The 72,089-nt window shown below is 45.2% G+C and overlaps 2 protein-coding genes across 2 annotated transcripts; both read left to right on the top strand.

Annotated features, from left to right (window-relative positions):
• The first annotated feature begins 23,792 nt into the window (after positions 1 to 23,792).
• Positions 23,793 to 34,900, top strand: P2RY10 (P2Y receptor family member 10). Its single transcript, XM_019487904.2, has 2 exons — positions 23,793 to 23,903; positions 32,069 to 34,900. Exon 2 carries the CDS (start codon positions 32,122 to 32,124, stop codon positions 33,091 to 33,093), a length of 972 nt encoding a protein of 323 aa, XP_019343449.1. The 5' UTR covers positions 23,793 to 23,903; positions 32,069 to 32,121; the 3' UTR covers positions 33,094 to 34,900.
• Positions 34,901 to 54,257: 19,357 nt separating this feature from the next.
• On the top strand, positions 54,258 to 66,211 carry LOC102569646 (putative P2Y purinoceptor 10). The gene is made up of 2 exons (XM_006271476.4): positions 54,258 to 54,459; positions 63,493 to 66,211. Exon 2 carries the CDS (start codon positions 63,523 to 63,525, stop codon positions 64,651 to 64,653), a length of 1,131 nt encoding a protein of 376 aa, XP_006271538.1. The 5' UTR covers positions 54,258 to 54,459; positions 63,493 to 63,522; the 3' UTR covers positions 64,654 to 66,211.
• The last annotated feature ends 5,878 nt before the right edge of the window (positions 66,212 to 72,089 follow it).

Raw genomic sequence — 72,089 nt, 5'->3', positions numbered from 1 at the left:
ATGGTCTACTTTTGTTGAAAATTTTCAAAGGTCTAAAGTTTTTGATGAGCTGTATTAAAGACAAAAGCCTTGGATGCAAACAATCAGTGTGCAGCATTTGGTCTCTCTCCTCACCTACAGCCCCCAGCTGTGATCACTCTTTGCTGCCCCTAGCACTTTCTTTGACATGCTGATCTTGGATTTCTCCAAGACTACATACATCTTCTTATACCAAATGGCCCAAACCAAACAGCCAAGGGGAGCAGGATCTATCTGACCAGTTTTCTGCTTGGCCTGGCCAAGATGATGACTCTGAAAAGTAGCAGAAACCAGCTCATAGGGGCCAACCCCCAGAACACCCTCCAACAATTCTGCTTCTTTTTCCAGGCACGTGGCATGTATGAATTTGGACATATCAACTTGCAACAAGATGTGGACCAGTTTGTATTGTACCAGGCCATTGAGGGGGCACTCTTGGGTCCTGGTAAAGGCTGGATTAACCCTTTTAATGGGCCTTAGGCAAATAAACTTGTGGACCCCTACTTTTTTCCCTCAATAATTATAATATGCAAAATAAGCACAACTAGGTCCCTTCTTTACTTAGGGCCCTAGGCATGTACCTCATTTGCCTATGCGTTAATCTGACCCTGGTCCTGTGGGCCAGGGAAGCTGCAGCCACAGTGCTCCTGCAGCTGGGAGCCTGGTCAGAAGCTAGAGTAGTGGTTGGACCATAAAAGCTAAAGAGGCAGTAGTCATGGGGGACTTAAACTACCCAGATATCTGCTGGGAGATGCAGACAGCAAAGTCCCACCGCTCACGCAGGTTTCTAACCTGTGTACAGGACCTACACCTGACACAGGAGGTACATGGTCCCACTAGGGGGAATGCCATACTGGATCTGGTATTGGCAATGGGAGATGACATGGTAGCGGACCTCCAGATTGGTAGCCATCTGGGGGACAGTGATCACCTAATAATAGAATACACCATAAGACGTCGAGTGGGTAAGGTAACTAGTAGGGTGAAAGTGCTAGACTTTAGGAAAGCTGATTTCAGTGAACTCAGGAGATTAGTCAAGGACGCACTGCAGAGTAGATTTGAAGAAATGGAAGCCCAAGAAGGGTGGCTGTGCCTTAAGGAAACGATCCTTCGGGCACAAAGCAAGACGATCCCCGAGAGAGGCAAAAGAGGGAAAGGGGCCAGGAGGCTTCCCTGGCTGACCAGAGAAATCCAGGGCAGCCTAAGGGCCAAAAGGGGAGCACATAAAAAGTGGAAACAGGGAGAGATCACCAAAGATGAATATACCTCCTCTGCTCGTGCTTGCAGGGAGGCAGTTAGACAGGCCAAAGCTACCATGGAGCTGAGGATGGCAACCCAAGTAAAAGACAACAAGAAATTGTTTTTTAGATATATAGGGAGTAAAAGGAAGGCCCACGGAGGAATAGGACCCCTGCTAAATGGGCAGAAACAATTGGTGACAGACAGGGGGGACAAGGCTGAACTCCTCACCGAGTTCTTTGCCTCATGTTCCTAAGCGAGGGACACGACAAGTCTCTCACTGGGGTTGTAGAGAGGCAGCAGCAAGGTGCCAGACTTCCATGCGTAGACCCTGAGATGGTGCAGAGTCACTTGGAAGAACTGGATGCCTTTAAGTCGGCAGGCCCGGATGAGCTCCATCCGAGGGTGCTGAAGGCACTGGCCGACATCATTGCAGAGCCACTGGCGGGAATGTTCAAACACTCGTGGTGCACGGGCCAAGTCCCAGAGGATTGGAAAAGGGCTAACGTGGTCCCCATTTTCAAGAAGGGGAGGAAGGAGGACCCGGGCAACTATAGGCCAGTCAGTCTCACCTCCATCCTTGGTAAAGTCTTTGAAAAAATTATCAAGGCTCACATTTGTGAGAGCCCGGCAGGACAAATTATGCTGAGGGGAAACCAGCACAGGTTTGTGGCGGGCAGATCGTGCCTGACCAATCTAGTCTCCTTCTATGACCAGGTTACGAAATGCCTGGACACAGGAGGAGGGGTGGATGTCGTATACTTAGACTTCAGGAAGGCCTTCGATACGGTATCCCACCCCATACTGGTGAACAAATTAAGAGGCTGTGATGTGGATGACTACACAGTCCGGTGGGTGGCGAATTGGCTAGAGGGTCGCACCCAAAGAGTCGTGGTGGACGGGTCGGTCTCGACCTGGAAGGGTGTGGGCAGTGGGGTCCCACAGGGCTCAGTCCTTGGACCAATACTCTTTAATGTGTATCCATCAGTGACTTGGACGAGGGAGTCAAATGTACTCTGTCCAAGTTTGCAGATGACACAAAGCTATGGGGAGAAGTGGACACGCCGGAGGGCAGGGAACAGCTGCAGGCAGACCTGGATAGGTTGGACAAATGGGCAGAAAACAACAGAATGCAGTTCAACAAGGAGAAATGCAAAGTGCTGCACCTAGGGAGGAAAAATGTCCAGCACACCTACAGCCTAGGGAATGACCTGCTGGGTGGCACAGAGGTGGAAAGAGATCTTGGAGTCCTAGTGGACTCCAAGATGAACATGAGCCGGCAGTGTGACGAAGCCATCAGAAAAGCCAATGGCACTTTATCGTGCATCAGCAGATGCATGACGAATAGGTCCAGGGAGGTGATACTTCCCCTCTATAGGGCGCTGGTCAGACCGCAGTTGGAGTACTGCGTGCAATTCTGGGCGCCACACTTCAAGAAGGATGCGGATAACCTGGAGAGGGTCCAGAGAAGGGCAACTCGTATGGTCAAGGGCCTGCAGACCAAGCCCTATGAGGAGAGACTAGAGAAACTGGACCTTTTCAGCCTCCGCAAGAGAAAGTTGAGAGGCGACCTTGTGGCTGCCTTTAAGTTCATCACAGGGGCACAGAAGGGAATTGGTGAGTATTTATTCACCAAGGCGCCCCCGGGGGTTACAAGAAACAATGGCCACAAGCTAGCAGAGAGCAGATTTAGATTGGACATTAGGAAGAACTTCTTCACAGTTAGAGTGGCCAAGGTCTGGAACGGGCTCCCAAGGGAGGTGGTGCTCTCCCCTACCCTGGGGGTCTTCAAGAGGAGGTTAGATGAGTATCTAGCTGGGATCATCTAGACCCAGCACTCTTTCCTGCTTATGCAGGGGGTCGGACTCGATGATCTATTGAGGTCCCTTCTGACCCTAACATCTATGAATCTATGAATCTATGAAACCCCTGGCATGCGTGCTGAGCATGTCACTTGAGGCCATTTTACTCAGCACACCATGGCCAGCCCCGGCTCTGGGTAGCTGCTGGAGCCTGGGCTGCTCCCAGCAGGGCTTGCAGCATTCCAGCTGCCTGCTGGGAGCAGCCTGGGCTCTTGGCTGGCAGCAACTACCCAGAGCCAGGGCTGGTTGCAGCTGGGAGGCTGCAAACAACTGTGCCGGGCTCTGGAGCCCTGGCATCAGCTCTGTACCAGCATGTGCACCTGAGCGTTGGAGCGTGCAGTGGGGGAGGGGCCTGAGGCAGCGCAACTCAGGTCTCTCCCCCGCTTCCAGCACAGAGCCGGTGACTGGGCTTCAGAGCCTGGTGCAGCTGTCTGTAGCCAGCCCGGGCTCTAGGCAGCTGCAGCAAGCAGTGGGCAGGCTGCAAAAAGCTGTGCCATGCTCCACAGCTCTGGCATCAGCTCAATGCTTGCAGAGGCTATGCGCACACCTCAGGGCAGACAGCAAGGCAGCGCAGCCTGCCCTGAGGTGCCCATGCAGTTGCTGCCAGCATGGAGCTGATGCCGGAGCTGTGGGGCCCAGTGCAGCTGTTTGAAGCCTGCCCACTGCTTTCTGCAGCTGCCCAGAGCCCAGGCTGGCTACAAGCAGGTGCACTGGGCTCTGGAGCTTACTTACCAGCTCTGTGCTGGGAGCTGGGGAGAGACTGGGATTGCACTACCTCAGGCCCCTCTCTCACTGCCCACTCTGGTGTGCAGGTGCATGTACCAGTATGGAGCTGATGCCGGGGCTCTGGAGCCCGGCACAGCTGTTTGGAGCCTCCTGGCTGTAGCTGGCCCTGGCTCTGGGTAGCTGCTGCCAGCCGGGAGCCCGATCTGGGGGGCAATGGACAGCAGGGCTGGGGGGCAGGGGCTTTGGGTGTGGGGTGCAGGGCTGGGCGGGCAGGGGTTTTGGGTGGGGGAGGACAAGGGGCACAAGCAGGGGATCCTGCCATGTACCCCCTGCCCTCATTTTGTTTTTCTGGCATGCTGGCACTCTGGCACCTTCCAAGGTAGGCATTGTGGGGTTTTTCGGCACTCCGACCAAAAAATGTTGCCTACCTCTGAGCTAGAGCATGGTTCTAGTGGGCCAGGCTCTGGTTTTAGCATGTGCACCACCCTGCTTTTTTTCCATGTGTTCTTTTTTGACTCTGGGATTTATTGGGGCCAAAAACCCCTCTCCATGCTGCAAGGTAGCAGTATGGGTAATGCCTGAATGTGCGGTGCATGGTACCGCAGATGGATCTGTGGCTCCACATATCACATAGCCATGTTCCTCTGGACACGCCCATGAAGGATGTTGTGAGGAGGGTCATTCAATTTCCCATGATATGGCATTTTTGTTGATGACACTTTTTAAATGCTCAGTCCCTAGGAGGCCTGCATATTTTTGCACTTGACCCTTGTTGTGAATGCCACTGAGTGATTCAACCACCAAGAGGAAGACTGGGCACTGAACTGGCAGTACAATCTTTACCTTTTGTTGGCATTCCTATTTTCCCTGTTTGTCAAAGAACAACAAAAAGATCCAGGAGACTCAGAAAGCAAAATGAGAGAATTCCTGGAGACTTTGCTAGTGATTTTGTTCAGGGAGGAGGAAAGGAAGGCTGGTCTAATGGCTAGAGTGCTAGCCTCTGCTGTGAGACCACTAAGCTCAGTTTCTGCTATGCCACTAACATCCTGCTCAGGCAAAGGCCTCATGATTAGATGTTGTCATGTCTAACTTTTAGTCACCTGTGTGCTTTTTTGGGTTGGCCTTTACTGTGTTTACCTCAATGGGGATAATGGAACTGTGTGGCATCTCCACCAGGATGGACTCAGTGATGATCAGGGATCCTGTTTTCTCTGATTAAAAAATATAAATCACCAATTTTTGGATTTAAAAAAGTAACCTAAAATCCACATTTTTCCATGATTAAAATGAAACACCACTAATTATATAGATATATGTATAGTGGTGTTTCATTTTAATCATGGAGAAATGTGGATTTTGAGTTACTGTTTTTTAAAGTGAAAATTGGTGATTTATATTTTTTAATCAGAGAAAAACCAGGATCCCTGGTGATGATGTGATGAGTGCTCAGGCACCACCCTCTACTCATCTGCCATGTCTTGGTCTTAAAAATAAAAAAAGGAGGGCCCTAGGGTATTATGGATACCTTTATGGGTGCACTCAGGTCGTGGTGGTTTTTCTTGAAGCTCCTCCTCCCCTACCCCCTGAGCACGTACCAACCGATGTTGTGATGGTGGGAGCAGGCCTGTTCTCCAGCTATGAGACTGTAAATGAACCACATCTATGTTTCATTGATGTTGCAATTCAGCTCAGCTTTAGCTGGTAGTTTGTCTCAATAGTACTGGCTCAAGCATTGAGCTGATAGCCCAGCTTAATGAAAGTGAGGTAGTAGTTTCCAGGTTGGGTTAAATCAACAAAGTCCTCCCCCTCAGCATACCAGGTTGAAAACAATTAATTGCACATTTGATCAATTCTGCACTTAATTAATAAGGACTATTTAAACATCAATTTTGTTCTCTTTGCTCAATTAATTCTTGAGTTGCCATTAATTCAGGGTCTCTCAGTCCAAGCCCCTTTGCTTAGAGGCTGCTACCCTTGGTTCAGGCTCAACTGTTCATTTTTAAATGACAAAAAAAAAAAAAAATCCCCCTGAAAAGCAGTGGCCTCCTCACCGTGCCCGGGTCTGCTCCTCCTCCTGGGGTCCGAGTGCCATGGTCTGCGGGTATTTTCTCCTGGTGTTGTCCTGGGTCACTGGTTGGCTGGAAACCTCTCCAGGTCTCCAGGTGGTGGAGATGACTCTGCTCCCTTTTGGCTTTGGCTCCATCTAGGGTCCTCCTTCCGCTTTTCTAGCTGCATCAGGTCTTGGAGGTGTGATGTCACTTTTGCTGTGCCGCCTGACCAGCAGAGAACAGGTGCTAATAAACCTCTGCGGCGGTGCAGCATGTTGCTCTGTCCTCCTTGGCTCAACACCTGTAGGTAAGTGCTGGTTATCTTCTGACCTTACTGGGCTATAAGTTACCTTCCACTGGCAACCCACCAGTGCTCCGGGGGCTTCCCCCAGTTCCCACTGCTACCTTCCCCATAGTCCCACTGCTTCTCCTCAGAGGGGTGTTGTGAGAATGTGCTCAGTGAGTATGGTGATAGCAACCTTACTTATAAGGTAATGCTTCGGGGTGCATCTGTACTCTGGCTTATATGGATTTAAAGCAAGCTGTAAATTGCTGTAAGTAGCAGCAATGTAGTCACAGCAGCACAGACCTCAGTGGCCCGTAAGCCCCACCAGAGAGGCTACCACAGTGAGAAGCTCCTTTCCCACAGCTCTTTGAGGTGATATAATGAGGGAAGCCTCTCTGGTGTCTTCCCCAATGACTGATTTTCCACTACACTCAATGGCAGTCTGTTATGGGTATAATACCTCCACTAAGCATTCAAGAGCCAGATGTCAAAAAAGGACTTAGGCAACTGAAGTGGGAACGTAATAATTTGTAGTTTACTTATGTCTAAAACTACAAACACTCAGCTCAGCTGCCACCTAATCCTGGAAACTTTCTAAACCCCAGAGGCACACAACTGTCTGACTTTGCAGAACAGAATTTGAGATTCACTGAGCCAGAGAGGCTCACTGTAGCTGTAAGCAACACCCTACTCTCCATAGTGGCCATTTGGATCCCATTCTGAAGTGCTTAACTCTCCCCATACTCTGTATATGGAACATGAAAACATGTCTATGCTGGCTCTGTGCCACTCTTGATGCTGTCATTGAAAATGAAGCCCTGCCCAGCACCTCAGCTTTGCATCTCATAAATGTGGAGAGGGAATTGGTATGTGAGGCTTATTTTTCAGTGGCATTCTTGAGAGCTATCTGAAGCCAATATAGAACTGCCCTAACGGGTCTGGATTCCACACCAGTGGCCTAAAAGCCCCTTTAAGCACCTAAATGTATCAGCTATAACTCTGATTTATTTCACTAGGAACATCTATCCATTGCCCCTCTCATCTCAGAAGAGAAGAAGAAGCTATCTACAGCTTTCTGGGCTTGACTGGGGACTCCTATGTAACTTAAACATTTAGTAATGGGACATACAAGTTGACCAACATTTTTACTCAAATGTGGATATCTACTACATTAAGAGAAGCAAGCTGAGTAGTCTCAGTTCAGCCCCTAACAGATTGGTGTCCACAGAAAAAAACACTAGTCATGTCGGAAATGAGATGTCCTTCTTGCTTGACAGTTTCACCATAAAGACTGATGACTGAAGCATGATAGAGGCAAGACACCTCCCTCAATTGCACGACTCAAAGGAAGCTCTCTTCATTGCTTCACTCTCCCGTGCCCTCTGTCTAGCAGCTTGTATCAGCATTAAATTGTCAGTGCCCTCGGCACTTGTTATCTCCTGCTTACGCTACCAGTTGTTATATAACTTCTTCGGAGCCACGACTGTCTTTTTTCTTTCCTGAAACTTGTTTACAGTGCATAGTTGCTTCTTACCTATCTGAAAAGAGGCATGGTCATCAGGGATCCTGGTTTTCTCTGATAAAGAAGAAATCCGCAGTTTTCAGATTAAAAAAAGCAATCTACATTTTCCCATTATATATATATTTTTCCATGATTTTTCCATGATTATATATATAAAATCATGGAAAAATCACTGTATCTATCTATGTAATCACTATACATAGATATAGTGGTGTCTCGTTTTAATCATGGAAAAATGTGGATTTTGGGTTACTTTTTTAAAACCGAAAATTGGGGATTTTTTTAATCAGAGAAAACCAGGATCCCTGATGCTCATTAACACCACTAGTCACTATGCAAGCTAGGATTTGTAACAGCAATTAAAACTTACATTTCAGGACATAAACTGATCCAAAATGTATATTAAAAAAATCTCCCCTCATGACTCCAGTGCAGAATGTTGGCACAATTACCCAGATATGTTCTACGTTGCTTGTTTTTTAATTTCCTCTGAAGCATCTGTTGTTGCCAAGTGCAAGAGCCAGGCTATCATGCTTGGTGAGGTCTGGTGTGCTCTGTTCTGTGTTTGACCTAATAAAAATTCTTTAATAAAATCAATCTGAGTTTACCATATTTGGACATATTTAGTGATTCTTCCAGTGGCTACAGTTCTTCCCAGTTAGGCAAGAGAATTAGTGTAGCAGCTTTTTAGTTAAGTTCTGTTACAATATAAAATTCTCAGTTCACATCATTACACATGCTTTGACCACAAACCGGTGGGTGGCTTCAACTGTAGGTAGTTCTCAGAAAAACGGCTGCATCACAAGTGTGCCAGATGTAACACTTTCTCAACCACACTCTCTGATAAATAGCTTGGAAAAGCTTTCTCAGTTGCCAGTAGCCATCAAGTTGCCTTTATTTGAGCTTTTTCAGGGATGTTGCAGGTTGGGGAAAGATAGAGATTAAGGAGGAATTATATAGAAGAATGAAAGAGTAACAATTCTAGGAGAGAAGTGACTGGGTTTTGCTTTATGAAAATTATACCAAACAAGTAGAAGAACCCAAACTGAAAAATGTTTCATTAAAGCAGAAAAAATATATGAGACTTAAGAACTGTACTCAGTTCATCAAAGCAAGATGTCATTAATGGTCTGAGCATATGATTATGCACTGGTGGTACTGCTCAAGGTTCTGGGGCCTAGTCTAACATTTATTCAGATCTACCAGACTCCATCCATTCTCCTCAGTGAACAGAGGATTGAGACCTTTGCTTACCTCCAGGATTTTTTGACAAAAAGTCAGGTATGTGCTCTGACTGCCCACCCTCATGACCAGCTCTTGCACCTCCATTTCCAAGATTTCTTTCATTTGCAAATAGTGCCCTACAAAAATGTTTAGTCTTGTACACTTTAAAATTTTGGAGGAAGGGGAAAAATAATGCAAAAACGTATGCAAGATATTACACACAGAAATTTCAACCATTTTACTATGATTCAAGTGTCACCAATTAGAAGAATGAATTGGGAATAGTAGTCTGGAGAGCATAAAACTTTCTAAACTCCATTTTATTAGGCTAAAGATGAATCGCAGCTGCAAAATTAAGAACTGAATCTGTACTTCTCTGGAAATCTGGGGATTATAGGGCTTAAACTCCTGGTTTGGCCCATGGTGGGGATAGAGGCAAGGTGAAACCTAAACCCATATCTAAGCTATGGTTATGAAATGTTTACCATCACCAAAATTTAACAGAGGATTCAGCTCAGGGTGAAAATGCCCACCCTCTAATGAGAGCCCCCAGTGAAATGAACATCAGTTACTGCAGTGTCTGGACATGATCAGTAGTAAACAGAAGAGATTTGCACCAGCCCTACACACAACCACACAATGACATGTACAGTATGTGCCTTGATAGCTATTTGGTGAAGATGCAATGCCTTGTGGCCTGCAGTCAAATGCTGTAGCAACATACTATATCTATTTTATTAGCTTTCTTCCTAAGGACCCTGTTCTCTCAGGAGCTTTCTCCTCATGTAATTTTAGAAACTCTAAGGATGTACATTGCAACAGTTCTGCCAAGGGGTAACTGTTATCAGCACTATTATTATAGCCCCCAAGTCAGGAAAGCACTTGAGCCTTTATTTGACTTTATTCATGTATCAAAGCCCCCGACTCCAAAAATGTTTTTCCAAACAGGTTAAACCAAGTGTAATAACTTGCAGAGTGGGAGTAAAGTTACTACAGTTTACCTCTAGTTGACTATATAAAATATGAAAAATGAGGCATCTAAAATCTCTCTCTTAAAATGGTCATAAGAATTAAGCACATCCAGACTTACCCCTATATTAGAAGGGATTGAAAGCTCACTGTTAAGCAGGTTAGACTCAACCACAGAATAGGTCTTATAGTTTCAGTGGGGTGGGGGTGGGGGGAGGCTGATACTTACAAGCCATTGACGTTTGAATATAGATAATACTTTGTGCTTAAAAACATGAGACAAATTCTGCCCTTGGACACCTGCAGACTCTGATATCTTTTGTGTGTCTTGCACGTGGCTGAGCAAGGCCACAACTTGTCCTGCTGTACCCAACGATGACTTGGTTTTCATTTGCGGTGGTCTCTGCAGGCTAGCAGTTACACTTTCCCAGTCTACAAGCTACGTGCAACTGAAGCTAGCACATATCTGAGAATAAAACCTCAGAATTAAACCAAAAGTTTGTACTTTTTTATGAGTCATATTGTTGTGTTTGTTGCTATGAAGGAAACCCCCTTGAAGCAGTGCAACTGTAACTGAGAGAAGGAAAAAACCCAGTTACCAAACATTTTTCTTTAGTAGCCTAGTCATACTCTTGCATATATAAAGGCAGTAGACAAAAGTATATAACAAGAATGTAACATCACAGTCTTCTTCCTTAAACAATCCCCGAGCTTCAGAAACATTGGGGAAATCAGTTACAGTGGGCACTTGCTTTCTCCTTCCTCTTTTCTTTGTTCCCTCTGGAGATGCATATTAAAGGGCATGCATGAAAAAATAAGTCACACAGTAAAAGCAGGGAGGAGAGGAGTTAAAACTAGAGAAAAGAAGAAGCATAAAGGAGGTGGCTGATTGAATTTTAAACCTTTTAAAAATGGTCATAAAAGTTAAGCACACCCAGACCTACCCATATATTAGAAGTGATTGAAAGCTCACTGTTAAGCAAGTTAGACTCAACCACAGGATAGGTCTTATCGAAACCCAGTGCCAGGTCAAATTTAATTATTTATAGAAGCAGATATGTATGTGCCTGGAGGGTGGATGTGCTTTTCAAGGGAAAGTGTCAGTCACATGATAACCTGCTGTTGACATTATCTTGGAAGTTCTGTAGGCCAAGCACACTGCATCTACCAGGGGCTTATTGCTTTACTGTTTCCCTGCTCTCCTCCCCCACAAGCTCCCTTCATGCCTTTTGCTCATTCTCTCCGTCTGCTTATATCAGGAACTCCCATTCCTCTCCTTTTATGCTAAGACCTCTCTGATACTCCTCTTTCTTCTTCCACACAGACAGTCTCCACTCTTTCACCCGTGACAGAGGGTGTTCTCTTCATCAGATGCCAATAAATGTTTCTCTCACTTTCTACCATGCTATGGTCCTCCTGTCTTCATTATGTCCATGCCAAAAAGTTTCAGGATGTGCTCCCTATTTTATAGAATCATAGAAAATTAGGGTTGGAAGGGACATCAGGAGATCATCTGGTTCAAAACCTTGCTCAAAGCCGGACCATCCCCAACTAGATCATCCCAGCCAAAGCTTTATTTAGCTGGATATTAAAAACCTCCAAGGATGGAGATTCCACCACTTCCCTGGGTCACCTGTTCCAGTCGTTTACTACCCTCCTAGTGAGAATTCTTTTTTCCTAATATAACCTAAACTTCCCACGCTCAACTTGAGACCATTGCTCTTTGTTTTGTCATCTGCCACCACTGAGAATAGTCCAGCTCCATCCTCTTTAGAATCTCACTTCAGGTAGCTGAAGGCTGCTATTAAATCCCCTCTCAGTTTTCTCTTCTCCAGACTAAGTACCCACAGTTGGCTTAGCCTCTCCTCAGAAGTCATGTACACGAGCCGCCTAAACATTTTCATTGCCCTCCACTGGACTCTCTCCAGTTTCTCCACTTCTTTTCTGTACTGGGGGACCCCAAACTGGACACACTACTCCAGATGTGGCCTCACCAGTGCCAAATAGAGGGGAATTATTCCTTTCCCTTATCCCTCCCAATCAACAGGAAAATAAGTTAATCACAGTTTCAACATCTTAAATTGTATCATAGCCAGAGGCAACGCAGTGATACAGAGTATAGTTATGCTGGAATGACTTTTTGTCTGTTCTTTAATCCATAGATTATTACAGATACGGTTGAAATACTGCAGAAAATAAATGCCAGAACTTTAGTGTGCCTCCCATTTACTTTGCTGGTTTTCCAGTTTCAACCAAAATCAACACCATTCTTAATACTGATTCTTAGAACATTCACTGACATTTTGAAATGGATTGGATGAAACACTCAAAAGTTAACATGTTACAGACAGATAGATGACACTAAGAAACCTCAACCAGATGTCATTTAATAGGGAGAAATGTAAAGTGCTCCATGTGAGGAGAAATAATCCATAACACACTTACAGGCTCAGCAGTGCTATGCTTGCTAGCACCACATCTGAATGAGACCTGGGTATCGTGATAGACAACAAAATGTACATGAGCCACCAGTGCGATGACGTAGCTGGCAGAGCTAATCAAGCATGGGCATGCATCTACTGAGGCATCTTGAGCAGGGCTAAGGATGTCATCCTCTCTCTCTACTTGGGCTTGGTGAGATCACAGCTAGAATTCTGTGTCTAGTTCTGGGCACTGTACATCAAGAAGGATGTGGAGAAGCTTGAAAGAGTTCAAAGGAGGGCCATGCACATAATCAGAAGCCTAGAGACCAGGTCATATGAGGGGAGGCTGAAAGACTTGGGACTGTTCAGCCTGGAGAAGGAAAGGTTCAGAAGGGATTTGGTGGCAGCCTGTAAGTATATCAAGAGTGTACATCAGGGCCTGGGGGAGCATCTGTTCATCAAGGCCTCCCAGGGGAGGACAAGAAATAAAGGGCGTAAGCTGATTGAGGATTGATTCAGGCTAGATATAGGAAAAACTTCTTTACAAGTTGAGCACTGAGGGTTTGGGACAGGCTCCCCCCAGAGGTGGTACAGTTACCCACCCTGGAGATCTTCAAAACGTGTCTTGATGCCCATCTTTCTGGGGTCATCTGGTCCCAGCAGTCTTTCCTTCCCAAGTGCTAGATAAGGTCCCTTCCAGTCCCTAACAACCAAGGACTGGAAGGGAAAAATGGGCAGAACAGAATAGGATGCAGTTCAATAAGGACAAATGCTAGGTGTTGCATCTAGGAAGAAGGAATCACCAGCACACTTACTGGCTGGGGGAGGACCTTCTCAGAAGCACAGCAGTGGAAAGGGATCTTGGAGTCACTGTTGACTCCAGTTCGTCAATGTGACAAACTGATCAGTAAAGCTAACCACACTTTATCATATATTAGCAGGTGCATAACAAACAGGTCCAAGGAGGTGATACTTCCTCTTTATGCAGCATTGGTCAGGCCACAGTTGGAGTACTGCGTCCAGTTTTGGGCACCACTTCAACAGAGATGTGGACAACCTCAAGAGGATGCAGAGGAGGGCCACTTGTATAGTTAGGGGCCTGCAGGCAAAACCCTATGAGGAGAGATTGAGGGCCCTGGATCTCTGCAGCCTCTGCAAGAGAAGGCTGAGAGGTGATCTTGTGGCCACCTAAAAATTTATCAGAGGGGGACAGCAAGGAATAGGAGACGCTTTGTTTACCAGGGCTCCCTTTGGAGTAACTAGGAACAATAGCCTCAAAGTTATGGAGAGCAGATTTAGGGTAGACATCAGGAAGAACTTCTTCATGATACGGGTTGCTAAAATCTGGAATGGGCTTCCAAGGAAGGTGGTGCTCTTCTCTACCTTGGGGGTCTTTAAGAGGAGGCCAGACATGTACCTGGCTGGGTTCGTCTGGCCCCAGTGCTCTTTCCTGCCAAGGGCAGGAGGTCGGACTCAATAAGCTGCTAAGGTCCCTTCCAACCCAAACATCTATGAATCTATGAAACTATGAAAAACAGGACACACCATCAAACTGAGAGTACAAGCTAAGCAATGCAGAGCAGAGTGGGGGTGGGGAGGGTGCATCTCTGGCATTTACTGATAGAATCAGTTAACACTGGTGACCAGTGCTGCATAAACTGCAGAATTCTCCAATGCTGGCTAAAAAGTTAGCTGTTAAAATCAGGAAGATTGCATCAGACAGTACTGGGATGGCCACACTTTCATACAAAGAACTGGACACAGGCTGAATAATTAAAATTCAGATGCAGCTTTGAACATCTGATGTGTGGGAGTATTTGGAGCCAGAGTTTTAAAATTTTAGATGAAAAAAATAATTAAACTACTAGTAGCTCTATTGATGATCAGCTGCATAAAGCTGTGTACATATATACAGATGCCAAAAACAGGAGCAAAACTGGGGCAGGGTATGGAGGGCACCAGCCATGGGTCCCAGTCTCCTAGGGCTGTGTGAAGCTTTAATCCCTGATTTGATTTGGCAGATTCGGCCTGATTCGATGACCAAATCTTCGAATCTGAATCAAATCAGCAGACCCTTTAATCTCTCCGAATCGAATCAGAACCCTCCGAATCAAGGGTCCACTTCTAGGTTCACTGCCCAGCACATGGGGCCCCCCACCATGCTCCTGTAGGATGCTCTGTCTGCTCCACCATCACAGTGTTCATGAGCTGTGCCTGGTACCTCAAGGTACGTAGAAAAAACATTTAAAGCTGTCTATGGCTGAATCGCTGATTCTCTGAATCAGCATTGAATCTTCAGAATCGGATTTGGCTGAATCGAATCGGGGACAGTGATCCAAATCAACTAATCAAATCACTGTCCCCGATTTGGGCCAAATTTGAATTGAATATGGCCCGTTTTGCACACCCCTACGGTCTGCACCCCAGCAGCCAGAGCCAGGCAGAGAGGAGAGAACCTGGAACTGGTTTTGGCCTCAGCTCCAGCCCTAGTGAATTAGCGGGCAGGGAGCCAGGCCCAAAAGCAGCAGCAGCTGCTGCAAATAAGATCCTCCCATCCTTGCACCCCTCCCTCCCAGCTACTCTCAGGTAGTTGACATAACGCATTTTCTCCTCCATCACTGCCTAGGGCACAGAAATCACAAATTATACTGCTGCCCAAAAGGTGTGTTACACAAATACACCTTCATGTTTCGCACCATTTGGTATTCATGAGGGTCTATGAAATGAAGCATGATAAAGTGGAGACTCCTCTCTCATCTGCAGTGCTATAGCAATGAAGTTTGGCTGCCCTGAGGCAAAGCCTGCAGCAGCAGCCCACCCTTGCTCCACACACAGAACTGGGGGGCACATGCCCCCCATGCTTGCCCAGGAGTATATGCAGTGGTGGGAGCTGCCCTTCCCCTGTCCCCACACCCTCCAAATGAGCCACTTATGGCTCTGTCCCATGTCTCACCCCAGCTGGGCAGTGCTTGTTGGCACCCCTTTGCTTCAGCGCTGAAGGCGGTCGCTCCACTTGCCCCCCGTCCCTTGCTACCACACTGCTCATCTGAAATGCAGTTCCTCCAGAAGGTAACAGCAGACACTGTTGGGAATAGCCACAGAGAATACAGACACATTAAAGAGTATATCATTCAGATTTCTTAGACAATTTGAGCTCTGTGGAGAAGAATACTGCTGTCTTGTCACTTAAATATTTTCTGGCTGTTATGGTTAGATGACTAAGGATGTGAAAATATGAAGAAAGCAGACAGCTGAACTATTGTGATTCCCCAGGATTTTAGGGACATATTTTGTCAAGTTTTCTCCATGTGGTACAAATGTATATGTATTGCCTTTATATGTTACATCTCTTCCCCAGATGTAGCCAGAAAAAAGGCAAAGCAGAAAAGGAAAACTAAGTAGTGGACCAGGGGATATTGGAAGTGCTGTTGAAGATAAACATCCTTAAAAGAAGAAAAGAAAACTGATGATCAAGTATAAGTGTAAAAAATGCCACTGAAATAATCTTGTTTAGGGTAGGTTGACTCACCCTCCGCATGCCACTGCTAGAAATAGTATAGATACATTGACTCACCCTTTACAGCCCAAATTTGGAGCCCTCAGGCATTGTGAGAAATATGAGATGGTGTTGGTGCTTGGAGTGTGTTCTCTGAAATACAAGGCAGACCTGTGGGCTGCAACGAAGTTCCTCTGCATGTCCACTCCTTGCCTCTCTGCACAAGATTCAGATGATCAGGTTTGTGTATGTGCACATCCTATAATTCTTTACCGTGTCTGATCCTACCCCCTCTCAACCACTCCAGGACCCATTTGCACAGCAGCTGTTTTCAAAGCCTCAGGTGCACCACAAGACTGGTGCAAGCCAGACATTGTTTGCATTCTTGTGTCCACAGCCTGGTAGACTGGCCACATCCAGAGAGAGAGAGAGAAAATGAGTGAATAGCTTTAACTTTCTCTCAAGAAGACAGCACTTAAGCACTTTCTGGAATTTTTTTGTGCAAACTAGAGAAAGTAACCCCCCTCCAAATCTTACACCCATATCAAAAGGCATGGGTTATTTGAAGCTAGATTTTAAGGGATGGATAAATATAGTTTTATAAAGATTCCTCATGGAACATTGTCTCAAAAGCGTGGTAGCTTAGGTAGTTTTAACAGAACACTGGATCATCTTCCAAACTTTTGGATGTTTGTCTGAAGTTGGCCTATACTCTGAATTATTTGAAGTCCTCCCCTTCTCCAGTTACCAAAAGTGCTAAAGATTATTATTATGATAGCAATATTTTCATATGAACAAACACTCTTTGGGGCTATTGCAGGACCTATTTCACAGATATGTTTCCAACATCTGATGGAAAACTGTGGGTGTTGTAGTGCACCGGTAACTGTTAAAACAAGAGGAAACTTGTGGGGTGCTCTCTTACAAAATAATGCTGTATGCAGTGTGAATACTTCACAGACTATAATCTGAAAAGTGCTATTTGTATCACAGTAAATCTGTGCCCCAGGAACATCTTGGTCCTGCAGAATCACTAATACGGGGATTTAACTATACATACAACTCCAGCTATGCAGTAGTAAGATCCAGTGGAAACCAAAAATATTTCAGTTGTCATAAAAAGGCAGCTAGGAAATTAGAAACTATATCACATGGTACCCCCTTTTTCCACATCCTTATCTATGTCTGCTCTTCTCTTTAGGAAGAAAAATATTCAAAAATTTAGGGACTACACATTTTCCCCCGTATTCTGATTTTGAACTACTCTACCTTGCACGTTCCCCTTTTGTTATTTAATTTCAGATATAGAAGAGGATTTTAGAACAAACTAAATATTTGTACTTGTTCATAGCAGTGCCCTATTTTCAGTTCCCGTTATTGATCTCTGTGTAGTTCTTAATAGCTAGTAAAGTAGGACAGTAAAAACTGCTGCTAAAGACTTATGATACAGCTAGTCAAATGACTTGCTCTTAATAATATTCATTGCAAATTTAGTCTTTTGCTGCATGTGAACTGCATGCGATCAGATCATTTTAAACAATCCATTTGCTTCTTCCATTCATTTGACATAATGTATATGTAAGAGCTTTGGACATTAGAAAATTAGTTTATCTGGGCTGGTAACAATCCACTGGTAACATAAATCAGGATTTGGGGCATTTGGTTTCTCATTTGATGATGAATAAATTACTATGAGAGAATAAATATTGTCATGTGCCAGTATCCTTGTTCAGATGAAGACGTGCAAATATGAATAAAGAATCCTAAATGCTTATTCCTGTTCTCTTTTGAATAAATAAAGTATGCATATTTTGTCTTATTTTAGATTATGAAAAGAAGCTTAAAAACCACAAATGTGAAGTCTCAGTGAAAGAAAAAAGAGCATTTCTCTCCCTGTCTGAACACTCAACTTGAATCTCTTTACAGCCCTGCCTCTTGACAGATGGTCAAGATCCAGATTTGAAATTGATTTTTTTTCATTAATGCAAAAAGACCTTGTGTACATAATTATTTTTCTTGAACTACTACATACCACACATACTATGTTAGGCCCTACTATAGGCTTCAGGCTCCTGGGACACTTGTATATGTGATGTCATTACCATGTACACGTGACAAAAATGTCATTTTGTGCGACTTAATGGCATTACACTGTACACGTGCAAAAGTTTTGGGGGTAATAAATGATTTTGCATCATTGCAAACTAAACCACATCCCAATGTAGTTTAGTTTGCAATGTTGCATATTGCAATGATGAAGCTGTCAGCTCGCCCCCTCCGGCTGTGACAGAGGTGGGAAGGCTCCACAGAAATAAAGGATTGGGCCCCTTGCTGCTTCTGCCTTCATCAGGCTCCTGTGGCTGGCAGGACACCTGGGGCTGCCCAGGAATGGCTTGGTTTACCCCTGGGGCAGCATGGGAACGCAGCAGGAGGGTGGCTGGGTTTGCTGGTGGCCAAAGAAGGTGGCAGGGATGGCACATGGGGTGCTGGAAGCCCAGCTGGGCTGTTAGCTGACTGGGTGCTGCCCCAGCTCAGAGGCACCTGATCCAACACTTCCCTGAGCCTGCCTGGGCTTCCCATGTCTTGTGCACCATTTCTGATGCATTTTCCAGCCATCAGCACACCCAGCTGCCTTCCTGCCACCTCCTGGCACTGCCCGAGGGGCAAGTTAGGTGTGCTGGCAGCTGGAGAAGATGAAGGGGATGGTGCATGGGAAGCTGGAAGCCCAGGTGGGCTCAGGGAAGTGTTGGATTGGGTGCCTCCAAGCTGGGGAAGCACCCAGCCAACTAGCAGCCTACCTGGATGGCCTCACATCCCATACGCTGTCTCCGTTGTCTTCTTGGGCCACCAGCGAACCCAGCTGCCCTCCTGCCACCTTCCCATGCTGCCCTAGGGGCAAGCCAGTGTGTTCCTGGGTGACCCCAGGCGTCCTGCTGGCTGCAGGTGCTTGATGAAGGCAGAAAGAGGCCCAATTTTTTTTTTTCTGGCCGTGCCTGCCCACCTCTCCTGTGGCTAGGTGGCAAGGTGCTGGTGGGTCACGTTGCCCCTGAGCTGCCAGGGTCCCCAGTCCTTCCCTTTTTGGTAGTGATGCCCTCCGGGGCCACCCAGGTGGGCTGCTAGTAGGCCAGGTGCTGCCCCAGCTCAGGGTTGGGGAAGATTTGGATCAGGCTTGGTGCTGCCTTTGAACTGGGGCAGCATTTGGCCCGCTAGCAGCCTGCCCGGGCAGTCCCAGGGGGCACTTCCACCACAAAGGGAAGGACCAGGGCCCCCTGTAGCTCAGGGACTGCTCAGCCTGCTGGCAGCTCACCCCACAACCACGGGCAAGCTCTGGCTTCAACAAAAAAAAAAGGGGGGGATCAGGCCCCTTGCCGTAACACGACAGAAAAATTGAAATGGTGGGTTTTAATTAAAAAACCCACCGTTTCAATTTAGGGGCCACAGAATAAAACCCTGAGGACTAAACCCCAGTGTCTGTTCCCTGTGGGAGTGCAGAGAATGAGTTTGGTCTCTATCCTTACACAGCAATAACAGATGTTCCACATAGATTTCTTACATTTAAAGAGTGTAGGATACAAAAGCTGAAACCCTACACCTGACAATGCAGGTGAGTGTCCCCAAATAGCAGACAGCAAGTGGAATTAATAGGTCTGAAATCAAATAACTGTTCAAAATTTAAAACAGGTATTTTTTTAACATTATTTCATATAGTTAAGTCTGACTTCCTCTATAGAGAACTGATGCTCCCAAATATGTCTGGCAAGGAGCAGTTAAATGCAGCAGCAATCTTAGGCCTGGTCTAAATGTTGCTAGTGTAGCTACATCAAGAATGTGAGACCCCCGCACCTGCTTTTACCAAGATCACTTTGTCAGCAAAAGCACTGGGGTACATGTGTTTATGCCAGCATGACACTTTTTTTGCTATATATCACTTCTTTTTTTTCCTCAGAAACTGATACACGATACTGACATAAAAGCTTCGTCTTCTCATGGGCAGTTTTCTAGCATAGATACATCAGTCAACCACTACTCCTCTTGGCAGCACTTTAACAGATGTATAATTATAATGGACTCTTCCTAGGGTACAGAAGTACTTTGAACAAACGTGTTCCATTTTAACTGAGGATTTCCAAGCTTCATATAAATCCTACTGTGTGTCAGGGTAGGCAAATATCATACTAGTTCCACAACTGGGTAAAATTCTAGCACTGAAGCATTCAGTGACTAGAAACCCAGAAAAATTAGTAGCAGACCTCAGGACTCAAGTCTCCAGATCATGTGACCTCGCTCCATCTGCAATGCCCGTTACTTGGTTTGGCTGGCAGAGCACAAGTTGCAGGGGGCGAGTGGAAGTAAGTCTGTGTGAATGTGTTTAGAACATCTGCTGATGTTGCAACGTCTTTGTGATTTGCTCTATCAAAATACAGCCACTATGATTTTATAAGCATAGAATACTTTTGTGCTATATTTACACAACCCTAAGGCCAACGGTTGCACTATAATCTTATTTCCCTTTTCTATATGGAAACTACTTTGGGGGAAGCAAATTAAGTTCTTTAGTGATAAAACTAGTAAGAGGTCAAGAAGAAATTGATATGCAAGTGTGCAGGCCTTGTGTTATCTGCAAAAAAGTCAATAACACCCACTTTTCACAAATATTTCCCAGGTTTTTATCAGTGAAATATATTTAGAACTGTTATTCCCACTACAGAAAGGATGTGGACACAGAGAGAGCCCAGCAGGGCGTAACAAAAATGGTTGGAGGGCTGGGGCACATGACTTCTGAGGAGAGGCTGAGGGAACTGGGCTTATTCAGTCTTGAGGAAGAGAAGACTGAGGGGGCATTTAATAGCAGCTTTTAAGTACCTCAAGGTGGTTCCAAAGAGGATGGTGCTAGACTGTTCTCAGTGGTGGCAGATGACAGAACAAGGAGCAGTGGCCTCAAGTTGCATCAAGGGAAGGTTAGGTTAGATATTAGGAAAAACTCTCTCACTAGGAAGGTAGTAAAACATTGGAAGAGGTTTCTCAGAAAGGTTGTGGATAATCAACCCCCAGCACATATGCCAGTGTGTGGCATGCAAAGACATTTTGCTTGGTGCACACTTTGGGGCAGACGGTGGGGAATTTTTTGGAGGTTTTTAAGACCCTGCTAGACAAAGCCTTGGCTGGAATGATCTAGTTGGGGATTGGTCCTGCTTTTAGCAGGGGTTTGGACTAGATGATCTCTTGGGCTAGGGGCAGACATTACGCATATACTGGCTTAAGTGATCAGAAACTGGTTTAAATCTGTAACAGAACAGATGTTGAATGCACGTAAACCAGTTTGAAAATGGCTGAAACTGGTTTGAGATAAACCTGGTTGACTGTAGTATCAGACTTAACTGATTTAAGTTAAATGAGTTTATGCAATGTCTGACCCAGACCCCTTGCTGATTTAAGTTAAACCAGACTCCCTCAGCATCCTGGCATGCTCTTTGGGGTAGGTGGGGCTCTCTGCTCCACACCAGGGCTGGCCCCTCCCCTCTACTCCCTGGCTGGAGCTCAGCAGAGACTGCAGGCATCTGCTTCACTTCTCCCTGCTCCTCAACTCCCCATCCCGTCCTGTCCCCTCTGCCTTATACAGACATCTCTCAGCATTAGTTAGCATACTGCATGCTGGCTATTGCCTGTGCTGTAGCAGATGGGACAATGGCAGAATCAACAGGTAACTGATAAAGTCCCTCTGTTGTGTTCTTAATGAGGTGATAAACACTGTGTTATCAATTCCCTGCTGGACTGGTCAGGATAATCAAAGCATCCTGCCAGGGCCTGGTCATGCCCTACCTCAGATCAGCACTATAGAAGGGAAGGGAGGGCTGCTCTGGCGCACCCCAGCTTCTAGCCTGAGCCACTGCAGGCACGTGCCTGAATTTCTGGAATGAAAAGGGAATATCTATCCACCTCCAAGTTGGTTCAAGCTTTGCAGGTTAGACTAACCTGTACAGATTGAATCAATTCAGGCTTAGGCTTTTTGAATGTCTGTCACTAGCCCTGAGGTCCTTTCCAACCCTACTTTTCGATGAAGGTATATTCTGCTTAGCGTGCTGTACTGTGGAGTATTGTGAGAGGGTTTAATTGAAAAAAAAGACTACTTAACTGGAATGTATCCAAAAGCAAATATGCTCCTGTTGCTCATGACAATGAGAGAGAGAGAGAAATATAATGAAACCAAAGCAAAAAAACCCCACAGGCTTGAAGTTTCTCTTCAAGCAAGTCTCATAAATAATTATAAATCAAAATTCTTACAAACACTTCTCAAGTCTTACTAAACTTTTCCAACTCTTCATGGAAACAGAGGATTTTATAAACCAGAAAGCTGCCTAATCTATTTCATCTAGTGCAGGAATAATCAACCCCCAGCCCACATGCCAGTGTGTGGCATGCAAAGCCATTTTGCTTGGCGTACACTTTGGGGCAGACAGTGGGGAAGTGGCAGGGGCTATGCTGCCACAACAAGGATCGGGCCCTTCACAACTTCCCGCCACTCACCTCTTGCATGCCAATGTCTTGCAAGTTGAGGTTATGGGTGTTTTTGGCCCTCTGCCCAGAAGCGTCGACTCCTGATCTAGAGTGAGTCTTAGGTAAATTAGAAAGCAAGGCGTAAATTTTTCATAACTTCTGAGACAGCCGTAAAAGTACACTGCTTTAAATGATGTGCTGATTTCCAGTCTGGTCTAGGTTGTAAAGCAAAGATGAAATGTGTATGTCATGATTCAAAAGGCATGGCCAGCATGGGCTGGAGCCTCTGACCTCAATTTCTCCTGCTCTTCCCTTTTCTGGGTGTTGCTGCCTCCCAGATTACTATGATAAAAAAAAAGCAGGCAAGATACAGGAAAAAGGAAGGGTTTTTGTTTCTGCCTCCTGCCCACTGAAACATGCAGGTGTAGGCATAGCCTGGCCTTTAGACTTCTGAGCACTCATAGCAACATCTAAATTGTGCTAAATGAGGAGGTAGGACATGGGATGTCCTAGCCCAGTCCACTACTGCTTGTGCCCTAACTGAGATGTGTAGTTACACACTGCAAACTACAGGACCAGTTTTGCAAAACTGAAACAAGGCAATAATCCCACTGATTTCTCAAAGAGACAGTAGGATTAGGCCCTCTGGAATTTTAAATATTAATGAACTTGGGTGATTTTCCCCTCCTTTCCCTTGCTCCTAAAGTGATAGGATTTTGCCATTTACTTCAGAGGGTCCAAGATTTCTCCCCTGAAGCTTGAAACATTTAGAATTGCTACAGATGCTTTGTTAGTGGATTGTCACAGTAAATTTAATTTGTTTTGGTCTATGTATTAAGTTCATTAAACAGTGATAAAGGTTCACGCCAGCTCAGAAAAGCCACTGGGAGCTTTACTGCTGATTTTAATGGTAGCAGGAGCAGGGCCTATACACAATGGAAGGAGCATTGTACAAAAAAGCAACATAAACGATACAAGACATCATGTGACTAGACCAGCATGCAAAAAAAATGGGAACTGTAAACTAACCCTTCTTGCCCCATTAACGTGTGAAAAAATACCCTTAGCGTTTTTACAAGTGCAACTCACAGCTGGGTCTGCAGGCAAGGGTGGCATGAAAATTCTGACCTCAGTGACCTATAAGACAAGGAACTTCAGTCAGAACGAAATATCTTCTTTGCCTGTCCCATCCCTGTGGTATGGTTCTTGTGGGCCAACTGATCATCATTGGGAAAATGTGCAGGAATGGTCCCAAATGGAGTCAGTGAGAGTGAAGAGAATGAGGAGGAGTTGATGGGGCTGAATTTTGATGGGAATCATGAATGTTTCATTGGAACTCAGGTCTTAGTATAAAGCACTCTGATTTCAAGCGCACATTTAGTGAGAAATATTGTATGCTGTCTCTAGCATGTACTTGATGACACCACTGCAAGGGAGGGAATTAACCAAAAAGTGTACCTTGGGCTGAACTGACGTAATCATTCTGTTCACTTTCTTAGATCTAAACAAAGGTTTCTGTGGCAGAGGCAGACACTGCATTGTACTTCCTCTTCTAAATACACCAGTTACAGCGAGCGAGATTCCTGTTATACAAGGTAAGATTATTTTAAGATCTCTCAATGCATTAAAGCGAGAATTAAGAAAGCTTTTTCCTCTGCAAATGTTGCTTTCCTTGCACTTTTTCACCCTGGATACACCCTTGTTAAAAGTGAAAGTTATGGAGATAGGGTTTTATAGAAAACTGTGCACACATGGTGAAAAAGTAGCAGTATGAGTAGATCTGCTTGCCCGCCAAAATGCTTGCAGGAGCTAAAGGAGCTAGTTGTAATAAGCTATTGGTTTAAAAATGGATGGCATTTATACTCTGGCAGTTAAAATTATGTTGTTTGCTATCAAGCATAGTTACAAGATGTTCTATTGTCCTTGTCCACTAATTTCTGAGATAAAAGAATTTGCATATTCTTTTAACTTCTCTATGAAGAGACACAGAAATTAAAGCAAATTCTATTTCCTCTAGGAAACATTTTTATTAAAATAGTACGAATCTTTGTTTCAGCTCTTGTTCTTACATAATCTGTGACACTTTATAAGTATTTTGTGAGATTAGAATAGTTTTATTCTAAAGATAAACTGGTTTGGGCTCAATGTTACTCTCAAGAACTGAGTCAGTTTGCACTGCTATTAGAACAGCAATGATTAATTTGGCTTAACTATATCTGGATTCTCTAATAGATGTACTTAAATCATAGGTTTATAAAGATTCCTTACTTAAGAGATCCTTAACATAACACACTTACTCCAATTGGTGGAGAGGCAATTAGAATGAATTGAACTGATTAGTCCGATCCTTTGTATAGCGGCTAAACAAATTACTTGTGCAAAGTAAATAGTACTCTAGTACCTATAGGTGCTATAATACAAACAAGTAGTACCATACTAAAATACTAATTGGTACTAAAGGTACTACAGACAAACTTACCAGTGCAATGGGGCTCCAAACTTTGTTAAACAAAGCAAAAAGGAATACCCCTACTGGTGAATCATTTGGTACGTTAAGTCAGTCTTGCCAGAAGTTTGCAGGGGAGAAATCATTGGCATGAGATGCAGTATGCTATAAGTACATGAGGTATTTTCTTTTTAAAAAGAGATACCCTCTATTGTCAAGATGTGCTGCAATGGAAAACACCCAAGACATGAATCCTATCTGAGCATTATGGGCCAAATTCATTCCTTATGCAACTCCACTTCAGTAGAATCCTGCCAACGATGAATATGGTCCCTTCAAAGCCAACATGGTACTGTGATTATTGGAAAGGGTATGTACATTTGTGCGTGTATTGAAGGGTGTGATACAAATGGTTTTCACCAGATGCTCATACTGATAGACAACAGAACACAGGAAGGGAAATATGAATCAGATTAGCATTGTCAGATGCATCCACATTACAGTTTGGACAAGTAGTGACCAACAACTACCCGAAAAGGTGGTTTTTCCACTTTTGACTGTGAAGGTTTTAATTTGAATTGTGATTGCAGCCGTCTGCAAGATGCATGAATCAAGATGGATGCTAGAGAAAAGAGTTTGTAACATAATATGGTTATTTATGTAAGGGCATCATTTGATGGACACAGTAGAAGGGTATGGAGCAAGAAATGACATTCCTACACTTCTTGGTTTCAGAAAGATGGATATTTGTTTCCTTATAATGACATAGTGATAATACTTGCCCAATATACCTATAAGTAATAGTGTGAACAATGAGAGGCTACTTTCTTCCTTACTATCCCAGCCTTGCAAATGCAAACTGCACTTACAATGTAAATTGATTAGTTTACATGAGACAAATATATATCAATATATAAATATATATTATTAATTTTATTGAAACTACATGTTCCAAAGAAAGACAAGGTTCTTTGGGTGAATTTGATATCTTTTATTAGACCAACTTAAATAGTTGGAAAACAATTATTGAGCCCTTAGACCAACACGGCTACAACCTACAACCCTGTTCCAAAGAAAGTGTTTCAGTGGGAATGTGTTTTAGAAGCAGCTTTCAGTGTCCATCTGTGGCACCCAAACTAGGGTAGTAAGTGTTCAATGTGGATTTAAAAAAAAGGAGGAAGATTGCAACCAGTCGCTTGTGTTCTACAGCATAACAAAGGACACCCCTGCATGCTAATACCTTTGCAATTAGAGGGCTCAATTCCTGCAAAGCATTGTACTGGATCTCTCTCTCTCTCTCTCTCTCTCTCTCTCTCTCTCTCTCTCGCTCTGTGTGTGTGTGTGTGTGTGTGTGTGTGTGTGTGTATGTGTCATGCATACACACATGTAGGAGTGAAAGTTTAGAAGGCGGTTTAATCATATTTGATATGCATTATGTTTTTAATAAACATATTGACAAGCATCCTGAATGGTGTGTAGGAGTGTTATAGATACAAATTATTATTTTATAATGATTTTGCATTCTTAGTTCATCCTACTAAGTCCTTCTTTCATCATATACTGTCTGATCCAGAATCCATTAATATCAGTGTAGAGCTTCCTATTGACCTCAGTTAGACTGTGGGCTAGGTCCAAGCTAACTGCCAGTCTAACACAGCCAATATGCCAATTCATGTTTTCAGCTTTTATTTTTGCTCAGCTACAAGTCTGTAGGATGTATTTGAAACCATGTGGTAGTAATTGCAAAGACTCTGAACAGCTACTTGCCCTTGTTTAATTTCAGTTAATCCTTAATATATTAATTTCCCATAGGAACTTGAAGGGCATTTCTCTGTGAAATAATTTTGCTATGAATTATGTGACAACAAAACAGGAAGTTTTAAAACTGAGATAATACCAGAAAATATTCAAACAAATAAAACCAATAAAACATAATATCAGAGGACTCAGAGCACATTTATGTATCTGGGTATTTGCCTAGTCCTCATCACTGTTTTCTCTAATGAGGTTAGAAACTTATGCCTGAGGGAGAAGGCAAAAGAAACAAAATCTTATCTGACACTGACACCTTGTGGCCAACAAAAAAGCCTAAAAAAACCAAACAGGTAAAACTGGGCAAAAACTCTTACTGTTGTGTAACTAACAATAGTGCCAGGCCTACCTTATTATGATGCCCCTGCTTTTTCTGCTGTGAAAATATGGATTTTATACAGCCAGCAAACTGCACAGAGAAACTCTACATGGCCTAGATTTTAATTCACATCCAGAATGCATAGTAAAAGGCATACGTGATTCTGTAGTGGCAGAAAATGCAGGTGAAACAGGACCAAGAATATTTTATCTTAGACACTTGTTCAATACAAAAACTTTCTCAATGACCTGCACTTAAAACTGCCAAAGGACACAAGAGAGGGTCCACTGAAAATAACTACACATGATACCGAGCTAGAAGGAGCTGCAAGAGACCAGAATTCAAAATAATCTTAATAAATTGGAGAAAGGGTCTGCATAAACAGGTTGCTTTATCCTGCTGCTTTATATATGGAAATTAGTTGTATTATTAGTTCCTCAGGGTAGTTTTATTCTCCACAAAATGAGCTTCAATCTCCAGCAAGACAAACAGAAACTAATATCCACTGTTTCCAGATGCTGGAAGAGCCTCTTTTGCTTTGGCTTCTTCCCAGCACAGCAGCCTGGCTTCTCACAGCTTGCTGGCTTGCTCCCCTTGATCTTCTGGAAGCTTTTAAAAGAGTCCCGGGTGGGACAGACCTTCATTAGCAGAATGCCCTATGGCTGAACGTCCTTAACTGGACTGGCTGCCCCCTTCGCAGGGGGAGAGACCACACTGTTACAGCCTGAAATCGTCAAAACACAGTTCAAAGGCAAATATTGAATCGAGGTAAAATAACACACACAAATACTATATTTGGGGAATAAATGATTAGACTGAGCCAGTGCAGCAGGAAAGGATGTGGAGGTTAGAATGAATCATAAAACACCAGCCACCACATGATGCTTATGTAAAAGGGGAATCTATTACAGCGTCTTGCCAGTGAGGAGATACTTCCACCCTATTCAGTTTTGGTGAGGCTTTAGCTGAATTTTATGTCCAGTTTTGGCCATGGCCCTTTAAGAAAAGCAAATAAATTAGGGAGTTCAGAAGTAGGAGCAAAAATGTTGAGGTTTAAAAAGCCACATGAGCAAAGAGAAAAAACTAAAGGAATTGAATTTTCTTAGTGTGGAAAAAAGTAAGACCCAGAGGGGACAACCAGAACAATTTTCCAACCCATAAAAGATTGCTACAAATCCTGGTGACCATTGGCAGAGAGGGGCACATAAATGTGGGTAGGACAAGAAGAAATTGACTTACATTTGCAACTAATATATAATTTGGGTATTACAAAATAGCACTATAAGGGTAATTAAGGAGTGACATAGCTTATTAAGAGAAGCTGTGGAATCTCTTTCACTGCAAATGTTAAAGAAGAAGTTAGACAAATGTTTGTTGAAGATTGTTTAAGACAAAGGTGTTAAACTGGAGCCAGGGCACACGGCTAGTCCAGTGCAGGCACCTCATGCAGTCCTTACCCTGCATGCAGCATACACTGGTTCCTATCTGGGGCTTGTGCACAGAGTTGGCATGGGGTGTGCAGTGCATGAGTTGCCCAGACTGGACTGGCTCTGTGTGCTGGCTCTGGTTCTTAAGGCCAGTTTGTGGGCTATATCTTTTGATGTTCCTGATTTAAATACACTAGATTCTGCCTCAATACGGGGGGATCTCTTGAGGTCTCTTCCTTCCATTGCTATGATTTTATGAGAAAACTGTACAAGATAGGCCAGCAGAGCAGCAGAAACACTACAAATGTTAAGTAGCAGAGTCTAGAGCTATGGACACATGCCACATGAAAAGGCACCTTACTGTGCTGAAAATAGAAAGCACTATGTGGGTGTGCACATGTGCACAGCTTGCTGCAAAGAATACAAGAAATTCATCTCAAAGGCATGCTCTGACTCTTCTGCCAGGGGGTTGCTCCTTTGTTCTCCCAACCCTGCTGACAGGCAACCTGTCTGCTGCCACCACTGTTGCTGGAGGCAGTAGCAGCAGCAGCCAGTGATGCAGCTTCTCTGGGCACCAACTTGAGGTGGGAAGCAGTCGGGACAAAAAAATGCTGCCACTGAAGCTGCACAATTGCACCAGTGGCTCAGTGGCAGCTGGAAGTTGCCACTACCCCCAAGTATCACAGCTACCCCAGGCACCTGACTGCATTGTGATGGCTCTTGTAGTGCTAGTCACATGGCATGTGTCCATATGGGTTGTCAGTGCTGCATGGCATTGATTTGCAGTTGCTACTGGTTAAGAAAAGGAGAAAAAGAAAAACAAAGTTAAAAAATATGCTTTTATTAAGCAACAGGAGGAATAGAGATGGATAACTAACATGCACTGCCATGACTGAATGCATCACCCCCTTCTCTGGTAGATGTCACTGCAAGGAACCATGACAGAGAGGGAAGAAAACAGTATTCTTCCAAACAACCTTCTTCTGATGTTCAGGACCATATGGATCTTCATGGGTTTCAGGGGAAAGGGCCTGTAGAGAGTCAGTGCTTTCTTTGTGGCAGTCTTGAACGTCTCCTATGCCTGGCTAGAATGGATCCATCAAAACCATCCATGTTACTGGGGATGCTCTGGAATGAAGCCAGGGAGAAAACATAGAAAAGCAGCTGGCCAGTAGACCTGTGTGAGTAGGCAGCTATTTGATCCGGCTTCAGATGCCAGGGATCTGATCCAGAGCTCTGGATCAGTTTCCTGCTTTGATCCGGCCAAAGTGGCTCCGAAGCTTCAGAGCCGCCTCAGAGACCCGGCCATAGGGTATAACAGGGAATCAATTAAATATCTACAACTTTGTTGTTTTTTGTCTGATTTTGGATGAAACTTGCAGAGATGATAGCCTCTGCTAAGAGCATGAAGCTTGCCAAGTTTCAAGAAGATTGGTGCAGGGGTTTGGGGGAAACTGCACCTCAAATTCTTGAAAGCAAAACTCATGTCACATATGTGTTACACCACAGGGGGGTGAAAACTGCAGAGGCGGTAGCCCCTGGTGAGGCCACAATGCCTGCCAGGTTTCAAAAAGATCAGTGCAGGGGTTTGGGGGGAACTTCACCTCAAGCTGCTGACAGGCAAAACTTGTGACACAGATGACCCTGTGTGTATTAAGGCACAGCAGGCTGAAAACTGCAGGAGTAGTGGCCTCTGCTCAGGCCACAAAGCTTGCCAAGTTTCAAGGAGATAAATGCAGGGGTTTGGGGGGAACTGCACCTTAAGCTGCAGACAGGCAAAACTCATGACATGGGTGACACTGTATGTGTTAAAGCGCAGCAGGGTGAAAGCTGCAGGGGTGGTGGCCCCTGCTGAGGCCACGAAGCCTGCCAGCTGTCAAGGTGCAGGGCTTCTGGGGTCTTGGGCCCTGCACCTCTAGCTGCTGACAGGCAAAACTCATGACATGGTTGCTTGTGCAACTGACTGTGTCCGTCTTGGGGCAGTTGATTGTCTGTATTGATTATTTCCTCTCCTTAGTCTGTGGTTTTGTAGGTGTTAAATGATGCTAAGTAACTGGCTACATTAGGTAGCAACATTGTATTGAGCTGGTCCCTGAGTGAATCATGATTGATTGGTAACAGGTAACACAGCAGCTTAGCAGCCAGACCTGCAGAAGTCCTGTTCCCTGCCTCCCTGCCCCAACTGCCCCAAAACAGACACAGTTGCACAAGCACCCGTGTCATGAGTTTTGTCTGTCAGCAGCCAGAGGTGCAAGGCCCCAGAATCTAGAAGCCCTACACCTATCTCCTTGACAGCTGGCAGGCTTTGTGGCCACAGCAGTCTATCATCCCTGCAGATTTCACTCTGCTGCACCACAGTGTCACCCATGTCACGAGTGTTGCTTGTCCGCAGCTTGAGGTGCAGTTTCCCCCAAACCCCTGCACTTATCTCCTTGACACTTGGCAGGCTTTGTGGCCTCAGCAGCAGCCACCATCCCTGCAGTTTTCAGCCCTCTGTGCCTTAACACACACAGGTTCATTTGTGTCATGAGTTTTGCCTGTCAGCAGCTTGAGGTGCAGTTCTCCCCAAACCCCTGCACTGATCTTCTTGAAACTTGGCAGGCTTTGTGGCCTCAGCAGGGGCTACCATCCCTGCAGTTTTCACCCCCCTGTGGTGTAACACATAGATGTGACATGAGTTTTGCTTTCAAGAATTTGTGGTGCAGTTCCCCCAGAACCCCTGCACCAATCTTGTTGAAACATGGCAGGCTTCATGCTCTGAGTAGAGGCTACCGTCCCTGCAAATTTCATCCAAATCAGGCAAAAAACAACAAAGTTATAGATATTTCATTGATTCCCCATTATACCCTATGGCCATATCTCCAAAGCGGCTCCGAACCGCTTCAGAAAGCCTAACAAAGCCAGCGCTTCAATGTGGACATGCTGATTCAGACGCCAAAGCGTCTGAAGCTTCTCTGGATCCAAAGCACAGTCCAAAGCCTTGCACCGCCCTACTGGCCAGATGGATCTCTTATAACATTTCTTTTCCACTGGGTGATAGCTAAAAGGAAAGGAAACATTAAACCAATTTTCATCTGTCCATTAAATTGGATGTTAGTGAATCAGAATGGTGGTGAAATGTTAGATAATAGGAATTTTTCTTTGCCTGGGTAGCCAGCAGTTCCATTCCCACCGACACTCACAGGTTATGGTAGTCTTGTTACTGCTTCAGAAACATGCAGCTGTCACACTCCCTGAAGGATGGTGCAGTGATTGAGGTACTACCTTGGGACATGGGAGAGACATTCATCCTCTATGTGACCCTTGGCAAGTTGCTTTTCTCCCTGCGCCTCAATTCCTCACCTGTAAAATGGTGATTATTGCACCCTGTATCAGAGGGGGTTGCAAAGTATAAATAAATTAATAGCTAGAGGGTGGCCAGACACTACAGTAATGGGGATCAGATTGACAGAGGCTTATGCTTCCTTACTTCAGAAACTTCCAAAGATATTTCTTTCTCTAATCCATTTTAAGTCAAAGACTGGGAGCACAGATATGACACCACCATTAATGTTGTCATAAGGTTCTTTGCTCTTGAGATTTCATAAGTGACAAGATACTTTTAGTATTGCGCTACTGCATTAAATAGCAAGGAGATTTAGCAGTGGACATTCTCAGTCTGTACTAGCTACTAAATGCACTACTATGAGAATTACAAACATTAACACTGAAAAAAAAATTACACTGTCTTTATAGCATTTTTTTTATTCTTTACAGAAATTCTCCATCCATCCCATCCTGTCCCAAATGATCGTACCGACACATTCAAAATGGCAAGCAATGGATCTGGCTGTGCTGAACCCAATATAACATTTAAACATCACTTGTATGCAGTCACTTACACCATAGTATTCATACCAGGTCTTCTGGCAAACAGTACTGCCTTATGGGTTTTGTGTCGCTTCATCAGCAAGAAAAATAAAGCCGTCATTTTTATGATTAATTTGGCTGTAGCTGATCTTGCTCATGTTCTCTCATTACCACTGCGCATTTATTATTATATAAACAATGTGTGGCCTTTTGGACATAGACTCTGCCTGCTATGTTTCTACCTGAAGTATCTCAACATGTATGCAAGCATTTGTTTCCTTACCTGCATAAGCATCCAAAGATACTTTTTTCTCTACAATCCATTCAAAGCCAAAGACTGGAAGCGCAGGTATGATGCAGCCATTAGTGTTGCCATATGGATGTTTGTTGGGGCTGCCTGTTCACCATTTCCAATCATGAGATACCAAGGCATAACCAACAGTGCAAATGCCTGCTTTGCGGATCTTGCTGTTAAGAAGATCAGCAGTAAAGTAGTGCCAGTGGTGATGACAATAGTAGCCGAACTACTTGGATTTGTGGGTCCTTTAATTGTCATTGTGTACTGCACCTGGAAAACAAAAGAATCACTTCAAACATTTCAAATGCCTTTGCAGAGTAGTGAGAAACGGAAGGCTTTACGGATGATTTCCACATGTGCCATTGTGTTCTTCATATGTTTCACCCCATATCACATAAATTTTTTCTTTTACATGATGGTGAAAGAGGACATTATTACAGACTGCTCCATCCGCATAAGTACACTTTACACTCAACCTTTCTGCTTAAGCCTTGCAAGCCTGGACTGTTGTTTGGATCCAATCCTGTACTTCTTCACAACTTCAGAGTTTCAGGATCAGATATCAAGGCATAGCAGCATAGTCATCAGGAGTCGTCTTATGAGCAAGGAAAGTGGCTCATCAATAAAGGAATAAAAATACAGCTTTTTAAAAGCCCTGTTCCATATAAAATCTTGGATTGTTCTCTAACTCCTCAATCAAATAAGCAGCTTAGAAACTCCTGCAGCTTTAATTGATGGTGTTTTTCAACAGTGAAAAATCTTTCAATTTATATAAAGCAAACTTGTCAATTAAACTCATGGTAAAAATGTTATGGGTGCTGGAAGCTGGAAAACCCATAGCTGGAGTGCACTGGTCTGATTCCACACATGACCCACTTGAACTACACATAACACAGAAGGGTGCAGTGTTGCAGGGGAAAGGCCTGAACGAGTTAACAGCCCTTTCCCTATTTTCTAGCTATTTCTTTCCTATTTTGTCTCTGGTGATCAAGCCAAAGACACTCAACCATATATTTAAATATTGAGATGCAGGTTGCCTTCCTCTCCATGAGCCATCTTTCAGAGTACAAGTACAGAACAGGAAATAGAAAATGGCAAATAAACAGCCCTGCACACAAGGACACAAAAATGGAGCTTCCTCAAGGGCTGAATCTTAATTTAGTATGGCACCCACAGTTCTACAAGTACAGGATAGCCTTATATGCACTATCATGCACCCACTGGACCAACTCAGATCCTGCTAAAGTCTGAACATTAATTTGACTGAATTTATACACAGATTTATCCTCTTCATGAGCATGTTGTTTTTCAAACTTAGTTTGAAGAACCATCATTATGTACCAGCAGCAGCAGCTGTCACATCTACAGTATCTAAGCTTCATTTATATGTGTGAAAACAAACAATTTATGGACACTTGCAAACTGTAATTTAAGTACTTGAATTTATTTTGTTACTCTGTGGTCCACCCAAAATTATCTTCACATTTATCAGTGAGAGACATAAGTGATGGGCAAGCACTAGTATGCAATTAAAGAATAACCATGCTGGTTGTCATCTCCAATGGCAAGTGATTTTATTTTAAGGACAATAGGCTAATATAGCTTACTTCTTTTTTTAATTTTTTAAAAATGGTTTATAGATATGTAGCTATTTTAAAGGAATATTGGTGTTCTATGAGCACAAGGAACATATTTTTTTATTTAAAGGCTAACTTTTACAGCAGTGGTTCTCAACATTTTTAGTCTCAAGACATCTCATTAGACTCAAGTCACTCCTTAGAAAACATCACCTTTTAGCAATCTCTGGGTTTATCTTGTGAACTACATGTAGATGGTTACACTTACACCTAACAGTGATAATATTGCCTGGCACCCTTAAAAGGATCTCAAGGCACCACTGGGTGCCATGACACCCTAGTTGAGAATCGCTGTTCTATAGCTTTATCATCAGGAAAACAGAGGATAAACAACCAATCCAAAGACCACTGAAATCAAATGAAAGACTACTGACTTAATTAGGCACTCCATTGTGTCAAAGACTGACATACATGCTTAACTTTGTGTGCCAATGGGACTATTTGCAGTGCATACATGTAAGCACACATGCAATCAGTCTTTGTAGGATTAGAGCTTATGTATATATTCAAACACATGGAATGCTATTTTTATTAGTCTTTTATCAAGTGTTTCTCCTAGGCTAACTATCGTGCAATTTAATAGTATAAAGATTCAGCTTATAGAGGCAGGTATTGCTCTTAGGATGCTTATAACCCTCAATCACCATTCATCCTACTGGGAACGGTCTACTTCTATTTCCCTTTCAAGCTACCATTTTGCCTTAGGTGTATCCATGTCAAGGCACTGATTTGACAACTGTTTGTTCTACATTTTTGTTTATAAGAATCACGCTTTAAAAATAAAAATGATTTGTGCATATGTAATTTGAGTTCCATTCATGTGTTTCGATATCTTCCAGGACAAGGCTGTGCACTATTTGGTTTTGCTGATGAGTTTCATTGGCTATTAAAGGGAAATCACCCTTTAAGTTAAGTTAAGCAAGTTAAGGCATGTGCTCCAGTTAAATCAAACTTACATCTTTAAAATAGGACTGAGGTCAGTCAATTCTTAGAGTGAAGGCTTTTAATTTCTACTAATGGATCCACTAAGGTGGAAGAAGCTTTACCACTACAGTAGAGTCTTATGATTTGCATATCTTGTTTCCTTCCTCCTCCTTCCCACACTACGCAAATAGACATAATTTGCTAATACATGGGTGTGGGAGGAGTGGGGGGGAGGGGAAGTAACCACCAGAAATAACTTATTTCCTTATCATAAACGGGCAACTGCATTAGAAGTTGCTTCATGCATTGTGTCAGGTCTTGAAGACTCACTGGTGGATAAATAAAAAAAAATTACATCAACTGCTGTTCAGCTGCATCTTAAGTCCCATTTCCCTTACAAGTAACCATGTACATGAATAAGAAAATCCCACATGTAACAAATCAGTTCTTTTTTTCTCAGACATGCCATTGAATCAGTGTACCTGTATCAGTAATTCAGCAGTTTAATGAGAGAAGACATACAATATATGCCTAGAAATATAGGTATATATATATATATATATACCTAGAAAAGCAAAATGTGCTTCTTAAGATAAAACAGCAAAAACCATATGTAATTATTTGCTAAGTTACAGAAATATTTCATAAACTGAAACATTATGATAAATTGTCTATTATGAATGGAAATCTCTTCCCATTCAGTGCTCAGTTATTTGATTAGCTGACCCTTGGCTTACTTTTTATTTTGTTCTGTTGCAGCTTTTGCAGTAAAACAAAACAAGCTAAAAGCTCATGTGCAAAAATTGGGTGAAATTTAGCTGAATATACAGAATTTTTTTTGTCCTATGGGCAAATATGCAAGTAACTGAAATATTTAACTAAACAATATGCAACATAGAATCTATTGTATAAAGGCGCTTTATACTAGAATAATTTATTACCCTTCTGGTATGGAAATACCTATAGGGCAGTGGCTCTCTACCTTTTTCGACTCAAGGCAGCTTTTATTCAGCTCAAGGTATCCCTTGTTAGAGTCAAGGCACCCCATGGAAAAAGCTAGCTCTTATTTTTCTCTTGTTTCTTCACTATTGAAAAATAATAGAGCTATTCTTTTGTTGCAAAGAACTCAGAAACATCACAAGTCAGGAGGTGTTTAACATTATGGATTCCTGTTTTAAATCTCTGGGATCTTGTGAGTCATGTTTGCACACTTAACAGTGCTACAGAATCACTGGTATAGTGGCATAAGGATCTGTAACCTCACTCACACTGGCAGTTGCGGTTAACATTTTAACTATGCCATTGTAGTCAATGCAGTACATATTTGTCTGTACAGAAGGCCCTGGAAATGAAAGCCTCCATACTGAGTATGACAGTCATTCTCAAAATCACAGTCCGTCTGACTCTAGAAACAGCTTCTTCTCATTTTTAAAAAGTGTCACAGCAAAGTGGAGACTGCTAAAACCTAAGCATTAACTGAAAGTTTCCATGTGGTATCTGAAGGAAGAGTATCTGCTTTTATTAAAATTCTTTCCCAAGCAAAGTACTCTGATATTTAGATATCTAGGTAATGGCAAATAAAATTCATGCTTTTTCTTTTGCCCCCTGGGCTAAAAGGGTTTTTGTAAGTGCCACAGAAACAACTTCAGGTCTTCTGACATTTTTTCACAATGCTCTGATAACATCCATTAAGGTTGCCAACCCTCCTGGACTGGCTGGGAGTCTACTGGAATTGGCACTGATCTCCCGGTGACTATTGAAAGCAATACGGGAGATTGATATTGTGAACAGGTTGAACAGTACAATTAATGACTAGAGGTTCACCAATATGTTGGCCCCATATTGGATTGGCACCAATAAAAGGAAAATTGACAGCAACAGCAATCAGGTTTTTTTGGCTGATGTGGCTGATAATGTCTCTGATAAATGCCCCATGCATGTGCACACAGCACAGCATGCAGGTAGCCAGGAGTGCAGCCTGGCAGTGTGGAGAGCAGTTGGGTCTGGATGGTTAGTCTGTTGTGAGGGAAGGGGCATGTAGGGGGAAGATCAAGGCCCCAGTAGTGAGGGAGGGAGTTGGGTTGGAGCTGGGGATGGGGCAGAGGCAGTGGCAAGGGTAGGTGCTGCACAGCTGGGGCAGGGTGTGGGACAGAGCTGCAAGTGGCTCGTCCAGGGGATGCAGGGAAGGGGTGGTGGCTCCTGCAAGCTGCATGCACCCTGGGAGGGCATGGGGAGTGTGTGCCCCTGGATCTGCATGCAGGGCAAAGGTGGACTGCTGCTGTGGGCTGGGGCCAGGCTCTTCCTGGAGGGGGAGGTTGGGCCGGGGCTGCACTCGGGGCAAGCAGCAGCGGTGCTGGGGGGAGGGGGTGGCTACGGTGAATTTGGGGGTGGCTGCAGCCCCCCTTCCCAGTGCCACCAAGACCCACCCCAAACACAGCCTAGCCTAGCCCCCAACCAAGAGCTCAGTGCTGTCCTTGCCCCAGCCTGCAGTGGCAGCCCATGTGCAGATCCAGGTGCACATGCCCCACATATCCTCCCAGGGTGTGTATAAAAGTTATATCCCAGTGGTGGTGGAGCATGGGGCAGATGAGCCACTCATGTGTCTGTCCCACGCTCCACCCCGGCTGTGCAGTGTCTGCCCCTGCCCCAGCCTCCCTCCTTCCCTCACTGTGGGGGCCTTGATCTGCTTCGCCACACCTATTCCCTTTCCCTGCCCCTTTCCTCACAACAGACTTACCAGCCGGACACTGCGCTCCAAGCTGCCCAGCTGCGTGGGTACCGGGTGATATGGCTTGTTAAAAATCGTCCATTGGTATCATCCCAAAAAATCTCTATCGGTGCACCCCATTAATGACATTACGTCATGTTGGTAGAAAAAAAATCTCCCAGAATAGCTTCAGTCAGAGTTGGAAACCCTAGCATCCATCCCCAAAACAGTTTGGACCTATCTTTGTTTCTTTTCCACCTTCTCTCTATGGGTGTGCAAGAGAAAAGTGAGGACACTCAGGTTCATTCACATGGCTTGTCCACACTGGCAAAATGATGCATTTACCCTGTCCTCTATAAGAATGGTCCTACACTCCTATGACAAGTGACAACTCGGTAGAAATTGCAAGGACTAAACTCCTATTTTACTGTCACAATATTCCCCATCACACCAACCTCCATTCACTGCCACTTCTATCCTGGTCTCTCCAACTCCATCATGTATTGCATAAAGGACTTGAGGAAGACTATATTTTGATTATAGCAGACTAAGAAAGAAGTCCCTTTTGAAGATTACAAGCCACATATATAGCATGAGTTTCATATGCTTTCCATGCAGGAACCTACCTAGACCATTTACTTTCTCTTCAGAGTAGGAGTCAAAAGGGACCATTAGACCAGTAGATCAACCTCCTGCATATCCCAGCCCATTAAGCTTCCTATTCAAAGCCCAAAGTTAATCTAAAATATGCCAGACCAGAGATTACTGTCATAGGAGGAGAACAGGAAAGAGCAAGGTGCATGGTCTTCATTTTAAGAGAGATGCAGAATTTTGACTGCATATGTAGTTAAAGGATGAAGGGTCATGAATGGAAGCATTAGCTACAAGATCCATAATGACAGAACTTGTCAGATGCATCTGCTGGTTTACTTGCCACTTGTACTCCTTCCTTCCCCCAGTAAGTTTTCTTCAGTTACAGTAATTTATACTGGCATCCAATGCCTTTAAACTGGTATCCTATGGGCAAAAGGCCAAGTGCATATTATCAACATCCCTCTAAACAAAGAGGTTTCAACAATATCTGACAGGTTATTTTATTACTACTGCTACTATTATCAATCAGCTGATTGTCAAACCAACCCCAAACAGCCCCAGGACTGGACCCTGCTGTGGGCTGGGAGCAGCTCTGGTCCAGCACAGAAATATCCCCTACCCAATCTGTAGGATTGGACACAGGGGGCGTGTTCAGATAAGTGCACATATGCATCTTTCAGTGTCTCAAAACCCTTTGAGATGCTGCAAGAGGCACATGCAGGAATGAGAAAACATTCCCTGCACTGCAAATTTGTAGTGCACGGGCAAAATTAGACCCCTGGATATTCAGGGGTCAAAAAAACCCAGAGTGGAAAAAAGCGGGGCAGAGCACAGTCCAGAGGTGCTCTGGTAGTAGCCAGAGTGTCTCTATGGCTAGCCTTTGCCCTGGTGCTGAAGCACACCGCCTGTCCATGCTGGCCCTGCTCACTCCCCCAGTCTCCCTGATCCCTGCCCTGCCCAGCCCCACCCCCCACCTGCCCCCCCCAGCCCCCCCCAATCTCTGACCTACCTGGTCCCATCCCCTGCCTGTTCCCCAAGCCCCCATCCCTGCTCCGCCCAGCCCCACCCCCCATTTATCCCCCTGAGCCCCCCCAATTCCTGCACCGCCTGGCCCTATCCCCTGCCTACCCTCCAAGCCCCCCGGATCACTGCCCTGCCTGACCCCATCCCCCGCCTGCCCCTTAAACCCATTACTGCCCCAGTTGGCCCCATCTCCCGCCTTCCCCCTGAGCCCCCCCATCACTGCCCCAACCTGGTGCCACCCCCTGCTTGCTCCTTAAGCCCCCCGGATCACTGCCCCACTTGGCCCCATCCCCTGCCTACCCCCGGCGCCCCCCCATCACTGCTGTGCCTGGCCCCATCCCCCCTTAGCCCCCCAATCGCTACCCTCCCACCCCAGCATCCTGGCAAGAAACCCCCCCCAAAACCCACCCCTGCACTCACTGGCACTAGCAGCTGCCATTGGAGTTGCTGAGGCCCCCCCACCACAGCACGGGTGGGTGACAGCCCTAGTGTCCCCAGCCCGGGCCCTGCTGCCCCTGCACTGTCCTGTGCTGCATGAGGGCGGGGGGGTCTTCCAGAAGACCCCAGAGCCTCCACGGCCCCTGCTACTGTGGTGAGTAGAGGCTTTTTTTTCTTTTCTTTTCTTTTTTTTAAGTGCTGGGGCCAGGGGTTAGGTGGGGGGTGGGGCAGCCATGGGGGGTGGGAGCTGCAGGAGCCAGTGGGGGATGGAGCTAGGCGGAGCAGCGATCTGGGGGCAGCTGGGGGAGCAAGTGGGGGTGGGGTATGTGGGCCCTGTGTGGGGGGGGGAGCCTCTGTGGGGGCCATTTGGCCTCTGTTGGGGGGCAGCAAAACATATAGGCATTTAGAATTCATTTTATTATGATGATAGAGACACTGCTAGGTTTCCAAACTGCTTTAACACTGTAGATATATCAATAAAACATTGCCCAATGGATTGATGTCTCTCTCACTCTCTCGCTCTCTATTTCTATATAGTGGTCTTTTAATTGTGGTGGAAAATGGATTCTGGGGTATTTTACTGAGTGACTTTGGATTTTTTTTATCAGGGATTTTTCACTTTTCAAATAGGGAACACCAGAATTCCTGCTAGGGAGGCCAGTGACAAGACCAGGGGCAAAGTGTGCGGGGTGCACATGGGTGCACGTATATCCCCTGAGAATGGTGGTGCACCCCCTACAAAAAGGCACCTCCGATACTCTTGGTGGTGCCTGCAGGCAGTCGCTGCTCACCACCCTGCTGCAGATACTGCTGGCGGTGTCTGTGGGCAGTCTGCAGTCCTTGCTGTCCATAGCCAATGTTGCCAGCAGCAGCTGCAAGTGGTTGCTGATCCCTGGTCGGCATTCACCCCACCTCCTGTTGCTGACGGTGCCAGCAGCATCTGCGGGAGCTCCCCTGCTTACCACTGCCATGCTCCTGCTGCCACCGCCATGTTCCTGCCATCACTGTGAACCCCGAGCCACCGGGGGCATGTGTTGTTCATGCCTTGGACCCAGCTGGAGGTGGCTAGATAGTTCAAAGCAGGCCACCACACCCGGAACACCTTCTGGGCAATAGCTGCCCAGATTGCCAGGCAGGGGGCACACATGGCAGTAGTACTGCACAAAGTCCAGCTGGCAGCTGGCCCAGAGGAACAGATGCCTCTACTAGCTGTGCAGTTCCCATCCGGGTTCGGCAGGTGCACAGCAGGTCACAGCCAGGCAGCAGCCCCCACTGCCATACTGCTGCAGTGGGTAAAGGGTGCAGGGAACTCTCAGGGCTGCTGTAGCAGTCCAGCTGGCACAAAGGTTGGTGATCTCAGGTACCAGTTGGCTGGGCCCCAGAAGCTCCTGTGAGCAAGTAGCCCTGAGCTACTTTCCAGAGCAGCTTTTTGTACTGCTGGGGCCAGGACAGGGCAGCTTTTTATACTGCTGGGGACAGCACAGGTGCTGGCCCCGGGCTCTAGCTCCCCCTGGCTGAAGATCCGGGAGGAGCCAGGCATGGTTATTTTGCCCCAAGTGGCACAATTTGCTTCACACCAAAGTGCATGTCCGGGCACATGTGCTGAGGCAAAAAACCCCGGCTCAAATTTGTACCGCTTATATTTGAGCTGCTGCAAGTGCAAATGCTTACATGTGCGGACATGTTCAGGGTGGCTTTGAAGTGGCACAACTGGGATCAGATCAATTTTATGACCCACCCCAAGCATCACGCCTCATGGCACAAGACACAATAATTGGGATGGGGCATAAAATTCCTCCAGTCCCAACTGTGCCATTCTTTTAGCATTTGCCAGGGGCCTTAGGCACCATTACTTGTCAGGAGCTGGCAGTCCTGAGACTTCTGCCCCAAAATGTGGACAGGAGTTAAGCCCCAAAAGGTAAAAGAACAATGTTCAATTACTCATTTTAAAATCAACCTAAACATCAGCAATATCACCTCTGAAAACAGGACTTGTATGCTGTGGATGAAGCTTACACCGGTGTAAAGAGCATATACATGGCTTAAGCACTACTTATGTCTGATTTGGATAGTGTAAGTGGCATACAAGTAGATTTCATAGATTTCATAGACATTTGGGCTGGAAGGGACCCCTGAGGATCATCGAGTCCAGCCCCCTGCCCCATGGGCAGGAAGTCAGCAGGGATCATAGGATCCCAGCAAGATAAGCATCCAAGTGTGTCTTGAAGGCATTCAAAGTGGGTGCTTGAACCGGCAGTCTATTCCAAACCTTGGGGGCTCGAACAGTAAAGAAGTTCTTCCTTATGTTCAGCCTGAATTGGTCATGGAGGAGTTTGTGACTGTTCAATCTTGTCATCCCTTAGGGCACTCTGGTGAACAGACGTTCCCCCAGATCCTGATGAGCACCCCTGATAAACTTACAGATGGCCACCAGATCACCCTTGAGCCTGCACTTTTCCAGGCTGAAGAGTCCCATGGCTCTCAGCTTCTCATCATAAGGTCTGTTTTCTTGACCTCTGATCATGTGCATGGCTCTCCTCTGCACTCTCTCAAGCTTCTCCACATCCTTTTTGAATTGTGGAGCCCAAAACTGGATGCAGTACTCCAGCTGCAGCCTCACTAAGACCAAGTACAACAGGAGAATGAGGTCCTGGGATTTGCTTGAAAAGCATCTATGGATGCAAGCCAGTGTTTTGCTTGCTTTACTAGCTGCAGCATCACACTGAAGGCTCATGTTCATCTTGTGATCAATCGTGACCCCCAAGTCTCTTTTGTCTGTAGTGCTAACCAGCGTAGTACTGGGCCTATAAGCATGCTGCAGGTTTTTCCTCACAAGGTGGAGAACCTTTCATTTTTCGGTGTTGAACACCATCAGGTTCTCGTCCACCCATTTCATGAGCCTGTCAAGATCTGCCTGGATCACCCTCCTGTCGTCAGGTGTGGATGCTTTACCCCAGTGTTTGGTATCATTAGCAAAATTGGCCAGTCCGCTTTTGACACCAATGTCCACGTCATTGATGAAGATGTTAAACAGTATAGGCCCTAGGACAGTGCCTTGAGGGACCCCACTGTGACCGCGCACCAAGACGATTGGCTTCCGTCAACCACCAGCCTCTGGGTCCTATTGTGGAGCCAATTCCCCAGCCAGCAAATCATGGTGAGATCGAGGCTGCAGTTAGCCAGCTTTGCCAAGAGGTGATCATGGGATACCAGATCGAAGGCTTTTTTGAAGTCAAGATATATGACATCAATCTCTCCCCTGTTGTCCAGGTGATAGGTCACCTGGTGGTAAAAGGAAATGAGATTGGCCAAGCAAGACCTACCTGCAACAAACCCATGCTGGGTATCCCTCAGGATATTGCCGTCAGCTAGTCTATTAAGAATGGCCTCTTTAATAATCTTTTCTAAGACCTTGCCCAGGCTAGAGGTCAGGCTGATGGGCCTATAGTTTGCCAGATCCACTTTCCTCCCCTTCTTGAAGAAAGGCACCACATTGGCCTTCTTCTAATCTTCGGGCACTTCACCAGAGCTCCAGGAGTTCTCAAAGATCTGTGCCACAGGCTGGGCTATGATGCTTGCCAGCTCCTTGAGTACCCTGGGGTGTAGATTGTCAGGGCCGGCTGACTTGAAGGTATCCAGCCTGTCAAGGTGTTCCTTCACGAGGTCAGCTTCGATGGAGGGCAAGGAATCTCCCTCACCCTGGCCTCCATGACCCACAGTGGGCGGGAGCATCCCATGGGACTGGTGAAAAACTAATGCAAATATCCATTTAGCAAGTTTGCTTTTTCATGGGCATTGGGTGTCAGTTGTCCCATCTGGTTTAGCAGGGGTCCAATGTTGCCCTTGCTTTTTCTCCGGCTCCCCAAATATCTAAAAAAGGACTTTTTATTGTCCTTGATATTTGTAGGTAGCTGGAGTTCCGTCGCAGCCTTGGCTTTCCTGGTTTGCTCTCTGCAGGTCCGGACCAGAGCAGAGTATTCCTCCTTGGTGGTGGTTCCAGTCCTCCATCCTTTGTAGGTCTTCCTTTTAAGACACAAGATGTCTGCCATTTTCCTGGACAGCCAGGGGGGCTGTTGTGCCCTTTTGCTGCCTTTCCTCCGAGACGGGATGGGCTTTGCTTGCGCATCTAGGATTGCTCCCTTGAGGAGCAACCACTTGTCCTGAACTCCCCTCCCCTTTGGGTTGTTACCCTTTAGGGCCCAACTGACAAGCCTCCTTAGCTTTTCAAAGTCGCTTTTCTGAACTCAAGGGCTTCTGTATTACTGACTAGCTTGCCATCTTTACGGCAGATGGTGAAGGTGATCAGCTCGTGGTCACTGTCACCCAGCTTCCTTTTGATTGTTAGGTCACTGATTAGATCATCCCCAGTTGCCAGTACGAGGTCGAGCAGCGCCTCATCTCTCGTTGGCCCATAGACTTCCTGTGTCAGATAGTAGAGCTTAGGCATTGTGCCAAGCTACTGCCTGTAGGTGAATTCCACTCTCAGAGCAAAGCCTCTTTCCTCTGAAAGGCAGAAGTGTGTTTGTGTTTTTCATACATCCTTCAGGTGCATCCTGTGTGATATTTTAAAATGGTCTGTGTTTAGAGAGATGTTGATTATATGAACTTGGCATTTTGCTTGCAAGATACCAGTTTAAAAGCATTAGTTTAAAGGTGCTGATTAGTTTTATCAGTCTTTTAAACTTTCTTGTAGCTTCTGTTTTAAATAACATAATAACAAGTATACTTTGTTAAATAGGTACACATGTGGTACTCCATTCCAGTAAGAATAATTAAGCAAAAATACAAACTTTTTATCGGGCCCATTAAAAAGCGAGACTTTAATGTATACTAATGAGTTTTAAGAATATTGATTAAAATCTCAAAGTAGGCTTGTCAGCCCAGCAACCTTTCATGGTAAGTGCTACCACCACTACCTAGTGACCTTTGTGACCCAGAATGTGTGAAACCCTGTCATGCAGGGGATGTGGAGAGGTATGGAAGGAGAAGTGGGGTAGTAGAGTGGGTAGAGTATTCTTGCAGCTCTAAACACATGAGTTCAAGTCTCTTTCTGCACACACACCAAAGCCTGTCTCCCTAGTTTGCCTGGCATCAGTGGTTCCCTGGTCATTCAGGCTAGGGAGTTAAAGGCAGCCAATCTGATTTTAATCACAGCACTGCCTTGTTTGTCCTTTTTTACAACAATTGGCATGCTTTAACTGCACTAGCCCAACAGTCTACCTGGGCTTGGCACAAGATTTTGATCTTTGGAAGAGGGAAAATGACAAGGTCTTAAAACTGTGTCAGGGAGATGGTGTTCACACCCTTTCTGCATTTTCTTTTTGTGAGCATGTTGGTAAATGAAGAGGCCAGATCTTTGCTGAAGCAGCTACTGTGAAATAACTACTAGAGAAGCTGGCCAGGAAGAAATTTTGAATTTAACAACCTTCTCAAGCAAATCTCAGGATGTCATCCTCCCTCTGTACTTGGCCTTGGTGAGGCCGCAGCTGGAGTACTGCATCCAATTCTGGGCTCCCCAGTTTAGAAAGGATGTGGAAAAGCTTGAAAGAATCCAGAGAAGAGCCATGTGCATGATCAGAGGTCAAGAGAACAGGCCTTATGATGAGAGGCTGAGAGCCCTGGGACTCTTCAGTCTGGAAAAGCGCAGGCTCAGGGGTGACTTAGTGGCTGCCTATAAGTATATAAAGGGTGTACATCATGACCTGGGGGACTGTCAGTTCACCAGAGCACCCCAAGGGATGACAAGGTCAAACAGTCACAAACCCCTCCAAAAAAGTTTTAGGCTGGTGTAAGGAAAAACTTCTTTACTGTCTGAGCCCCCAAGGCCTGGAATAGACTGCCTCCAAAAGTGGTGCAAGCACCTACTCTGGACTCTTTTAAGAAAGATTTGGCCACCTATCTTGCTGAGATCCTAGCTGACTCCTAGGGGGCTGGACTCAATGATCTTCTGAGGTCCCTTCCAGCCCTAATGTCTATGAAATCTATGAAACCTAACTGCCCTCTTGCCAACAAGGGGGGTTTCATGTCTCCAACTAATGAAAAAACCGATGGCTTTGCAAACAGACCTAATTAAAGTGATTCTTAAGCAAGCAGTAATCCAGGAGCTTGTGGATCTATCTAGGAGTTTTAAGGTATGAGCCACATAAAATGCTTCCCAATGTAGAATGTGCCTACCTGATTAGCCTTCATTAGACAAGTGCATCTCCTTCAGGTTTTTATAATAATTACTGCCCATGTGCTCTCCCTTCCCCAAAGAGGTTTGGATCAGTGGATCCATTCAGTTTCAAGTCTACTGGCTACCTCCTTCTTTCACCCGAAAACAGACCAGCTCCTTATGTCTCTTCTGTACTGCTACATAATATTTTGGGGGTGAACGAGGGAGGTACAGGTAGCTGCTAAACCCAGAGGTGAATTCTCTGCAGCACCCCTCTCTGCAGGGAGGAATCATGGAACTTCCCTCAAATGCAATGTGGTGGGGAAGGATCAGGTTATACCTCATCTGTCAGTAGATTCAAACTACACATGACTTATGACTATGTCTTTACCTCTTGCTGGGAGCAAGAGGAGGAAGATGAGGAAGAAGAGAAACCAGGCACCAAGCACTAGATCCTGCCCTGGGAAGGCGAGCCAGGACTGCCTGGTGTTTGGCTTGCTGAGTGTTTGTTTGGTGGGATGTATGTGTTTTGGGCATGTGGTCGGAAAAGCTGGGAGTGTTGGTAGGTGAGGGATTGCTGCTGGTGCCTGACAAAAGCCCAAATGAGGGGTTCAAGCCAGTCCAGGCCCAGCAGGGTATAAAAGGAGACACCCTGAGAGAACAGGGCCAGCAAACAGGACAGTTTGAAGGTCAGTTTGCTGTCCCCCTCTTTGAAGGGGAACTTTAAACCTGTTGAGAGGAAAGAGGGAAAAAGGAACCTTTCAGGGCCAAGGAGCAGTAAACAGGCCATCTTACAGGGGGAGTTTGCTAGGGAAGGTCTGATGGCAAGAGGGGCAGAAAGAGAGAGGTGGCAGATTAAGAGACCTAGGGAAATGACTGGAGGACATCACAATGCCAGCATCACTGCCACTGCCTTTGATTGCACCTGTGAGGTGTTAAGGCTCCCACAAAGGTCCAGGTTTGGTGCTGTGCAGACTGCAGCTTGCAGGTTTCTTTCAGTGACAGCCAGGTTGGGGAGTGCCTGCAATGTGAATGGTGCCTCTTGGTGGTGTGCCTCAGGGAGCAGGAAAGAGAGCTACAGGAGGAGGTGATGAGGCTAAAGCATTCCCCGCCATGAGGACTTCATTTATTCCATGCTGAAGGAGACCTCTAGGACTGTGGAGTAAGAACTGCTGAAGGCACTGCTAAGTGAGGGAGAAGACATGGACTCCCAGGAAAGTGGAAGCTGGAAGCTTGTGAGCTCTGGCAGCCTGAGGAAATCTTCATTTCCAGCTGCAGCAGTCTGCCTGGAGAACAGATTTGGAACACTAGCAAAAGCAGAGGAGAAGCTCATTCCGTTGGTGGAGGAGAAGAGGCCTCCCCTAGGTTGGAAGGATCAAGACCACTGCCACCAAAAAGAAGTGATGAGTGCTGGTGGTTGGAGATGCCCTTCTGTGGGAGACAGAGGCATCCATCTGCCAGCCTAACCTGTTGTTTTGGGGGGCCTGCAGCTTGTCTGGAGGGATTATCACAGAGGGATTACCGAGACTCACCCAGCCCTCTGACTACTACGCTATGCTATTCATCCATGTGGGCACCAATAACATTCCCAGGGGAGACCCATAGCAGTGACTACAGGGTTCTGCATGCTCAGGTAGTATTCTCCTCTATCCTTCTCCTCAAGGGGAAGGGCCTTGGCAGGAGTGGGCACATCCTGCAGATCAATGCACGGCTGAACAGATGGTATCACCAGCAGGCCTTTGGCTTCCAAGAAGGAAGAGATAGGATCCACCCAACAGCAAGTGGGAAGAGCTTCTTGGTAGACAGACTTGCTTACCTAGTAAGGAGGGCTTTAAATGAAGCTTGCAAAAGTTTGGAGACCAAAGTTCTGAGGTAAGTGGGGAATTGGTTGCCCTGGAGGAATCAGAAGCAGGAGGTGGCAACAGGGGAGGTGTTCTCATTCTTCCTGAGAAAGCAGAACAATTGGCTAGTGACCCAGGTACCTGTACATGAATCTATGGGGTCTGGGAAACAAGCAGGAAGAACTGGAAGTCCTAGCACCGTCACTCAACTGTGACGTGACTGGAATAACAGAGACTTGGTGGGAGCTTGCATGACTGGAGCATTGCCATGGGTGGGTATAAACTGTTCAGGAAGGACAAGCAGGGGAGAGGAGGAGGAGTTGCTCTTTATGTAAAAGATCTCTATGATTGCTTAGACCTCCAGGATGAAACTGGAGATAGGCCTGTCAAAAGTATCTGGGTTAAGGTTAGAGCAATAATGGTGATATTGTGGTAGTGGTCTGCTACAGACAACTAGACCAGGAGGAAATCGTGGATAAGACTTTCTTCAAACAGCTAGTGGAAGTTCCCTGATAATAGGCCTTGGTTCTCATTGGGGACTTCAATCACCCTGACATCTGTTGGAAGAGCAATACAGCAGTGCACAGGAAATCCGGGAAGTTTTTGGAGAGTACGGGGGACAACTTCCTGATGCAAGTGTTGAAGTGGTCAACTAGGGGCCATGTTTTCTTGACCTGCTGCTCACAAACAGGGAAGAATTAGTGGAGAATGTAGTAGTGGATGGCAATTTGGGCAGCATCAACCATGAGATGATTGAGTTGAGGATCTTGAGGAAAGGAAGAAAGGAGTGCTGCAGAGTAAGGACTTTGGACTTCAGAAAAGCAGATTTCAATTCACTCAGGGAACTCAATTCACTCAGTGATGAGCAGGATCCCTTGGGAGGCCAGTCTGAAGGGGACAGGAGTCCAGGAGAGCTGCCTGTATTTTAAAGAAGCCTTACTGAGGGTGCAGGAACATCTCATCCCAATGTGCAGGAAGACTAGCAAGTATGGCAGAAGACCAGCTTGGCTTAGCAAGGAACTCTTCAGTATGCTAAAACAAAAAGGAAGTATATAAGAACTGGAAACTTGGACAAACTATTAGAGTGTTGCTTGGACATGCATGGATGAAGTCAAGAAGGCCAAAGTGCAATTGAACTTGCAGCTAGCAAGGGACATGAAGGGTGACAAGAAGGGTTAGCAACAAGAGGAGGATCAGGGAATGTGTGGGTCCTTTACTAAATGGGGGAGCAACTTAGTAACAGAGGATGCAGAAAAGTCTAAAGTAGTCAAAGATGGGCCATCATCTTTGAAAACTCATGGTGATCAGGAGAGGTCCCGGATTATTGGTAAAGGGAAAATATAGTGCCCATATTTAAGAAAGGGAAGAAGGAAGATCCAGGGAGCTACAGACCAGTCTGCCTCACCTCAGTCCCTGGAAAAATCATAGAGCACATCCTCAAGGAATCCATTTCTAAGCACTTGGAGGAGAAAAAGGTGATTAGGAACAGTCAGCATGGATTCACCAAGGGCAAGTCATGCCTGACCAGCTTGATTGCATTCTGTTAGGAGATAACTGGCTCTGTGGATACGAGGCAACCAGTGGATGTGCTATACCTTGATTTTAGCAAGGCTTTTGATATGGTCTCCCACAGCATTCTCGGAGGCAAGCTAAGGAAGTATGGGCTGGATGAATGGACTGTAAAGGTAGATAGAAAACTGGCTGAAACACTGAGCTTAGAGAGTAGCAATCAATGGCTTGATGTCTAGTTGGTAGCTGGTATCAAGTGGAGTGCCCCAGGGGTTGGTCCTGAGGCTGGTTTTGTTCAATGTCTTCATCAACAGCCTGGAAGATGGCATAGAGTGCACCCTCAGCAAGTTTGCAGATGACACCAAGCTGAGGGGAGTAGAAGATATGCTGGAGGGTAGGGCTAGGATTCAGAGAGACCTAGACAAATGGGAGGATTGGGCCCAAAAAAATCTCATGAGGTTCAACAAGGACAAGTGCAAAGTCTTGCACTTAGGACAGAATAATCCCACTCACCAGTACAGGCTGGGGGCTGACTGTCTGGGCAGCAGCTGTACAGAAAGGGACCTGGGAGTTACAGTGGACAATAAGCTGAATATGAGGCAGAAGTGTGTCCTTGTTGCCAAGAGGGCTAATGACATACCGGGTTGCATTGATAGGTTTGTTGCCAGGTCAAGGGAAATGATTATTCCCCTCTATTCAGCACTGGTGAGGCCACATCTGGAGTGTTGTGTTCGGTTTTGGGTCCCCCACTACAGAAAGGATGTGGACAAATTGGAGAGAGTCCAGTGGAGGGCAACGAAAATGATGAGGGGGCTGGTGGACATGACTTCTGAGGAAAGATTGAGGGAACTGGGCTTAGAGAAGGAACTTGGGGACTGAGAGAAGACTGAGGGGAGATTTAACAGCAGCCTTCAACCACCTGAAGGGGGGGCTCGAAAGAGGATGGAGCTAGACTGTTCTCAGTGGCAGATGACAGAACAAGGAACAACAGACTCAAGTTGCAGCACAGGAAGTTTAGGCTAGATATTAGGAAGAATTTTCTCACTAGGAGGGTAGTAAAACATTGCAGCAGGTTACCCATAAAAATGGTAGAAGCTCCATTCTTGGATTTTTTCAGAACCTGGCAAGACATCATCCTTGGCTAGGATGATCTAGTTGAGAATGGTCCTGCTTTGAGCAGCAGGTTGGACTATGTGGCCTCCTGAGGTCCTTTCCAACCCTAATGTTCTATGATTCTATGATTCTAAATAAACCCAGTTTCCTCAGCCTCTCCTCAGAAGTCATGTGCCCCAGACCCCTAAATATTTTCATTGCCCTCCACTGGACTCTCTCCAATATGCCAACAACTTTTCTGAAAGTGGGGGGCCCAAAACTGGACCCAGTACTGCAAATGTGGCCTTACAAATACTTAATAAAGGGGAATAACACGTCCCTTGGTCTACTGGCAACACTCCTACTACTGCTGCCCAGTATGCCATTAGTCTTCTTCACAACAAGGGCACTCTGTTGGCTTACATTGATCTTATTGTCCGCTGTAATTCCCAGGTCTTTTTCTGCAGAGCTGCTGCTTAGCCAGTTGTTCCCCAGCCTGTACCAGTGCATGGGATTGTTCTGTCTTAAGTGCAGGCCTTTGCACTTGTCCTTATTGAACCTCATGAGATTGCTTTTTTACAGTCCATTTATGCAACCTTTACTTCCTTAGCTTGCTTGCAAGAGTGTTGTGGGAGACCATATCAAAAGCCTTGCTAAAATCAAAGTATATTACGTCCAGTGGTATCCCGACATCCACAGAGCCAGTCAATCTCATCATAGAAGGCATTCAGATTGGCCAGGCAGACATAACTTGTCCTTGGTGAATCCATGCTGACTGTTCCTAAGCACTTTTCTCCTCCAAGTTATTAGAAATGGATTCCTTGAGGATATGCTCCATCTACCGACATACTTGTAGAAACCCTTCATAGTTTCATAGTTTCAAAGTAGTTTGGGGTCAGAAGGGACCTGAACAGATCATCTAGTCTGACCCCCGCCCTACTGGCAGGAGCACATGCTGGGATCACACGATCCCAGACAGGTGTTTGTCCAACTTCTTTTTGAATTTATTCAAGGTAGGAGTGAGGACCAGTTCCCTAGGAAGTTGATTCCAGATCCTAGCCACCCTAACAGTGAAATAGTGCCACCTAATCTCTAACCTGAACCTATTCTCCAGCAGCTTCTGGCCATTGTTCCTTGTCACACCAGGTGCTGCTGGGGGGAATAGGACCCTTCCTATTTGCTGCTGATCTCCCCTAACGAGTTTGTAGGCAGCCACCAAATCCCCCCTCAGTCTCTGCTTGCTGAGGCTGAACAGGTTCAGGTCCCTTAGCGTCTCCTCGTAGTGCCTTCTTGTGACCCTTCACATCCCTTGCTAACTGCAACTCCAGTTGCATTTTGGCCTTCCTGATTTCATCCCAGCATGCCTGAGCAATGCTTTTATATTCTTCCCTAGTTATTTGTCCAAGTTTCTACATCTTATAAGCTTCCTTTTTGTGACTTAGTTTACTGAAGACTTCCCTGCTAAGCCAAGCTGGTCTTCTGCCATACTTGCTAGTCTTCCTGCACATCGGGATGGTTTATTCCTGCATGCTCAGTAAGACTTCTTTGAAGTACAGACAGCTCCCCTGGACTCCTCTCCTCCCTCAGTCTGGCTTCCCAGGGGATCCTGCCCATGAGTTCCCTGAATGAGTTGAAGTCTGCTTTTCTAAAGTCCAGGGTCCTTACTCTGCTGCTCTCCATCCTTCCTTTCCTCAGGATCCTGAATACAATCATCTTGTAGTCACTGCTACCCAAGTTGCCATCCACTACCCACCAATTCTACTCTGTTTGCGAGCAGCAAGGCCAAGAAAAGCACAGCTCCTAGTTGGCCGCTCCAGCACTTGCACCAGGAAGTTGTCCTGAACACTTGTCCCAAAAGCTTCTTGGATTGCCTGTGCACTGCTGTAATGCCCTCCCAGCAGATGTCAGGGTGATTGAAGTCTCCCATGCGAACCAGGGCTTGTGACCAGGAAACTTCCGCTAACTGTTTGAAAAAAGCCTCATCTACCATTTCCTCCTGGTCTTGTGGTCTATAGGAGACGTGTACCAGAACACCACCCTTGTTGCTGTCCCCTCTGACCTTAACCCACAGACTCTCACAGGCCTATCTCCAGCTTCATACTGGAGCTCTGAGCAATCATATGGCTCTTTTACGTGAAGTGCAACTCCTCCTGCTCCTCTTCCCCCTGCCTGTCCTTCCTGAACAGTTTGTACCCATCCATGACAGTACTCGAGTCATGCAAGCTCCCACCAAGTCTCTGTTATTCCAATCATGTCATAGTGCCGTGACAGCTCAAGGACTTCCCATTCTTCCTGCTCGTTTCCCAGGCTCCATGCATTTGTGTACAGACACCTGAGGTAACTAGTGGATTGCCCTGATTTCTCAGGAAGTCAAAGAACACATCCCCTGTTTCCCCCTCCTGCTTTCTCTTCCTCCAGGACTCCTGCTTCCACACCTACATCAGGGCTTTGGTGTCCATCCCCCAGCAAACCTAGTTTTAAAGTCCTCCTTACTAGGCTAGTAAGCCTGTCTGCAAAGACGCTCTTCCCTCTCTTCGTCAGATGGATCCCATCTCTTCCCAGCAATCCTTCTTCTTGGAACAACATCCCATGGTCAAAGAAGCCAAATCCCTGCTGGCAACACCACCTGCACAGCCAGCCCTTTCCCTTGACCAAAAGGATGGTGAGAACACAATTTAAAACCCAGACCCCCTCACCCTTGCACCCAGAGCACTGTAGTCACTCTTGATATGCTCAGGGTCTCAGACTGAGGGGGGATTAACTAACAGACTTTAATTACTTGAAGGGTGGTCCAAAGAGGTGAAGTTAAGTCTCAAGTTGCAGCAAGGAAAGTTTAGGTTAGCTATTAGGAAAAATCTCTCTCACTAGGAGGGTAGTAAAGCACTGGAAGAGGTTACCCAGAGAAGTTGTGGAATCTCCATCCCTGGACGTTTTTAAGACACAGCTAGACAAAGCCTTGGCTGGGATGATTTAGTTGGGGATGGTCCTGCTTTGAGCAGGAGGTTGGACTATATGATCTCCTGACATCCCTTCCAACGCTAATTTTCTATAATTCTATAAGGGTTTTTTTTTCCATAATGGTATTCCAGTATGCACCTGCCTGTCCTAAACAGCCCTAAAACCAATCCAGCTGGAGATTTTAGAATGATGATTTTTCTTTTGGTCTTTCATCAGCAAATGAACTAAGTGGAAGCACTGTGCCAGTTGTAGTGCTGCCATGTGATCTGTGCTGAGTGGGACCTGGCAAGTGACATTGCAGCTCATATCGCATTATCCCAGCAACCAAGCAACTGACAGTAACTGCAATGCACACATGCTGTGTTTTCTGACATGCCAGAAGACAACGTGTCACCATCCCTGTATACACTTCCATCTCTGAGGAAGGGATCTCTTATATGCCCATGGAAAAGAAATTGTGTATATTAAAAGGAAAAAAAGCCATGGCTGAAATGACAATGATGTTATGAGCCTATATTGGATGTTGCTATTTTTAGCCCTTTCAATCAATAAACCACAATGTTTTGCATGTGAAATTTAAAACCAAATTTCACATTTTCCACTCATTTTAGACATGCATATTATTTTTCAGCTGTATTTTAGTCTTTAATCATTATTGGATTTTTAAAAATAATTTTAGCAAACAAACAGAATCAACAATGACAAAAAACCAAAGAGAAAAACAATACAGGCTGATTTAAGGAATGCATAAAATATAGGGGTCACAGCAAATTTTGTTGGAAAAACACACAAACGTTGTTGCAAATCCCTCTTCACTTGCATCAAAATAACGTCATCGCCTGCCTAGATTTAACGTCAGTAACTGCAGAGATTTTGACTGGGGAAGAGAAACAAAATACAGGATTTCCTGTTCCGCAGACACTGCAGTCTGCAGATGCCAGCAGGAGTTCTGAGTGCTAGGGCAAGGGTGTTTTAAAAAATAGTACTTCTCAGATTAAATGTGAATTTAAGTTTCTTTGTGGTTGGAATTTATAGATGAAATTGTAGCAATAAAAATAGAAGGCTGTTGCTTCCCCTGCTCCTTGCTGTAGAGGTCCTCTTGAAGAATGGATACTACAGTGAGGTAAGGTTGCTCTCTTCAGCATTTCCTTTTGTAGATCTAACCTATAACAATCTTTGGTGATGCTATGATCTGTTTTTTCAAGAGAGTTTTTCAACCAAATAAATAGTCTAATAAGGTAGCTTCAGCAGACTTTGACAGAAAGGTATTTCATTTCTATTTCTATGCAGGTAGATAAGTAGGGAGAAGACTGCTATTGTGGATCAGAAAGCAATGAAAGTATTTTATAGAAAGTGTTTTCTTGATTGATACAAGCTGCTAAAACAGATCATTTAATTTCATTTTACATATTCTATTTCAGTGCATGGGTTTAAAATTTAATAATTGCTATTTTAAAAAATCTCTAGAAAGCCTACTCTGCTTAAGTAAAGAGGTTATTTCATGTCTTCAACAGATTTTGTTACAATGATGCATTTCTCCCCTTCTCTGAGAATTTGAGCATAACCCTAGGGTGGAAACTTGGTCAAAAATATTGGCTGGTTTAAACTTTCCTACGTTTGGGGTTCTTTGGATCTGGAATACGGGCTCCCCCCCTCTTTATGCCACTGAAAAAATAATGAAAAGAGCTCAGTACTGATATTTCTGTGACTGGAAATTTTAAACACAATATTACAGAAATATAGAACTGGGTGGGGCACAGAGTGATTCAGAATAGTCAGGCAATTTCCATTGAAGTCAGCCATATAAGAACACAGAAAAGTTACTTACCACTGATGCTTTTTTTTTGTTTTTCGGCCTTTATGTGCATTTTAAAAATTGGTTTAAGCTGTTAGTTCAGCAGAGGGAAGTTCTGTATAACCCTACATTACTATCACCATTACCCATGTTCTCCCTCTCCTCGTCCTCTGTAATAAAATCCTGTTTCTGTGTCCTGCCTTCATTTCAGCAGTACACTCCTCAGGGCAGGAGCCTGTCTTTTGTCTATCACTTTGTATGCTGACATCTTTACCCAGCCTGAGGCCTCTATAAACTACTGCAATAGCAAATATTGAGATGATCAAAAGCTACAATAATTATTTTCTAGAAATCTGTCTTCATTTAGATGTGTGGAAACCAAATAACATCCCTGTAGTTACACAGGGACATAGAATATAGCAGGAATCACAGAAGCCAGGGACAGAAAGGCAGGAGGGCAAGTCAGCAGAGGCTCAGCTCTGAATACAGACCCATTCACTTCAGGAAGTTTTACTGAAGGAGTCTTGGGTTTAATCCAATTTGACAGCAGCTTGGCAATAGTTGTTAGCCACATTCACTGTATGCAAGTGTAGAAGCAGTAAACTATTAAAAAAAATTGAAAGTACAGGTCGGATATGAAAGAAATGTAAGTGTATTCTAATATACTCTCTCCGTAGGGCCACCTGCGTCCAATTTTCCTCTGAAAGGGAAACACGTTTCTCCACCCTCTTAAGCCTTGAGTTAAAAACAACCAAGCCAATACCCCCTTGCTGATTCTTGAACCACCTCTAAAGCTTTGTTAGGGGCTTCCTTCCCCAGCAGTATGCTATTCATTAGCTTGGCAGCATCTTTTTGTGTGGAAAACATCAAGCTGAGGTGCATTTAGGCCTCAGGAGTGGGGGCAGGGTTCTCCAAGGGCACCAATAGCTTTATTCTTCCCTTCCCGATGGACTTTTTGAGGCCTTGAAGGAAGTGACAGCTTCAAACATGTGAACTGCAATATGAATATTTGAGCCCCTCATCTCTCCTGAATAACCTTTCCCTTGGAAATACAGCTACTTGCCATCAGGCACGGAAGCAGTGTCACTGAATTAAAAAAGCAGTTTCTGCTTGTCAAGCAGAGCTTAATGTATGTAGGCTGTGGATTTAGGCGACACTGGCTTCAAGTGCGAGCTGTACGTAATTAGATGCCTTTTGAGGTCTCTTCCAACCATATATGCTATGATTTCACTAATATCAAATTCTGCTTGGTTTGTGCAAACAGGGGCATTATCTCTGGGTGCCAGAAGGGTGGGTACCAAATGGGTGCACACTTAGCACCTCCCCCCACCCCCTTTTGACACCCTTTTCCCCTGCTTGACAACACCCGGGGAACTGAAAGTACTACGCGGCACCTCTGACTTGGGACTGACCACTATGAGATGATATCACAATCTACGTCATGTACCCACTGCTGTGAGTAAAAAAAACTTTGAGAAGCAGAAGAGAACCCTGGTCTTCTGTATATTTTTTAGGGATGAAGAGAATAAGTGATCTTAGCAGGACTAACCTGGGCTCCTTTTTCACTGCAAAAATGAAAATCTATCACTGAGAAAAATGTTCAAATGGTACTAAATTACATTGGGACTGTAGTTGGCAGTTGGGTGGGGAACCTTTTGCTCTAAGCCAAGATAGCAGTCAGTAAAGGGCATTAATCTGTGGTTGTTCTGTGGCCAGCATGGAAAAAAGGTTTCATTTTAACTTAAAAACAAAACAAAACAGATAAAAATTGTCCAGTTGCACAAGTGCCTGAAAATCAAATACTTGTACAAAGAAAAGTGTGCAAACCAGGGATGCTCAACCATTGGCCTGCAGGCCAAATGTAGCCCATGGAGCCTTGGAATCGCCCCTGGGATGGGAAATTTGGAGGTGGGAGAGCAGTGGCACTTTGTACTGCCATCCCTCCTCACTGCTAAAATCCCAAGCCCCATGGGATGGGTCAGAGCTGGGCCATGACCCTGCCACCGCACAGCACGATCGGAGCCACACCCCTTTCCCTCCATCCGGCTAGGTTGAGACTTTGCCACGCCAGCTTCCTTCCGCAGGGCCAGGCAATGCCCCCTCCCCATGTGCAGCTGGTTTGGGGCCAGGTCACAGGGCCAGACCAAGTCCCCTTTCTCCGTGTGACTGGATTGGAACGTCATGCATTCAAAAGCTTGTGTAACTCTATCCCAACTACACAGTTGGTTCAATAAAAGACACCACTTTAAGAAATCGTTGCCTCTTATAATTTTTGGACCATCACGACTACAACATAACTCTTACACTACCAGAAATTAAAAAGGTAATTGAAAAAACAGAAAGTGTCATTATGCTTATGTATAACCCTGGGAATGCCTACACCTTGAATACTACATGCAGTTCTGATTTCTCTCCCCACACCTCAAAAATGGTGACAGCAGAACTAGAAAGGTACAGAGAAAGGCAACAAGGATGGGCCAAGGTATGAGGATACTTCTGTACAAGGAAAAACTAAGCAGGCTACAATTTTTCAGCTTAGAAAAAGAAAAGACAACTGGGGCAGTGTGATAAGACAGAGGACTATAAAATCAGAATGGCATAGAGAAAGTAAATAGCAATTTACTATTTATTGTCCCTCTCAATATTAGAACTAGGGGATATACAATGAAATTAGCAGGTAGCAGATATAAAGCAAATGGCTTTATATCTTTTTCACTCAGGCTGCAATTAACTTGTGGAGCTCATTGCCACAAGACATTGTAAAGGCTGATAATTTAATCAGCATAAAAAGGCACTGGGAAAATTCACGAAGGATGGGTCCATCAGTGGTATTTAACATGGTAGTTAGTGCTGCAACCTCACAAGCAGGACATCCTAGACTTCTGAATGCTAGAAGCTGCAAAGGGAGGGCCAGCCAATCTGGATATGCCATATTTCAGTGCTCTTTCCCTAAGAATCCACATTTGGTCCCTGTAAGAGACTGGCTGGATGGACTAATGGTCTGACACAGGATAGTGTTTATGTTCTTAAGCAAAACCTACATAGATTTAATAGATGTTATAGATATTAGGGCTGGAAGGGGTCTCATGAGATCATGCCCTTTGGGCAGGGGGCTGGATCAGATGAAGTCAGCTGGGGTCAGATAGACTTTGATAGGTTTTGGTAAACATCTTCAAAATACTTCTTTTGAAAGGAAAACTTTTGAAAAGGAGGCTGTAGAGGAACACGTTTACACTTCTAGGTTTTCAAGTGTTTATCCAACAGAAATGGTTTCTTCAGCTCTGACCAATGTCTTGATACACTGACAGTGTTTCTTCCCACCAAATCCTTTAGGTTCTGTTGATGTAGCTGCTACACAAGTAGGATTGGTGCCTTTGCTAAATATAGTTAGATGTGATTTCCTCTTACAATATGGGTCATAGATCCCCTGAGCAGGCATTATGGGGGCGTCTGCAAAGATGCCTATTGAATTAAACTGATAAGAAATGGATGCTATAGACTGTGTATTGAATTTCAGGTTTTTGGATTTGGTGTTTGGTTGGTAATAGGAATTTGATTGGCAAGTGAATTTGGATTCTGATTAAACTTTAAAAAAAGATCACTCTTCAAACTTTGCCAAATAAAACATTACTAGATATTCCTGCAAGTGTGAATCTCTCCCTTTTCTAACACTAAGGCTCAGCAGGCGGTTGAAGAGCTTGAGGAAGGTTTACATTTCAGATGTGTTGAAGGCAATTGGCACTATAAATATTCACAGCCTCTGAAACAAATCAGGCTCCTTGATAGCAAAAAGCAAGACTTTCAAGCAGTTAACAGTGATCCCTGTACTTGCAAGACCCATTTTTATGTCCAGATTTTCAGAAGTGCCCAGCTCCCTGTTAGGCACCAGAATAAGTGGCCAGATTTCTAGAACATCCCAGCACATGGGATGCTTAGCAGGTGTTAAGTTGCTCTGAAAGAATGGCATAAATGTCGCAATGGATCAGGGGTTTGGGTTGTAGCCGTGTTGGATCAGGAACACTTGACAGATTTATTTCTACCCTAGTATAAATCATGCTGGTGTGTACACCAACATAAAAATTACACCATAATCAGGGGCAGATAGATGGACAGCTATCCCAGGGTGGGTCACACAGCAGGTGGTTATTATGGTACTTTGCTGCTAGACAATGAAAAACCAGGCAATAGTTTACTTTTAGCAAATAACTGCAACAGGATGGGCATAGACAGATGAAACCTGAAGCAATGTTAACTACTTAGCCCTGATTTTTCGGGATAATTATTGGACTGAGTAAAGGTGTCTTGGGTTTAGGGTTTGTATTGCCTGTTCGCTACTTTTTAAAACAAAACAAAACACTGATGTCCATCCATGTCCTTAAAAAGACTCTTGAATTGTTTTGTAATTATGATCACAACTGGGTCCCAAAACCCTTGTAAAAATCCGCCCTGAGCTTTTTGCAAGATTCCTGTCGGCTCAAAAACTGCAAGCAGGCCCACGGCCATCAAAAACATTATGTTATTGTTAGTGAGAACAGTCATGGTGGTAAACTTCATGCTAGATACTTTCCTAAGATCAGACCCTGATCCCCTAAAGAGAAACAAACACCAATCTGCCTGTGGTGCCTTGTGGTGAATTAAAATAACACACATTATAATAGTATCCAGTGCTGTAAGAAAAATTACATGGTTGTGTGCTAAATGCTAGAGTTTGCCCTCATTTTATTGCCTGTTGCACAAGAAATAGCCCTTTTACCCAATTAAATGTGATGTTTACCCAAATTGCTGCTTTGCACAAGCACCTATGCATCACTTAGGTACAACCTGAGCTCTCAACACTGGGCATCTGTGACATGTAAAGGGGAAATGGAGAAAAGTCACCCAAACAGGAGGGCTTCTGGTCCAACTCAAAGGATTGGTATTTCATTGTATTTGGAATTGTTATTGTGGCGTAATGACTACATTGTGCCTCATGCCTGTAGAAATCGAATTAGAGATACTGACGCACATTTGGTCAGCTATTAATTTATACATTTAATCCTAAATATGGAGCCAGAACTCTGATGGATTGGTCTGCTCTTTTCCACTGCAGACCTCCTTCATGGTCTGTTGTTTGTTAGCCCAGGCTTTTATTGATGCTGTTTCTTGCTCTTGGTATCTGCTATTGCCAGGCCTCTAATGTTCAATCTTAGTTAATTCAAAAGTATTTTTATTTAACTTCTTGGTGGGCTTCTCTACAAGTCTGAATGACAGCAGCCATTTGGGAAAAGTTGACTGATGCCAAATGAACAAAATCAGAAGTTACTGAGGCACCTGCGAAAGAAAATCTTGGGACACAGCCAAAGGACCATATTAGAAGTGTCAAAATGAAGCATACCATGCCTGCTTTGCATGTATGGGCTACACCCAAAAATGGACATAATATGACTATGAATAAAGAGACAGAGTGCTCAGTTCTGGGTTGGAATTCTTGTGGGGAAATTTTTGGAGGGCTCATGAGCACGTTTTGCTGTGGATGATTTCTTAGGAGGACATCTAGATGCCCTTTTCACCCCAGGGGAAGATAACAGTCTGGGCTAACAGCAGGCCCCAGAGACTGCTGATTGGTTCCTAATAACATTAAGTATCTATTTAATAGGTGCATGTTAGTCCTCAGGTTAACTACAAGCTTTGATATACTTTGATCCTAATGTTGTAGACTGCTTGAGGATGGGAAAGAAAAGGTATCTGAAGGAGCTGGAGAGAGAGAGAGAGAGAGAGAGAGAGAGAAAATAAGACTCCAAGGGAGGACAGGGAGAAAAAAACCCACAAGATGAGATGATGCTGGGATGCTCTGCAGTGGCACACGATACAGCCTTTGTTTCAACTGCAGTGGTCTGCTATTGTGTTTGGAAAGGTGTCACTCTGACACTTTCCTGAAGACCAAGGGTCTTCCTGAAGACCAAGGGTCTCAAAGCCAGAGGCTTGCCTCTCAAAAAGTCATACCAAGGCTGGCTGAAGGGGGTCCTACAGGAGGGAAACCAGATATGGCTTTTCAGGGAGTCCCAAGGCAGAGTTTCCCTTGAAAGGGGTGCAGGTTCTCTGATAAGAGGATCCATGACAGTAATCAGTTTCTGTGGCAGTAGGCGTGTGCCAATAAGTACTCCCAAAAGTGTCTTGTTGGTACGTAATGTAGCCACAGCATTGGGTGCATAGTTTTCAAGGGAGTGGGGACAGAATGAGCAGAGCCATTGTAGCGTGTTACGTTTCAGCATCCCACAGCATGGTTCTCTGGTGGGGTAGACATGCCCTAGAGGTCTGCAGAGTTGCCTGGCAGCTAGCTACACCCAGGCTTGTTGCAGTATCATGCTGAGGGAGCAATTTTGTATCCTGGGCAGGGCTCCATAGAGAACCTTCAGTGAAGCCGAGAGAAAGATGCACTAGATCAGGGGTGTCCAACCTTTTTGCATGTGGGGCCGGATCACAAACTTTTTATCATTCAGTGGGCTGGCGAGCGATATTCAAAGACATCACAGGAAGTGGTATCATATCAGGAAGTGATGTCACATGACCTTTGACACCAATGAAGTTGCAGGGGTTAACATGGTGCTGGTTGACATGGCGTGCATGCCTGGGTTGACATGGTGCTGCAGGGGTCGCTTGGCTAGAACCGGGTTGACCTGGTGCTGGACAAGCTGCGGGGCCAGGCCGGGGTTAACCTGGGGCCCGCCCGACCTGCCGGTGCCATGCCTGAGTTGACATGGTGCTGCAGGACCCGCCTGGGCAGAATCGGGTTGGCAGCGGCCTAGAAAAGCAGCATGCAGCTGAAGCCGGCTTCCCATGTGCTGCTGGAGACAGGAGGAGGCCGGCCAGGTTTGCACCAGCCAGCAGAAGCAGTGGTGGAGCTGTGTGCCGCTCGGGACTGACCGGTGCAGGCTTGTCGCGTCCTGTCCCGAGCGGCACGTGGCTCTGCCACCGCTTTTGCTGGCCAGTGCAGACCCGACCAGGCTCCTCCCGTCCCCAGCAGCACATGAGAAGCGGCCCACCCGGGGCCTCACACATGGGCGGCTGGGCCCAGAGAGCTGCAGCACCTGGGGGGAGACTGGCTGGGGGAGCAGGCGCTGCCTTGCTGTAGGGCAGGGCAGGGCAGGGCAGGGCAGTGGGGCTGACTTGAAGTGGGTGGGTGAGGAGGCAGGTGCAGGCTGGCAGTGCCAGCGGCTGCTGCTTGGCCTCCCTCATGGGGCCGCTCCCCCGGGTCCCGCAGGGGTAAGCAGCTCCCTTCCTCTCGCTGCCAGCTGGGGCCTGCGGGTTGGCCCTGCCTGCCTCGCTGCGGCCCCACCGCCGCCTTGGCTCCGCGCTCTGTGGTGGCTGCTCTGCACTCTGCGCTGCCGCCCTGCGCTCCGCGGTGGCAGCTCCATGTTCCATGGCAGCTCCGCACTCGGCACCACCACAGCTCCGCACTGCCACCACTGCGGCTCTGCGCTGTGCGGTGCTGCCACTGCCGCAGGCCAGATAAAATGGCTTGGCGGGCCACATGGCGGCCCGCGGGCCATATGTTGGACAAGCCTGCACTAGATCAACATGTATAAGAGTTGGTCCAGCTCTCTTTCCCCCCCAACCAAACCCCTTTCTTGTCTACTACACTTTCCAGGCAGTAGTGGTTTAGTCTTTGGCAGAGTTAGGATAGCCTGTGCATTTGTGTCCCCAATCTCAAGCTTCTTGGTAGTTTCATACCTGGAATGGATGGAGAGAAAAGACCCAGGACTCAGATCTTACAAAGTAATGTTGGGGTGGTTACAGAGCATGCCATTGATAACTATAGCAATGTGTTCTGTATCGCCTGAATTCTGATGGTGATAGCATCTTTCTTGCCTGTAACACTCTTTCATTTTCTTAAATTGAGTAAAATGCATACTTTTTCATATAATCTTTCGTTTAAAACCATATTTATTATAGTCTAAGGATCAGCAATGTCTAGAGATCCATTGTGTTAGGCACTGTACAAAACACAGGCCAAGCTGGCTCTACAGACCGCCACGTAGAATTGCCTTCAGATCCAAGCTAGTTCATTTAAAGCTAAGCGAAGCAGTTGGGCCACAGGAGCACAGTGGGCTAATTTATTTAGCCAAGAAACAGATAAATTACCCTGTGTGGATTTCCAGGCTGCTATGGCTAGACTGCTTCTGTTATCCCAGTTCACTGGGACATCTCTACACTATCCTGCAAACTGCAGTATAGATATACCCATAGGAATAGATGGTCTAAGCTGTGAAGAGTTTACAATCTAAATACAACTCATGGGTGTAAGATGTCATTTAACACTGTTTTTCTGTATTAGAACATGAAAAAAAATTAAACGCTTAAAAACTGTCTTTCTCTCTGCAGAAGTCTTCCATCCATTCTATCAAGTCCTAAATGAATTCACAGATACCTCTCAAGATGCAGAGCATCAGATCCTCGGGAAATTGCACTGACCCCGACATGAAATTTCAGTTCTCCCTGTATGCAGCCACTTACATAATAATATTTATACCTGGTCTACTAGCAAACAGTATTGCATTATGGATTTTGTGTCGCTTCATCAGCAAAAAAAGCAAAGCCATAATTTTTATGATAAATTTGGCTGTAGCTGATCTTGCTCATGTTCTGTCATTACCACTCCGAATGTTTTATTATTTAAACCATACATGGCCCTTTGGGAGCTACTTTTGTCAGCTTTGTTTCTACCTGAAGTATCTCAACATGTATGCAAGCATTTGTTTCCTTACTTGTATAAGCATGCAAAGATACCTTTTCCTCCTCTATCCATTCAAGGCCAAAGACTGGAAGTGCAGGTATGATATAGCCATTAGTGTTGTTATATGGATATTTGTTGGAGCTGCGTGCTTAACAGTGCCAATTTTTAGAAGTCCTGACTTGTTCAACACTACACACATATGTTTTGCAGACCTTGAAGTGAAGCAAATTACAACAGGAGCTACTGTGACTTTGGTAACAATAGCTGAATTATCTGGGTTTGTGATCCCCATTTGCATTATTGCGTACTGCACTTGGAAAATGAGGGAGTCTCTACAGGAATTCCAAACATCCTTGCAACCCACAAGTGAAAAAAAGCGAGCTTTACGCATGATCCTGACATGTGCAGCTGTATTTTTCATCTGTTTTACACCATATCACATAAACTTTCCTCTTTTTATGATGGTGAAAGAGAATGTAATCACAAACTGTTCCATACGCAGAAGTACGCTTCATTTTCATCCAGTTTCTCTATGTCTTGCAAGCCTGAACTGTTGTTTAGATCCAATCCTCTATTACTTTATGACATCAGAGTTTCAAGACCAGTTATTGAGGCACAGAGGTGCTGCCCACAGGAGTGGCCTTACGGACAGAGAGAGTAGATCATCTTTAAAGGAGACCGTTGATGATGATAATACAGAGAAAGGAAGTCCTTTATGTGTCAAATGTTGGCTTCTTCCAAGACTGTTAAATCAAACAAACAACATGGAAAGTCCTCCAATGGAACCTGAAGAGTTTTATTTACAATAAGTCTTATGGCAAAGTGTGGCGGATGGGGGTCCCAGGGTTGGCTGTGACATTCCCTGGTGTCCTGTGACCAGGCCAGCTCCACCCCGAGGGCACTTTCTTATTTTGCCCAGCATGCCTGTTGGTAAAATGATAAATAGGGAGGCTGCCTATGAGCCTTTGCATGGCTCCCAGTCCCATTGAACCCTGCTAGACCATACTGATCTTCGGACACCTCACCAGGCCTCTTCCAGACAGTGCCTCACGGGACACCTCAAGCCTTATGGGCTATTTGTGTAGCTCCAAATCCTCCCCTTTATCACACCCCATGCCTTGCAATGTAATATGAACAGCTGACTCACTTAGCCCTTTCCTGGGGCCTAACTCCACCCCTATGCTGGGCCTCTTTCATGTCCCCGTTTATTGCGCCCCTATGGCATAGGGCCCCTCCAGCCTCCGTAGCTGTGCCCTTCTAGCGCTGGGCTCTACAGAATAGGGTGCCCCACCTGCTGGGCACTGATGAGGCCTCCTCTGCCCCTTATAGCCTCATCCCAAAACCACTGTTGCAAATAACAACACAAACATAAGCCCCTGGGCTATAACATAACACTAATAATGAAGGCAGCGCTCTGTCCCTTTAAGAGGGCAAACTTCCACCCTTAGGGTAGCATGCCTCCTAGCCCCGGGTACATGGGGAGCTCCTGGAGTCCTAGTGCACTTGGGTAACAAAGCAGGTAGCACTAGGTCTCAGGCAGCTCCCTTGTGCAGGACCTCCTTCCCCAGCCAGTTGCCAGAGAAAGTGAATCCAAACTCCAGCATTGAGCTTATATATCCCCAGGGCCCTGCCTCCTTCCAGTCCACCTCACCACCTGCAGGTGCTGGTCAATTACTCGCTTAGGCTGTTGCTCAGGCAACCTGAAGGTGTGGAGCTCTGCCTACCCTGCAGGGCTCTCTGGCAAGGCTGCTTCTGCCCTTAAAGGAGCAGGCACAGATTAGTGCCCTGCTACACAAAGCAAGGCATTTTGCTCTACGGAGGTGCATTTCAAAGTTGAAATGATAAGCTAAGCTTATGCTAAGCTCAGAAATATGGAATGACAGCATCTCTTGCCAACAGATACAGGATATCTGAAAGAGACAGATCCCTTAACTTTATCTTTTAAAAAATATTATCATTGTGATTATCTCCCTATTTACCATAGCCTCCTCATGCAAAGTTCTCTTTCATTTCCTGGGGAAGTTGTTAGGTTCCATAACTCGTCTTCAAAGATATTCTAAAATGTGTGTCTTCAGGTGATCCATGTAGTGAAACTCCCTTGCCTATAATGGGGATTTGACTAGTTCATTTCCATCTCCTACTTGGAGTCTTGGGAGTGGATTTAATGCTTGTTATTACTATTACAGCCCTATAGCACTCTTGTCTCCAAGCTACATTTAGAATATTTGAGATATCAGTATTTTTTAAAATCAGTAATACTTTATTTCTGACAATAGCATGGTTTGCATCAATTAATGTTGCTGTTTCAATAGATTACAATGAAAATGGAGTAATTTATTATATATATAAAGCCATTTTTTAATACTCTGCCAAATGCTGATTTGTTTTGTGGGGGAAAGAAAAGATTTGATTCCACTGAAATTTGTAATGACATTACAGTCTTCCTAATGACTATTTATTCAGACACAAGAATGCGTTCATTTCAGTCAAAATATTCAACCCACCCCAAAATTGTATGCTACACAAGCTCTGAAGCTTAGCTAGTTGGGAAATTGTTTTTTTTTCCCCCTACAAGACTTTGCTATTTCATTTTTTTCTCATTTTGCATCAGGATGAATCCAATGCTTCTTAGAACCATTCACCAAAAATCAGAAAGTGAGACCCCAGAACGTCAATAGTCCAGGAATCGGGGCACTCTGAGTATGTACACACGTACTAAGTTGACTTAAGTTAACACAGTTAACTTAAGAGAGAGAACTTAAGTTAAGTTATCAGAGCCTACACATATACAGCTCATTGACATGGTCTCATCTTGTGAGCTAAGTTGACTTAACTAATGTGACACAAGACAATACCACCTTGGAAGTGTATTATCTTCTGTCGCCATTAAGTCAACTCTGATCCACATAAGCGTATACACTCTGACAGTTAAGTCAATTTAAAAAAGTTAAATTGGCTTAACAGTCAGAAGGTTAGTCCATATACACACCCCCTATGGTACTATGCAAGAGGCCCAAGGTTTGAATCCATGGTCTAACTCAGGTGTGGGCAAAGGCCTGCAGGCTGGATCCAGCCCACCAGGCACTTTCATCCAGTTTGTGGCACCTCACAATGAATTCTGCCCCACCCAGCCCTTCCGCCCACAAGGGTGGGAGCGAGATGCCTATACCTGCCCCCAACATCCTGTTATGCCTCACTCCTACACTCATGGGCAGAAAGGCTGGCATGGGGCAGGGCTGCTGCTGCAGGCTTCCCCAGCATTCGGCTCCCTCCAGACAGCAGGTAGGGAAGAGGGGGCAAGGCTGCAGCTAGGCAGGAGCGCAGAGCATGGGGCTGGGGCTCGCTGCAGCATGGGGCCTTTGCCCAGGGGGGTGGCAGCAGTGTGAAGCTTGGCTGGGCAGGGTGTGGGCATGAGGAGGGAGGGGTATGAGGACCCCGCTATACCCTCTCCGCATGGCACACTGTTCTGGCAGGCAGTGGGGGGCAGCAGCAGCAGGGGGGTTGCTTTGCTCAGCGCTGGTGCCTGGCTCCTGGCTCCAGCCAGTGCTGTAAGGAGCGTAGCCCCTGCTGGCCATTTGTTTCCCCAGTGCTCCCCGCGCTCCTGGGCCACAGGAGGGAAGCCCCAGGTGCTGGCGTGGGGAAAGCAGCTGGCTCCAGTGCTTGGGGCTTCCCTCTTGTGCCCTGAAAGTATGGGAAGTGCCAGGGAAACAAAGGGCCCAGTGGGGGTATGCTTTTTGTTGCAACATGCAGCGCTGGCCAGAGCCAGGCACCAGCACCCCTGCCTACTTCTGCACCATGAAGGGAGGAAGTGGGAGGGAGGTCCCCACACACTCCTTCACACCCCACAAACCACACACAGACACCCCCCCCCCCCAGTGTTGCCTGCGTTGACTGCAGGAGAGGACAGTGTGTTCCCAAAGCCACACACCCACAAAACCACACAACCCCCCCAACATACCCTATGCCCCCCCACACAGCCACACCCCCTCACAACTCTCACATACCCTAAACACCCCCACCCCACCATACACCCCCACCACATATACATACCCCAACCACATCTGCTACACAGTATAAAAGACTAAGAATTTATAATGCAATTACCTCTAAACACACTACACAAACACAAATCATGACAAAAATATTTTTTGTAATAAAATTAAAATATGTTATAGTAGGTGATAGACTTTAAATGCATGATTTGTTTTTTTTCTGGTTCTAAGATGGCAAATTTGGGAATGTCACTATTTGGGAATATCTGTAGTTGTCAAATCCAAATCAAATGCGCCTGCCTAATCTTCCAAATAACAGTTGTGTCCACAGCACTCCCCAGCACTATTCCAGCCCAGGGAAAAGACCCAGATTGATGCGAGACAACTGACTTGTAGCAGTTTCAAAGGTGGCATGAGTCAGGATGGCACAAATTGAGAAGTTCATTATTGTAATGGGCTGATGCTGCATGGGCATTTATTCCTGTATAGTTCTGGGAACCCTCAACACAGAGTCAATGGGAATGGGGAGTAGACTGCTCTTCACTCAGAAGTCAGCATAGTCTTAGGCTGGATTGTCACACAGGCTTTCCTCCAAGTGAATAAAAATGTATTTGTGGAAGGAGTCATGAATGGACAAAATGTATGCAATAGAAGATGCCAACTACAATTTAACACATTGGAAAGAAGATGCATTTTTCTCCCCATACTCCCTTCTCCACCCCTTGCTCCCGCTGCACCTAAAACAGATTGTGTTTAGCCATCCTTTTTATCAGGCAGCTGTGCCAAAGATCTGAAACCATACTACTGCCCTTCACTTTGATTTTAATACAGACACAACACAAAGTTACCAAGCTTGATGAGAGAATCAGTGCAGAGGAACAGTGAAAAACTCTCAACATAATGGCTTATCGCATCAAAGGACACATTGCCAATGCAGCTTGCACATCAAGACATTCTTAATCATGGTGCTCAAACCAGAAATTACAGAAAATGTAGGGCTTGGATGCACTTTTTTGAAAGTGAGGTTGTGTGTTCAATAATGATAGGTTGCATATTTCTATCCTATGTTGCATTTCTGGTAAAAACATGCAGCTTTCTTTATTCTCTACTGCTCATGTTGTCAAAGATATTCTGAGAAAGACCAGAGAAAATCCAGTCAACCTGAGCTAATTTGCTTTGGTACTTACAGTACAAGAGAGACAGGCAGACACGAAGTAGCTAGGACTTTGTACCTAGTTAATCTGAATCTTGTTCAAATAAAGCTTCAGAGATGACACACGGTGTTTAGGAGAGTTTACAAAGGATGAAACAAAGACTTTGGCAAGCACAAGTGAACACAAGAGAAAGAGAGAAAGAACAAATGGTTTAATTTAATGATTTAAACAAAGTGTTTAATTCAAATGAAACACGTGCCTATAATAAAGTTATTCCAGGAAATATTTTAAGTATGCCCAGTCATTAGGTAAATCATAAACATTTGCATCTTGGAACACATCTGGGGACTGTCCATGTTAGCTTTTATAAACGTGTTAGCTAGCAATCAATTAATGCAAGGTAAAAACTCTAGTGAGGATAACTTTAATGGCAATGGTAGCTCTGCTTTCCAAATTTCTAACTGCCATTGGGACTGTTACCAGCTTATTTTCAGTTTGCCCAGCTTCTCAGCACATCTTCATAATTCAAACAACATTAACTGTAAACCAAGAAAGAGTCAATAATTTCTCTCGCTTTGGGTTTGTTGGTATATCTATGACAGGAAAATCCTATAGTAGGGATCCACCTACCAATAATGCTCTTTTGCTATAATAGCTTAAACGAGTTTCCAGAACATAATACGTTATACCAGGAAAAGAGCTTTTTTTCCCCTTGTACAAATTCATCTGCATTAAGGTTTTTGCCAACATTTCCCTCTCAGATAATGGTGCATTTTTTTTCCTTCTGCACACTCCCAAATGTTATAGCTATGCCAGCAATACTTTTAAAGCATAGATCAGCCATCTGTCTGTTGTAATCTACAAATATGTGCATGTCAGAACAATAGCAGGGGACTATCTGGCCACATTAGCCCACCTGTCAACTAAAGAAAAAATGAGAGACCTAGAAAACAGCAGTAAAATAGGTGCCTAGGAGAAGGTAAGTAGGATAGTGTATTGTTAATGGCCCAATTTTTCAGAAATGAACAGTGGAAACACCCATTGAATTCTGCTCCAATAAGCAAGCTCTTTGCTTTCAAGCAGATTCCCTTTTGTGGTCCCCTGTGACCCTAGACACTAGCCTCTGGAGTTTACCCTGATTGTGCAATTCTAAACATACGTGGGCAAAGCCACTGTCATGGTCAATATGATCACAGTCCTTCAGCAGGAAAGTAGCTAGAATAGAAACCAAGTACCAAATAGAGATGCCAATGGGCTCTGACACAGCAATGCCTTCCTTGTTTTTCAGGGCCACACCCTGTCTGGAACGCAATACAGCCTACAAAGCTGCCTGGGTTGAACAGCATAGTGGAATTAATTAGTCACTCTACAAAACTGGCCAAATTTACTCCTACTTCAAGCTGCAGTAAGTTCTGCTAGAAGTTCCTCTATCTTTCTACTCCAGGGGTTGCATCAGCACAGCTATGCCACTGGATGACCAACGATGGCAGAAATCAGACTGAGGTTACTGGGGACAGGGCTTGCTGCACCCCAGCCTGAATCATCATAGAAAGCAGGTGGCTGCATGTGAGGAAAAAAGGGTTAGCAGGGTTAAAGCCACAAGGAGGACATAGGCTTTGGGTTGCAATACCTAACACTTAGTATGCTCCTGTGTTAGCAGCCTAGATTCCTTATACAGCACATGGAGAGATGTCCTAAGAAAGGGACCCTGTCTGCAGCAAGCATGCTGAGCAGGGAGTTACCTACCAGCTAATAGGAAATGCAGAGAACAGGAATAAGGACCTATGCCCACCCCTCTCAGAGACTTGGGTGTCTAACTCTGGCCTGGAGGAAGAAACTTCCATTCATCTGGGAGGCACAGCTTTGAGCCCTCTCATGCTGCTAGGAGCCTCAGTATTCATTGAGCCAAAGGGACAGAGGGAAGATGACTCTCTAAGCCAGTGGTTAGAGCACTCACTTGGGAGAACAAGGTTCCAGGCTCTGCTCCACTGAGTATTTAATTACTTTACACAAAGCAGAATGCTTTAAAACAGGAGATGCTGGGAGCGATTCATCTCAGAAGACCCCGTATCCTAAGTGGCTATTGTGCTGTCTAAGGAGATAGGAGTTCTGGGTTCAAATTCCTGCTCCATCCTGGACCTTCCACGTCCTCAGCATGTACTCTGTCCATGGAGGGATTAGCCATAAAGGGCAGCTGCTCCCCCTCCTTCTCCGTAGTGGAATGCCTGATCAGGTTGACCTGAATGATTGCCTATCAAAGCAGGCTCCGCATGCAGGACTGGCAGGAGAATGCCTTCTTTCTGAACCTGCCAGGGCTTAGATACCAAGCAGCTCAGCACTGTGTGAACCTGGGTGACTGTATGAATACCCAGAAGCTGACATTTAGGCATCTAGGTAATTTCATCTGTGGAAACTTAGGCACCAAGCAAATCAGGGCCCTTCCAGAGTTAGTTGACAGCTGAGTGGAGCACCAAAGGTGGCAGTGAAGTGCTGAAATCTCTTTGAGGAATCACGTCTACAGAGACTTAAATGTATACATACACAGTGTCTCTTCTGTCCTGAAGAAGAAAAAAACATTCTGAATGGGTGTAGGAAAAAGAAGGTGAATAAGGACAACTGAAACCAGGAAAGAACTGTAGTGACTTTTCTCTTAAACATCACATCTTTTTGAAGGCCAAAACTGAAGAGAATGAACCTCTGGAACATCAGGGCTGTTTGTGACAATGAGGCCCCATCCGCATATTACACTTAAGATGCAATGAACCAGTTAATCGCATCTTAAGTTGTAACCTGGCCAGACATTAAAGCAATTAATGGTGCTATAAAACAAGGAATAAGCCATAAAATGACTGGTTTCTATGATGTCATTATTTGCATGTGTGGCCAGGTGCACCCCCATGGTGCAGCTGATGGGGCTCCCAGATGTGGGGGTGCACCACCCGCTCCCATGGCTGGGAGCTGATGGGGCTCCCAGTTGTGAAAGTGCATGGTACACCCTTGTGGCTGAGAGCTTGGATCAGCTGATGGGACTCTCAGCCGTGGAAGCACCTGGTATGACCCCACAGATGAGAGGGCTCTTGGCCATGGGAGCTTGCTACT

The sequence above is a fragment of the Alligator mississippiensis genome, chromosome 8 (genome assembly GCF_030867095.1).
Source record: "Alligator mississippiensis isolate rAllMis1 chromosome 8, rAllMis1, whole genome shotgun sequence".
Classification (NCBI taxonomy): domain Eukaryota; kingdom Metazoa; phylum Chordata; order Crocodylia; family Alligatoridae; genus Alligator; species Alligator mississippiensis.
The sequence above is the reverse complement of the archived record's forward strand: the minus strand, read 5'-3'. Positions and strand labels throughout refer to the sequence as shown.

Bases quoted from the DNA above. Each gene is read 5' to 3' on its own strand.
- P2RY10 (XM_019487904.2), top strand. From the start codon at position 32,122: ATGGCAAGCAATGGATCTGGCTGTGCTGAACCCAATATAACATTTAAA.
- LOC102569646 (XM_006271476.4), top strand. From the start codon at position 63,523: ATGAATTCACAGATACCTCTCAAGATGCAGAGCATCAGATCCTCGGGA.